Source organism: Physcomitrium patens, chromosome 6, assembly GCF_059467195.1.
Source record: "Physcomitrium patens ecotype Gransden chromosome 6, ASM5946719v1, whole genome shotgun sequence".
Taxonomy (NCBI): Eukaryota; Viridiplantae; Streptophyta; class Bryopsida; order Funariales; family Funariaceae; genus Physcomitrium; species Physcomitrium patens.
The window spans coordinates 3,422,036-3,483,822 of NC_143415.1; the positions used below are offsets into that span (position 1 = coordinate 3,422,036).

Consider the following 61,787-nt stretch of genomic DNA (forward strand, 5'->3'; position numbering starts at 1 on the left):
AAAAAAATAAAAAAAAATAAAAAATAAAAAATCTTAAAATAAGACTAAAGATTAAAAAAACATTGATAAGAGTGAAGAAGTCTTCATTCTTGTTTCCATATATACTCTCTAATTAGGAGCTATGTAGTGATATTATATAGGACCTCTAACATGTATTCACTTTGTTAGACACATGTCTTAACTTACAAGGCAAGTTATCTACATGTGTACCATATAATTAACTTGTTCCACAAGCTACTAATACATATGATACATGGCTAACTTGTTGACCAAATTTTTAGCCTACTAATTAACTACAAATATATATAAAGTCAAAGTATTGTCTTTGATACTTCTAAAAAGCTTCTCTAGAAGATATTATGAAATTAATCTAATTTTACTTACTTCTACTTAATCATAGGTAATCATTGGAATAAATATGTATATCCATGACAAACAAGTATTACAAAATTTATCTAGAGATGCATCTTAAAGTGTATACTTCATGGTCTAATTACAAAGCTAAAATAAAAAAGATTTAAAGGAGTTCAATATAAGGCCTTTGGATGTAAATTTGAAGCTAAAAATTATGTATCAAGTTTTTTATTTTTTATTTTTTATTTTTGTTTTAAAGCCTACTTATACTAAGCATACTTGTAACATTGAGTTTCTCTCAAAATTTCTTAAATAAAGGTTTTCTAAGAGGTTTTATAAAAATATTAGTCACTTGTTCTAAAGTAGATACATATTGAAGGTTGATTTTTTCTAATTGTATTTTATCTCTTCTAAAATGATAATAGGCTATAATATGTCGAATTCTTTGATTAATTCCTGAGTTTGTGGCTATTCAAATATTATCAGCATTGTCACAATTTATAGTTGTTGAAAGGTATATTTTTACTTGTAGTTTGAAGCAACATTGTAAGCCAAGTGGCTTCTCAAGAAGCATTTATTAAAACTTTGTATTTCGCTTTTGAAGAAGATAAAGCAATTGTTGATTATTTTTTTAAAGACCATGGAATTAGTATTATGCCAATACTAAATATAAAACCAATTATGGATCTTCTTTATTTTATATTTTCTATTCAATCGATATTCACATATCTAAAAAGATTAATGGCATTATTTTTATGACATAATAAATCATAGTCTTATGTATTTTTGATTGATTGTAATATTCTTTTGATTGCTAATAAGTGAGACTATTAAAACCTTACTATGAATTAACTGAAAATTCCTATAAAAAATTGAATGTCAAGACAAGTGTAAATTAAAGGGAGATATTTTTCTACAATGCTTTGATATAATATTGGAGCTATTTCTTGAGTTTTAATTTTTCATCTATATATGTCTTAAATTTTAATTTTTCATCCATCAAAGTTGATATAGGTGCACAATTTTCTATTCCAAAGAATATCAATATGTTGTGTGCATATGCTTTCTGAGTCATGAAGATTTCCTCCTTCACGTGTTGTCAGGGACATGAATCTCAAAAAAAGAGAATCCTCGATACACTCTTGTGTCACTGAAGAGAATTAGAAAGTCACTCAAAAGGTAATGTAATATTAAGTAGAATGGCTATTGCCAAAAATAAGAAGACTAGAAAGTCTTGAAATAAGATTAAAGACTAGAACAACATTGAAAGAGTGAAGAAGGCTTCACTCTTGCCTCCATATATACTCTTAACTAGGAGCTATATGGCAATGTCTTATAGGACCTCCAAAATATGTTGACTTTGGTCGCTACATGGCGATGTTTTGTAGGACCTCTAAAACATATTGATTTTGGTAGCCACATATGTTAACTTGTAAGACAAGTTATCTATGTATGTGCCACATGGTTAACTTGTTCCACAAACTACTATGCAGAGTTAACTTGTTCCACAAATTACCAACATGTGGTTAACTTATTGGCGAAGTTTCTAACCTACAAACACATCTAAAGTCAAAACTGTATTTATGTAGCTTCTAGAAAGCTTTACTAAAAGACTTTATAAAATTAATCTATATTTACCTACTTCTATCTAATCATATAAGTAATTATTGAAATAAATGTATATGTCCATAATATGTGTATACATTATGCTTTTAGATATAGTGTTACTGCTCCTTCAGATAGTTTGACATTTCAAATTTTTTATATAGTGAATTTTTGAATTTAATTATACAACTTCATAATACTAAAAGCTTGTCTTCATATATTGCAATAAAAATGATGTGATTTTGTGATTTTCTTAAATATAAGTTATGATTACCATTTTGTTATTGAAATCCAACTCCTGTTAGATAGAAGTCAATTTTTTTTTACCAAGCTTTAGATACTTGTTATAATCCATAAAATGCCTTTTGTAATTTGTATACCAAGTTTTTTTTTTTTTTTTTTTTTTTTTGTATTAAAAATCCTTAGGTTGGATGACATATACTTCTTTCTTTAAATTTTCATATAGAAAAGAAATTTTAATATCCATATGACATAATTTCTAATTTTTTTGAGTTGTTAGACATATCATGATTCTAAATATTGTCTATTTGACAATGAGCACAAAATTTTTCTTTTAGTCAATTTGTTCATTTTTTTCAAAGCCTCTTGTTACAAGACTAACTTTATGTTTCTATAATAATCCATCTACATTTAATTTTGCCTTATAAATCTATTTTGTAGAGATTATAAATTTATCTAAAAGAAGACTTATAAGAAGCCATATGTTAATTTTGTAAATAAATTCCATTTCATCAACCATAGCTTCTTTTTAACCTTGGTGATGTATTACTTTTTAATGGACTTATGTTCACTCATCTATGTTAGAGTTCTTGTTTGTTGTCCAATTTTTGTAATGGTTGATAAAGGCCATGTTGGCTTATATTTAGAATTTGAAGAACTTAGGGAATCTTCTCGCTTTGTAGAAGAAACAACATTATGAGTTTCATTTATGTGCCATTCATCTATTTCTATCTCCAAGTTATAATTAAAAACTAGATTGATGTTTGAAGCTCTAAATGATGATATAATATCAATATTTTCTATACTTGCTCATAGTGTCAAAGATGTTTTCATATCAGGAGAGTTATTACCTTGAAAGACCCTTTGATTTCATGTTTCTTCTTTTATGTGATCTTGATTATTGTCAATTCAATTGTTGTATTTCTCAATTGTAGAATTTTCTACATAATTTTTGCTCATCATTTCATCATTCTTTGATAATGTACCATAATCTTTGAACTTTATCTCTTCAAAAATGACATTGCTTGATATAATGATTTTATTTAATTGATGTAGATAGATACAATATCTTTTTGTTTGTTCATCATATTCTACAAAGTTGCCAATGATTGATCGTATTGTAATTTATTTCTTGAATGTTATTGTATGCACTTATATGATAAACATCCACACACTTTTAAGTAGTTGAGTTGACTTTTAGCACCTAAAAATTATTCTTCTAGTGATTTGTTGGAATCATTATTCATATTGATAATTTATTTAATAAATATATTGTGGTTTTTGCCACTTCTGGCCATAAGAATGCAAGTAGTTTCTCTGATAGCAACATGCACAGTGTCTTCTCTAGAAAAAATCTATTTCTTCTTTCTACTATTCTATTTTGTTGAGGAGTATAAGGTTGCATGAATTGTCAAATGATGCCATTGTTAATACAAAATTTTGAGAAGGTTTTTGTTGTGATTTCCCATCCTTTATCTATTCGTATTCACTTGATAAAATTCCCTGTTTGTTTCTCAATCATAGTTTTGAACTTTTTGAATTTACCAAGAGTTTGTTTTTTTTTGTGTTTGAGAAAATAAATCCACAAACTCATCAACTAGTCATCAACTAGAAGAATAAAATACCTTGTACCTGATAGTGAGGCCACTGATAAGGGACCACATAAATTTATATGAGTTAAGTCCAATCTTTTGCTTGATCTGGTAGTGCTTTCTTTAGATATTGAATTTCTTGTCTGTCTTCCCTGAAGGCATTGCTGGCATTGTATTCCCTCTGTCTTAAATTTCGGTAAGCCTTCAGAATTTATTAAAGACAGAGTGTGAAAACATGCATGACCTACGGAGCAGTGCCACCGAAGAAGTGACTGCTCATTTCCACTCTGTGTTAATATAAACGGCTCATAAATCTGTTTCTCTGTGATAATGTTAGTCTCGCCGAGAGATGTCTTGGGCTTTTCAAAATCTGACAATTCCAGCTCGCCGTCGGTTGACAAGATATTAAGTGCTCCTTTACTTGTCTCTGATAGTGTCGGAGTATGGGCCGCATGGTCGGTTTTGTTAATATTCTGATAATAGTTCGAATCAGATTTTGATCTGTGGCTGTCGTGGCTGTCAAGTACGAGCTTGTATAGCCGAGACTTGCTGTCCCAGTGCCCGATCTCAGTGAACTATTTTGGATAAGAATCAGAAATAGCAATTCATTTCTCTTTTCCGAATATCACAGTTTGCTTATTATTTCGTACAAATTGTCCCACAGAGAGCAAGTTCTGCCTTAGGCTCAGTACATACAAAACACCCTTGAGATTTATTTCATTTGTTGTATTGGAACATTGTACCGGAAAATTGTACATCTCCCTGTCCTTTTACGGTATGCATCCAACCATTTGCCGTTGCTACGAACTGCCGATGAGATGGGTCCTTGATGCTAAGGAAGAATTCTTGTTCCCCGGTAAAATATCTAGACGCTCCACTTTCGATTACCCATTCTCTATTGTGCGAAGAGGCTACAGAGAGTACGTTCAGTGCCTCTTAGACTTCTCGTGATGTGGGATAAGATTCCCCTGCAGTTTTTTTCAAAAGATTAGCTCTGAGCTTGTATCGATCAGTAGACTGTGGTTCTGCGGCTCGATAGAACCTCGCGATATGTCCCGGTTTACCACACTGGTGACATTGCTGATCAAATCGGTGCTCCCGTCGCTCCTCAACATTTCTGTTGTTTGAGCGGTGTGAAGATGGTTCTCTACGAGCTTGTGTTTGAAAATAATTTGATGATTTCGCTCCGCAAGAAGGTTTCTGCCTTCCCCTTAGCAGATTTCTGATCTTGAAAACAAGAGCCTCTTTACTAATTTCCGTTCTGAGAGCCATCTCCGTTTCCTTCATGTGAAGCATGCTTGCTAAGCTTGTGAGGGACTGGGTTTCCTTCTCGATTCGCAGGATTCTCACAAAAGTCTCATACTTCATGGATAGACATTTGAGCACTTTGTGTACTTTGTGTACTATCACAGTATCTGAAGGGGACTTGGTTGATTTCCCTCAGGTCGTTTATCAAGTCAAACACGTTTTGTGTAAATACTGAAACTGGCATTTCTTCTGTCATTTTAAAATTATTCCATCTGTCCAATATTTTCATCACATTTGCTATTGTTTGAGTAGAGAATACCTTTGCTAATATTTCCCAAGCTCAAAATTATTCCATCTGTCTAATATTTTCATCACATGTGCTATTGTTTGAGTAGAGAATACCTTTGCTAATATTTCCCAAGCTAGTGCAGGATCGAAGGTATGGAGTATGTAGGGTTTTACCACCTCGGTTAGCGAAAGTCGTAGAAGTCCCATTGCCCGTGTCTTCGGCCTACGAGTTTGCTCCCGCTCCTGAAACGTCGTCGCTGAAGTCTCCTCAGCTCCCCTTTCGCTGCCTCCTTGTTCACTTGACGATGAACCCGAGGTAACCTCATTGTTCTCTATTGAAGATCTAGTCTGTGTATTACGAAATGAGTTCTTCATTGGAGCTACGACTTCCCACAGATCCTCTTTTTCTAAAACACTCTATATAGTGCTATGTCAAGCCTTGTAATTACCTGGACCTGCCAACATTTTGGACTGTGCGATTATGGAGTCTGTAGTTCCCCATGCTCTTCGGAAGCACCCACTGTTTACCCCTGGTTCTTATGTGACCCGCTCTGATACCATGATAATTTCAGAGTCTATCAGTCTGCCACTACATCACGAAAAAAAAGGCAATAAAACAGTCAAGCCACAGTAAGTATGTTAACCACGAAGACCACTACAGGACACAGCAGATAACCACAACTTGTTTTACTTCGCAAGAAATGTGTAATACAATTGGTTCCCCCCATGTCAGGTTGAAACCTTGACCATCGCAGATACCCAATGAACCTATTGATATCTAGGTCCGGCTTTGTATAGGTCAACACTTTCTTCCCTCGGTAACAGGCTGCGTTACACTTCCTCACCGCATGGATCATGGACGTCTTCTCACTTTGTTGTGTGGTGACTCTACGTAATCCTTTGAACTTTCAGTTGATTCCAGAATGAACTATGGGCTTCGCAGAAAATGATAAAAAGAAAAGTGTAATTGCAAGTCAGGTTAAGTGGTGCAAATTAAAGTGTGTAATTACGGAGATAATCGTGAGTAAAAAAAAGGATGATCAGATGAGAATTACACCTCACTGAATTTCTATGGCGATTAATTTGGGCAGCTTTGGATAGCTTCAGTCTCTCCGTCATCCTCAGTCAGGACATGCGAGTGGTCAGCTCGCAAGATGCAGAATCTCACGTGCGCTTCTTTCCCTCGGTCCTCAGTCGATGAGGAAATCGAATTTTTGTTTGTGGGTCCTCTTTGTGATTGTGAAGCTCGGAGGGCGAGGCCTCTCCGTCACTTGGATTTGAGGTATATAGCATTACTTGAAGTGCGAGGGAGATGGTGCCGGGATTTTAGAGAGGTGGCGAATTGCAACTACTCCATGGTCTGCCTGAGTGTTTCTGTATACAACGTGTCGTGAGTGCTGAGGGAGGAGACGATGGAGTGCCTTGTTGGCCATGATGCTGTTCGCTGTGCCAGCGGTTGGATTAGGGGAGCTGTAATGACAGAAAGGCACCAGTGGAGCCGTGCGAAGGATTGCGTGTTCTTCAAAAGCAGGAAGGGCGGCCATTTGAAGCAATTTGGAAATGTAGCCTGAATGCTCTCCTTTGTGCAAATTCTTTTCCTCCCCGCAGTTCTGTGGTGTCACTCCATGATTTTGCGATAGTTTTTTTTCTGAACTTTTTTTCAAGCTTTGGTTATTAGGCTGTTTGTTCGCATTTTAGTGGAATTTTTCTGCAGAAAGTGATAGCCAGGATTGACGGCCTACATTGGCATCTCCTTTGTGTAGGAATTGGTGCTAGCAGGTGCAAAAAGAAATAGGTAGCGTTGGATAGATAGGATTAATAGTGCTTCGCACATTTCTGTTAGTCGACACCTACGCAACTCATGTAATTTATTGAGGTCTTGGAATGCGGAAGCAGAAGGGTTGAATGTCGTATCGCCTTTTTCTGCATTTGAGTGTGCCCTGTCGTTTATCCAAATTTGTGACAGATTGGTTCGGTCTACTTTGAGGCCTTAGAGTTACCTCTCAGTTTACTATGTGTATAGTTTTAACTGCCCAAGGTGGAAAGATTTGAGTGTGGTTTCTGAACTGTCATTGTTGTTATGCCTAGATTGGCGGTTGTGCCCGAGCATCGGTGAATCCTGTCATTTCCTGCACAGCTTTGCAGACAGCGGTAGATGTACCACCTTCTGAAGAACGAGAGACTACCCCAGGTAATGTTGACACAAATTGACGTTCTTAATACAGGACGTAGGGTTTAAAAGCTGATGACTGATGTCAGATGAGAGCATGGGTAGTGCTATAAATGTGCCAGTTTTTTCTCTCGAGTTGCTCTTCCTGAAGGTGGATGATACATTTATCCTTAAGAATTATTTCAGGGCGTTCGCAGTTTCTGGAGGCTGCACAAAGAGGTAACGTGGTGCCGGTATATCGGCGCATATTTTCCGATCATCTTACACCTGTGTTAGCATACCGATGCTTGATTAAAGAGGACGACAGAGATGCTCCGTCTTTTCTTTTCGAGTCAGTTGAAAATGGAAAAAGCATCAATATGGTGAGTTTTTCTTTTGTCACATGATGCAATTGAGATAGCTCTGTTAAGAATCCCTTGAAGTTACTATCTTTATTGGGATTCTTTCGAAGCCTGTTAACTTTGTGAACTCTTGTTCTCTAAGATTGTTGTTGATTTAAATGTATGATTCAATTACATTCATATTTTTTTGTTTTTGTTTTTCTTTTCTTTTCTTTTCCCTCATTCGTCCGCATTTACGAAGTTCTTTTTTAGTACTTCCGGCGTTTTGAAGCGGCTATGTATCCTTAAAATAATGCTCGATCAGTTCTTAACAAAGCAAGTTGTATGAGGTGTCCAGACATGGTTTTGAACAGAATTGTGACACCATACAATTTTTGAAGTAACGTAGGTACATAGTTTATACATGGACAGGACGTCTGTTCCTTATATCCTGAAAACATGATGGTCCGATGACAGGGAAGATACAGTATAGTCGGAGTTCAGCCCTCATTGGAGATCATTGCGAAGGAGGATCGTATCATCATATTAAATCACGAGAAGGGTACCCGTGAGGAGAAGCAATCTGACGATCCCTTAAACGAGCCTCAAGAAATTGCATCAAAGTGGAATCCGGTTAAAATTGATAGTATTCCGGATATTTTCTGTGGTATGTATTAACGCAATGATAAGATCACTTTTTGTTAGTGCCTATTTTGATAATTGCCCATGTAGTCACACATTAGACAAGATAAACGTATCAAGTATTACATACTCATGCGTTTTCGATGTAATGTGCTGATTGAATCATCTCAGAGAAGTTCTATGACTATGTTTATGCGTACCCTGTTCTTTGTATAGGCAGAGTCTTAGCAGTTTATGTTTAAGTCCAGTATATTTGAGCATGAGCTGAAATATGTAGTTGATGTCTTTGAGCATGATTGTAGGTGGATGGGTTGGTTACTTTTCGTATGACACAGTAAGGTATGTGGAGAAAAAGAAGCTAGCCTTTTCATCAGCACCCAAAGATGACCGAGGTCTACCTGACATCCACCTGGGACTATACAACGATGTTCTGGTTTTCGATCATGTGACGAAGGTAATATTCCATCTTTTATTTGTTTCACGTCACGTGCTGTGCTTTACCTTGCTCAAGCAGGTGAACTGAGTTTTTCTGAGTGTTTGGTCACAAGAATCAAGTACAAAGCTTCTTTCTTTAGTACCTTGTGTGTGAATATGTGTGCGTTTAATACACAGCTACGCAATGAAGATTGACCTATAATGTTTTGTTACAGTTGCTGTACGTTTTACATTGGGTGCATGTAGACCAATTCGATAGCCTCGAGTCTGCCTTTGAAGACGGGTGTAAAAAACTTGATCATTTAGTGGCTCGTCTTCAAGCCCCTGAAGGGTACTAGCTTTGACTCTGTGAATGCTTCACATTTTCAACTTCAAAAATCAGGCCAAATCACCTATCTTAGAAAATTGTTCTTCATATTTGACTTAGATGGTTTTCATCATATCAAGAAGCCATTTTCTGCGTGCTTTCAGGGTCTTATGAAGTCTTAACACTCTCATCTTTGTACTTTTTAAAGGGTTGAACTTCCAAGTGCATCTGTGGAAATGTCCGTCGAAAAATATGGCCAAAGTGCAACTAAATCAAATTTTACTCCCGAGCAATTTAAGGATTCTATCTTGCAAGTGAAGGAGCACATATTGGCTGGTGATATTTTCCAATTGGTTCTGAGCCAGAGGTTTGAAAGACGAACATTCGCATACCCTTTTGAGGTTTACAGGGCTTTGCGCATCGTAAATCCTAGTCCATATATGATTTACCTTCAGGTGTGCCACCTTCCAAGCTGAGCAATCCACGAGCGTAGCGTGAATTAAGGGGTCGTGAAGTTTTCTGTAGAGAATGATGAAGTGGCTAAAGCTCCTGCAGTCACTCAAGAGAAACATACTGATGGTCCATTGCACATCACTTCTTTTAAAACGTCTTAAGTTTTGTTTCTGCATTGAAAGCTTTCAGTCACGTCTTTCCTATACTGCTCCTTTTGACTTCTGTTCATATTGTCAACTGAATTTGAAATGTACCTCCATCATGCAGGCACGGGGTGCCATCATGGTTGCTTCTAGTCCCGAGATACTTACCCGCATTTCTAAGGTGATTTATACATGTGATTCACCGTACTTATTCCTAATACTGTTCAAGAGCCTTTTAGAAAGTCGTGCCATTTTGTGTCTGGAGTGTGGTTCTCTTTTCTCCTCTGAATCGTGAATGTGTTTTATGGTTCTTATTTCCTTAAGATGTATTTAGCTAACTTCTATATCTGACTATTCTGCAAAACAGGGAACTGTTGTGAACAGGCCATTAGCAGGAACGCGTAAGCGAGGGAAGACTCCAGAAGAAGACATGGCAATGGAAAGGGATTTATTAGGAGATGAGAAAGAATGTGCGGAGCACGTCATGCTTGTCGATCTAGGTCGCAATGATGTTGGAAAGGTCCATCACTCGAAGCTTCTTCTGATGATTTAGTTCAAGTCTATACAGCTTGTTGTCTTGTTTGCTTAGCCTTAGTACGTAAATGGTTGCGAAGATACACAATATGACATCACTGGGAGTGTTCTCAAATCTCGCTTTAATCTATTATGGTCTATTAACTCACTACGGAGACTATTTACTCATATTTTGGAAGTCCAAGTCCGCTATTCAAAACGTATTTTAACCCAAATGTTGTGGTCTAGAACATGTCAATTCTCAAGTGCCGGATTGAACTGAAACAGGTGAATTGCGGTGCTGGGTGTTGAACGTGCAGGTTTCTAAGGCAGGAACGGTGAAGGTTGAAAAATTTATGGAGATTGAGCGGTATTCACACGTGATGCACATCAGCTCCACGGTACTTGTCCCTCTTAGATATTATTACCTCAATTCATCATCAGCTCTTGACAAAACTGTATGGACCTGTTATTCAAGTTTTTCGTGGATGCCTCCTTTAATAGTGAGTTCTAGTGGTTATCATCTTGGTAGATATCGGAGCTACCACCTCGAGCCTTGGCAGATTCCGTTTCATTCGTCACCCGAAATTGTGCACTAACTCTCTCTTTTGCTTCACGAGAAATTCCATCTCATAATTGGTCTTAACGCATGGAGTAAAGCATGGAGCATGTTGAGTGCACCTTCCTTTCTTGTTATTGTTTTCATCAAAGGATCGTAGATCATCAGGTTTACTCTATCTTAATAAGTCAGCAAAATCCTCCAGCATGGAAACACACATTGTACTGAAGGATGATATGGTTCATATTATGAGAGGACAGGTGACAGGAGAGCTATTGGACGAGCTTTCTAGCTGGGATGCACTACGAGCAGCGTTACCAGTCGGTACTGTCAGCGGGGCTCCTAAGGTAACTGTCCTTCCTACACCCTACCAACATGGATGCTATCCAACTGGTTTAGTTTTTGGGGTTACATAAAGACAGTTAAATTCTTGATAATTCCCACCCTAACAATTCTGATTCACATGTCAGACAAATTTTACATTCGATGCGGTTTCTGGAACCCGTGGGCGTACTCCTCAAGTTCTTTTGGATCAAAGTAGAGAGCAGGGAAATATTTCTGAGCTGACTTTGCACTTGATGACAGGTCAGGGCAATGGAGCTGATTGACGAGCTAGAGCCAACGAGAAGAGGCCCTTACAGTGGTGGCATTGGCGGTGTCTCCTTCACTGGGCAGATGGATATCGCACTAGCCCTACGTACTATGGTGTTCCCAACGCAGAGAAACGATGCAATGTATTCCTACAAAGATGCGAACAGCCGAAGAGAATGGGTGGTGCACCTACAGGTTTCCTTTCTTTTTTGGGATTTGGAACATTTCTGTTTTACCGAACCCTAAACTTGGTTTAGTAACCAAGCGATTGATCTCCACATGATCTATGCTCACTGCTACGATGACATGCTCTTCTGCACAGGCTGGTGCTGGAATTGTTGCGGACAGTGATGCTGAGAGCGAGTACCTGGAGACAATAAACAAGGCTGCTGGGCTTGCTCGTGCAATTGACCTCGCGGAAGCTGCTTTTTGCAAGACCATCACCTGAACGATTTATTAGATTTCACAATGAAATCTTTAACATCCGGACTTGATTGTAGAAACAGTATGTTCTACATGAGATATGTGCAGGAGATATGTAAATGTCTAATTCGTATAGTATAATGTGATATTATGTACGATGCGATTCTATATTTCCACTCTGTGATACATGAGATATGTCGACTATGCATTTTAACTAGATTAATTTATATCAACCAACGTTACGATCATCTACCTGATTATTTTTCGAGGGGAGTAAGAGGAATAAATCATCCATCAGATGCAAATTGTGTTTTTCTTATTGACGTGATTTTCATACTCTCACTTACAAGTGCAAAAATAATCTCTCGAATATTCATTGCACAATATAAAATATGCCCTGCATATGCATAGAGATTTGAACAGAAGAAAAAGTGAGCTAGGCAAACAGAAAACTCAATACCAGAAACGTATACAGACGCATAGAAAATGCGCTATATCAACAAAAACTGGTAACATCGTGTAAGCAACTTTGCACAACACCAAACTGGAAACTAATGGATGAAATCGAGAAATGACAAAATCCTTGAAGATGGAACCACTGAATAGACTACAGTAACGACAGTACAATCTGACTTAAGCGTGAGCTGACAGCTCGATTAAGCGGGAAGCAACTCCGAAGCTCAAGTGACCTCAAAAGTAATCCCGTAAATATATTAAGGAAGTGGCCGAACTTTCGAAGAGTTCTCTAAACGAGACATCTAGTACAAAAGCATTTATAGATCTCCTCCCTACTGGGCAGAAACCTAACTACCAAGCACCTACTTGGATCGTTGTCTCATCTTTCGACGCTTACGCTTCAAGCGCCTCATGCGTTTTTTCTTCCACTGCACAGAAAGGACAGAATCAGCAATGTATCAAATTGCTTAACTAGCAACACTACAGAACCAAAAAACATACCTTAACTTCGCGCACATACAAATGCGCTAACTAATACCCTAACCTAAGTTCGAAAGACACCGCACTCAAGCCTCTGAAACCAAAAAAGAATACAGAAACACACTGACCCTACAAAAAGGCATATATGACAGAACTGGGCCCAAACCCTAACTAAGCCATCTCATCACACAAGGAAAGGACTGCAGCGTCCCGCTGGAAAATAAACGCAGAACCTGAAGAAAATTATACAAAGGCTTAATCCAATATAGTCAGGCAGGTGAATAAAGAAGAGAGACTCGCATGAGTTACCTTAGCCCTCATGATTCACGAAGACGCCTTGCAATGCAGCCGCAGGAGAGAAGCGTCACTGAGATCGTCGGGGCTTCTGAGAGGGTTTCTGAAGGGGAGAGACTATGTACATCTTCTTCGAACCGCATACCCTAATCTCTGCTCGCGTGGCAATACACGTCATTTTCCAGCTCGTCTCAACCTCCGCCAGATCGGACATGTTCGGGTTCGATATGCCCGTGGGGGGGGCAACCCCCCCTCTGACCGACGGGCTGCCCGGTGATTCTATCAAACATTCTTCCAGTACAGATTCCGCCTCGTTCCTGACGTGGAGATGCTGCTGAGGTGTGCAGATGAATCACTGCACTCTCTCCATTCTTCTTTGAATCTCTGTTTTAATGCTAGTTTTGTAGAAAATAACTATTCAATAAGGGGATTCAGACTTAATGTTTTTGGGTAACCAAATATTATATGTTTTTTGTTTTTGGGAACCCAAATATCATAAATCACTCAAAATATCACCTCTCCAAATATCATCAATCAAACTTTATTACCTCCTTCAAGTTTCTAGAGTATCACTTGATATCTTGGTGATTTAGAAAAGTCAAGACAATTAAGCCAGAGGAAAAAAAAATAATGCAAGTGAGGAAGTTTTTGATATTTGATCCACCTCTCTTTTGATATTTTCATTTAAGAATCACCAATCTCGTGAGATGGGTGATTTGTGATATATCAAGTGATATTTTGAAATATCATGTGATACTTTGAGATATCATCATGCGTAAAATATCACCCAAAAACCTAAAATTTGAATCTTCTTAATAGGAGGTTTCAAACATGGGTTTTTTGGGTGATATTTCACCTATGATGCAAGTTCAAAGTATCTTGAGATATTTCAAAATATTACTTGATACTTCACCAAATCATCCATTTTACAAAGTGGATGATTCTAAAATGAAAATATCAAAAGATGGGCGAGTCAAATATCAAAAACCATATTACTTGCCTCAATTCTCTTCCCTTTTTGGCTCCACACCAAAGAGGTAATGAAGTTTGAAAAGTGATATTTTGGATTTTATATTTCAAGTGATCTTAAAAATATCAAGTGATCCTAATAGTATCAAGTGATGAATCTTAGTTATTTGGTTTTGCAAAAGTGCCATGTTTGAATCCTCTTGATTTATTTAAAACATTATCATTCTATGTTCACAATATTCTTTATCATAGAATCTTATTGTAAATTAAAAAGACTTCTAATCATATGCATCAATTCTAAACAAAAAATTTAAATAAGCCAAGTTGATTTTTTTTTGAAATCATGTATTTCTAATTGAAAAGATAAAAAGATATTATTATTGGTCATTCTATGTAATATAAAAGTAAATGATTTGAATTTTTGATAAAATCCTTTACTTAATTGATGTGGATATGAAATGAATATAATTCCCATTGTTGTAAATTTATAAATCTTGTATATTGAAATTATGAAAAAATAATAGAATTTACAAAACATAATTTTTATTACAAACTTGAGAATAGTATTAAGCTTTCTTTACCACAAGAGATATCTTTAGTTGCTATATTGTATAAAAAATGTTATAGCACTAATTATATAAATTTAAAAGTTATAGTAATTTACTTAATTATAGAAAATAGTAAATTTTTTTAAAAGCTTAATTATATCCATGATGTCTACTTTTGGATTGAAATTATGGCACAAATTTAAGTCACCAATATCTAACAATATTGTAACATGTACTCAATTTATTTTGGCATTACTAAAACTATTGCAAAAGACATTGTTAAGGACATGAATCTCGAAGAAAGAAATCTTCAATACACTCTTGTGTCACTAAAAAGAATTAGAAAGTTATTCAAAGATGATATAATATTGAACTAGAATGGCTATTGCCAAAGACAAGAAAACTAAAAAGTCATGAAACAAGACTAAGGATTAAAAAAGCCTTTGATACGAGTAAAGAAGGCTTCACTCTTGCCTCTATATATACTCTTAACTAGGAACTACGTGGCAATATCCTATAGGACCTCTAAAATGTGTTGACTTTACAAGACACATATCTTAACTTGTAACACAAGTTTTTTATATGTATGCCATATAATTAACTTATTCTATAAAGTATTAACACATGATTAACTTGTTGACCAAGTTTCTAACCTATCAAACAATTATAAATACATATAAAGTCAAAGCAACATCTGTAAAGCTTCTAGAAAGCTTTTCTAAAAGATATTATGAAATTAATTTACTTTTATTTATTTTTACTTACTTCTACTTAATCATACAAGTATTTATTATAATATATATGTATATCCGTGACATTACTCCTTCTTCTAAAGACAAGTTCTATGAAGAGCGGTCATCATATATAGATGAAATTTAAGATGTGACAAATTATATTTTCTACATACTTTGATCTTTATTCTCTTCAAAGATGGTTGATAGGTTCTTACAGCCATTAATAGTGTCCCATACTAGGATGAGAAGACCACCATGTTATTTGATCATTGTTGAAGCCTTTGTAACTTCTTTCAAATAAAACATTTGCAATACCATCAAGAGTTGTGCCTACCTCTAATAAAATCACCAAATTTTAAGAGTCTCTTCCAAGGTTGTGATATCAAATACGTTGTATCTTGCCATCTATTTGACAAAGGACATATCATTCTTGAGGATCTTCATCTAAATTTTGTTGTATTAAAGATTATTACAATCACAATGTATTGTCCGATAAGTCAACAAGTAAAATTTCTTGAGTTAAATCGATTGGTTGTTGGTTCACAATCTCCTTAGCATTATAAATACATAGAAGCTACAAAAGAGTGTAGAAGATAGAATGCTATCTTTCTTGGATTTTATTTCTTTTATAATAAAGATTTGCTATTCTTTATTTTGATTTTGATGGATGTCATCAATAAAAAGCTTCAACTTTCTTTGTTGTATTTACAAGATTCTTTGTTCACTTCCATGTATAATCACTAATATCATATCTTGATATTATAATGAAGTAATCATACCTTGCCACTCACGTTGAATTGTGGTGGTTTCTTATAATAGGCATCTGCATTAATATTTTTTTGTTCTTAAACTCGCTTTAACTGTGCTTTCATTGTTGCATCTAGCTTTAATAAACGATTTGCCAAATCTTCTTCTATAGGATTATTAACTTTTAAAAAGTCAAAGTTATCAAGTTATGGATGATAATCATAATTGTCAAAGAAAGATATTTGTTGAGTAGAAGAATGTACCAAATTATTGTATGCAAATCTTGCCAATGGTAAAAAAGTTATCCAATCATCTTGATGATGATTGATAATACACCTCAAGTACTGCTCCAAAACTTAATTCACTCATTCTGTTTGTCCATGAATTTGAGAATAAAAAGTCAAAAAGAACTTTATATCTATATTTAATATCTTAAAAAAGATTCTTTAAAATCTTGATATATATTAAGTCCTCCTATTTGATATAATATCTTTAAGGAATCCATAATAGCAATAGATATTTTTTAAAAAAAATTTAGCTATTTTTTTATATGTAATAGATTTTGTATATAGTACAAAATATGCCATTTTGATAAAATGATCTACTACCATGAATATAGAATTATAAGAATCTAAGACTAAAAGATCCGTGATAAAATCCATAGAAACAGAAGACCATGGTTGTTCTACAATAAGTAATGGCTGAAAAAGTCTATAAGATCAATAGCAAGGAGTTTTGGATCTTGAACAAATATCACATGATTGTACAAAATCGTTTACTACCTTCTACATTGATGCCACCAAAAATCTCTCAATATTAGTTCTAAAGTCTTGTTGTATCCAAAATATCCAGCTACTAAAAAGTCATAATAAGCTTAAAGAATACTTAATCATGCTCCATCTTCTAGAATATATAATTATTTCTCAAAATAGAATATGTTATTTTTAAATTCAAACTTGGAAGTATCATGAGACTTAAAAGAATTATTTTTGATATCATGAAAAAGAAGATTAAAAGATATATTTGATTGAATTTACTTGATAAACATTGAATCAACAACTTATGTTGATTTTATTACTCGAAGGTGAAAATGCTCCAACTTCAAGAGATTTTTTTTTTATTGATTAAAAGATACATTTTTTTTTTTTTTGGACCAAATAAGAATATTTAAAAAGGACGTCCAATAAATCTTGTTATTTCTTGAATTGATAAGCGAACTTGAAATCAAATCTTCATAAAGACATACTTTGATGAACTTGGTGATGATTCAAAATACATACTGACATGAAATACTTAACGTTCTTATGATTTTTATATATAGTAATTAGACTCAAGACACCTTCTAAATAATGATGTTATTATTGAAATGAATCCGTGATTACAACAAGCTCTTTGTTGTGGATCTCATAATAGATCTTCGTTACTAATTAATTTTTAGAATAGAAAGCTATTGAATGGAATTCGTCATTTGTTCTCATTTATGATAATATTGCAGTCAAAGTAAAGTTTGATGCATCTCTTTCTATAAAAAATGCCTTGGAGAAGTCAACAAGATATAAAATTGATACATAAGTAAATTTCTTTTTTAAAGCATCAAACAATGCTTTGGCTTTTTTACTTTATTCAAATTTTATCTTTACAAGTCAAATATGTAAGTAAAGCTACAACTTGAAAAAAATACTTAATGAAGATCCAGTAGTAATTGACAAAGTCCAAAAAACATTGTACATTTCTTATCATTCTTGGAATCTTCTAATCTATGATAGTCTGGACCTTCTTCGAACCCATCATTACTCCTTCATTAGAAATGTTGTATCCTAGAAAACCAACTTGAGTAGTGTGGAATACATATTTTTTTAACTTGGCATATAATCTTACATCTTTAAATTTTTGTAATATACAACAAACATGAACTTCATACTCTTTTATGTTCTTAGAGTAGATTAAGATATTGTCTAAATAACAGACAAAAAAATCATAAAGAAACTCACAAAAGACATCATTCATTAGATATTGAAAAGTAACTAGTGCGTTTATGAGTCCAAAAGGCATGATATTACATTCAAAATGCCTATTACTTGATTTAAAATATAATTTTTTATTCATCTCTTTTTTTAGTATATATCAAATTATATATTTTTTTAGATTTATTTTTGTATAGATCTTTGCTTGATTCAATTGATCAAAAAGTCTTGAAATCAAAAGTAGAAGATACATATTATTGGTAGTGATCTTGTTGACTCTTCAATAGTTTATACACATCTGTAGAGATTTATATTTTTTCTTCACAAACAAGATAGGAGCCTCGGATAGAGATTTAGAATGGCATATGAAATTCTTAACCAAGTTCTCATGAATATATTCCTTGAATGCAATCAACTTATTTTGTAATATGCTATAGATTGGTCCAAATGGTGGTTGAGTTCTTTCGTAAAGATCAATAGAATAATCATAAGATTGATACTTTGGAAAAATATCTACATTCTTTTTTTAAAAAACATCTTGAAAATATTCATACTAGCTAGGAATACAACTTAACATCTTCTCATCATCAAAAGTGGGCATGGTATATACAGAAAAAGATAACCTTTTTTTTGCAGCATGCATAAAAGCTTTCATACATACTAGTAAATTTTTGGATGTACTAGACTTATATATTTATATTTGACTAATGGAATTTTAGATTAAATTATTAGAAAAATTAAGCTTATAAGAAATCCAATCTATTTGAGAATGATACCTTTTTAACCAAGATAATCCTAAAATAATCGAATTAGACAAAGATTTTATTTCATTAAATATTTTTATGCTATTATGATCTTTAATTGCCACATCTAAATGAATAATCTTATGTATATCATCTCTAGAGGATAACAAACAACCATCTATGACTTTTACATGTACATATTTAGTTTTCTTGACTAATGATATTTTTTGTTTTTTGACAAAACCTTTATCTATAAAATTGGCCAAGGCTCCTGAATCTAACAAAGTTAAGACTTTGTGATTTTTTGATCCTAAATAAACTTCTATTATAAAATAAGGTGAGGGATCTAAGCAGAGAATAGAACTTTTACTAGAAGTTGCACAAGATTCCAGCTACACAATCCCTATCGTAGCTAGAGAAATTCTTTTTTGACACATTATCTTCTTTGGCAACTATGCTTCTCATTTTGTGGTTGTATTTTTTCTTTGGATAATTTTGAATATTATGTTTAGTTTCTCTATTATATAAGCATAAACTTTTTTAACACTATTGAGTCTTTTTCTACTCCATGAAGAATTTAAAACATATCATATCAATTTGCATTGATTTTGGCCTTGATGAATAAGTTTTTGAAAACTTAAGAGCTACCATTATTATTTGACTTGTTACTCTCTAGCTAAATCTTTGTTCTTAACATCTTTTAAATAATCAATTATAATATGCAATGGCTTAAGTAATAAATCATTCCAAAGATTTTGCCTTCAGCATTGACATTAATAAATCTTTGACATTATCCTTCAATCCATATCAAAATTCATTGATAAAGGCTTTGTTATTCCAGTCTATGTAGTATGTGAGGTTTTGGAATTTAATAACATATATGGTGGTTGACCGTGATCCTTGTCATAAAGATAAGAGCTTGGTCTTTGCTACTTTTTTTCAATCACTTTCTCCAAATATAGCCATAAACACTTTTAGGAATGAATTCAAATCATAGAGGAGTCATGAATCCTTTTCTATTAAAGGTGCAAATCAAGAAAGAATACTTTCTAATAGAAGTGTGCCTATGAATCTAACTTGAGTAAATCCATGAGGGTATTAAAAGAAATACAACCTTACATAGAGCTTAACTTAATATAAAAATCATCAAAATTTTAATCTAATTCCATCAAACTTCTCAAGAAAACTAATTCTTCTTTCTGTCATATTTATAAAAGCAAAACTCTCCGGATTTGATTGTGAGGTCGATCTATTTGCTTCCTTCAACTACACAACTTTTTGTTATATACTTTGAACTTCTTCCACAAACATAGGAATAGTACTTCTATGATTCAGATTGAAAATACATAAGATTTTTATTCTTAGAATGTTGACAAGCTCATGAAGATCTCCTATACTTGCAAATTTATTTTCACTTCCATTGAGAGTAGCATCCATAATCTTTTCTTATATAGACAACTCAAATAAATTCAAAAATTTAAATTAGAGGAGAGTAATTCCTAACCTCTAATATCAAATGAAATTTTTTACAAAGAAGATTAATTCACTTTCTTTTAAGAAAAGATCAATGTTAAAAAATAAGATTATTTATTTAAATATGGATAGTCTGCAACCTTCAAAATATAATAATAGAAGTGAGATAATCCATTCACTTCTAAAAAAGACAAAAAAAAATAAGTTAGCACTCTTATCAAATTGTTAAGGATATGAATCTCAAAAAAAGAAATCATCTATACACTCTTGTGTCATTGAAAAGAACTAGAAAGTTACTCAAAGATGATATAATATTGAACTAAAATGACTATTGCTAAAAACAAGAAGACTAGAAAAGTCTTGAAATAAGACTTAGGATTAAAAAAGCATTGACAAGAGTGAAGAAGGCTTCACTCTTGCCTCAATATATACTCTTAACTAGGAACTACATGATAATGTCCTATAAGACCTCTAGAACGTGTTGACTTTGCAAGATATGTATTTTAATTTTGTGAAGGAAGTTTTTTATATATATGCTTGTTTTATAAGCTAACATCATGTGGTTAACTTGTTGACCAAGTTTCTAATCTATCAATAAATTACAAATACATGTAAAGTAAAAGCAATATTTATAAAGTTTCTAGGAAGCTTCTCTAGAAGGCATTATGAAATTAACCTATTTTTCTCTACTTTTATCTACTTCTACCTAATCATATAAGTATTCAATATAATACATATGTATATCCGTGACAGTCATTTTGTATCAATTTGTATATATTATATATATATTCTATTAGTCTTGAGTTAAACTATTTTTTGTTAGACATTTTAATTATTTAGATATTAATAGATTTACGTAAGGTTTGGATTACATTTCCATATTTATTAAAGGTCTGTCAATGTTACAATCTCATAATGGCTCTCACCAGTGCTTTTATCTTAAATCACATCAAACATCCTTGAAAATACTTTTGACAAGATTAATGATTTCAAGTCAAAATTTTTTAGAAATCTACACAATTTGATGTGTTAAATACACATATGCATATATCACTAAAATATATTGAAAAAATATATATTTTTTTAAATTTCTACAAATGTGAATCCATTTATGAAGACATATTTATTTATAAAGATTAAAATTTATAATATATAAATAATTTATAGAATTATAGTATTATTTTTATATTATATATAAATAAAAAAATTAAATAGATCCTAAATCGACTTATTCATGATGAAAAATATAATAGTCATGATGAATGTGGTTGGTTTTCATTGGTTTTGGATCCAATAGTGGAAAATCAATCTATTATAGTATGATTTTTTATTTTTATTTTTAAAATCAATCTAGAGTTCATTTTTTTTTTCATGATGGTTAGGATGGATAGATCAATTTAATAAAAGTCTAAGTCTATTTGACATTCTCCTAGAGATATAAGGAAGAAATAATGCTATTTTATTTTTATTACATTTTAAAGAAAAAAAATTGGACTTTGATTTTTTACAACATTACATAAATTAATATCTTGTTGTATTATTATACATATAATATTCTTTTAGTAATTAATCTCTTAAAAAATCAAAACCTCTAATAATTAATGAAAAATTTAAGAACAAATTATGTTTTATGGTGCATAATTGAGAACCTTCAATTTTCAAAAATTAATATATGTTCATTGACATTTACTAATTAAAAAAAGTAATTAACAAATGTTACATGGGTACACATGATTGGGCAAGAAAGGATAATATGGATGCCAAGATGAAAGCAAGCATCATAGATTGTAGATCCTGGATACAAATGATTTTCATAATGCCTTAAACATACAAACAAATTCAAAACATAGACTTACATACTTAATTGCACACATATCTAGTTATGAATCTTCTTCTTATTGTTACAAGCAACGTAAATGGTGGCTATGAAATGACAAAAAACTTAACACAACAATGTACTACCTGTACCCCAATTTTTGCTATGTCAATGGCTTCTCTAAGCCAACACCATTACCAAGGATGAGGAAGGTGGCCGGAAACGATTTTAAACAGTCGGTAAGACTCACCGTTGAAGGCTCACGAAGTCAGTATGAATAGGATCTGGTTCGGGGGAGGTGGACTGGTTGAGGAGAGGATGAAGATTCCATGGATGAAGATACTACGGATGGATGATGAATTAGGGCAAGACGACGGGTGGTGAGAATGAGAGAATAAGGGGGGGGGGGCGTCGCTCATTCTCACCACCCATCGGCTTGCCCTACTCAGCGAGTTGTTTATTAGGGCTTGTGGAAGCTAATCTACAAGCCCGGTGATGGCGGAGCTGCGAGCTAGCAATTGGGAGGACGCACCTGCAAAGTGTCGTGAAAGCACGCTGGTCCCCTTCCACCACAACTACGGTTCCCCTGGCCGTGTCTCAGGGAATGATGATTTTTTCCATTCCCTTTGCGGCCCGGCCGCAGCTGGGATGGATAGATACTTTGGTTGGGATTGGAAGTAGCCTCCCCGCAATCGCTGCGACGCCCGAGGCCTCACTGCTGCAGCGACGACATGCTGCTCATCATCATGACTATTCTCTTTCTCTATCTCCAGAGAGTTCATTCCTTCTTTACTGCGCCGCTACTGGTGGTTGATGCGTTGTTTGGCCTGGCTTCACTCGACTATAGAAGGGATTGCTGTAGCTTGCAGTCGATCTCAGCGGGAATTGGCTCGTAGTTGGTGGTGTTGAGGTGTGGAGCCGTTGAGTTTCGTAGGTTTTTGAGTGCTTTGTGGGGTTTTAGAATTGGAATTTTTTTGGAACGTATGTTTTTTTGGAGATTTGAGATGGCATTTTGTTGAGTTGGTGAGATTTTTAGAGCTGGGTTGTAGTGTGTGCGTGCTTTTAATTTTAATCTAATTTTAATCTAATTTTTTGTTGTGGAGGTGAGTGTGAGCTGTGGGTTGGTTTGAGCTGCAGAGTGTTGATCAGGGTGTGGTGGCGGCTAGTGGTGGTCGTGGGGACCCTCCTTTCCTTTCCATGTGTGTCTGGTAGAGCACGAGGTCACTGTGTGAAGCTTGTCGACAAAAGTTATCCTATCACATGTGCAAATTTAGTTTTTTCTGTAAGAAATTTGGTTTTGCAGCTGAGAATGGTGCTTCAAGTATTCTACAATTTGTGGGGAATTGAGAATGGGAGTCTCGGAATCCCGGGAAATGCCAGAAATTTCGTGTAATTCAATTTTGCACATAGTTACCGATGGATTCCTGTTTTCAGTGCGGGAAGGTCAGGTAGTCTGTCGACCCTCACAGTCAATTGCAACGTGCTTACAGCTTGCTGGTGATTTTTAGCTCATAATGTTGATTAGCAGAGTGTGTGTGGTTGCAGGAAGTGTATAGGAAGTTTTGTTGGCAGATAACGCTTTGAGACTGCTGTGGGCATTACGTTCAATCGGTGCATCAATTGATTGAACGGAACATGTTGGGAACTCTTGTAAGTTTCAGGAGAAAACCCGGCGTGCGAATTGACGCAGAACAATTTGCAAGTGGTTGGCAAATTTATCGTGTTCGAGAAAGATGCAGATAATGGGCAATCACGTTCACTGCGGATGCTTGGGGAATGCAATTACAGCAGCGACACTGACGCCAAGGCGGCTGGATGGTCGTGCGTCGTTGCGGCCGCTTTTAATACGGTCCATCAGAATAGTAAGCAGAATTAGGATTAATGGAGATTTTTTGCGAATGTATCCTTTACGGTCATGTTGTGGCGGGAAGTGGACCAACTTGCGATGTGGTGATAGCAGAAGGCGCACAGATGCAGTGCCCGCGGCTCTGCATACGAACTTGAAAAAGGTGGACAAAGTGAGTATGCAGGGCTGCTTACCGACCATCACAGATTCTCAAATTGCAGAATCAAAGTGTAGTCTTCACCAAGGTGCAGAGCTGAATGCGGATCAATAGAATAAGTTTGGTGCTATCGGTAAAGTTAATGCGCCTTCCAAACTGCTGCGTGTCGGTGTGGATGTTGACGAAGGTGTGAATTTACTACAATCCTTTCTTCACACGATTGTAATGCTACGTTTTTCAGCCTTTTCCATCGAACGTTTTGGGCCAGTTCAAGGTCACAAATCTTTTGTCTGCGGATCTTATATTTATGAAGGCAATTTGATGTGGCTTATGCACATTTACTTGACTTCGGCAAGTGGAATTTAGATTGGTTTATAATCATTCTTGATAGTGTTTTTTGCAGTACTGGGCAGCTTTCTATCCGGTTTGAACACTTTTATTGCTGAAGAATATTTGCAGCAGCACAAGGAGTCAGAGTATCATGTGTACGATTTCATGAAGGTAGGTACTTGCTGCTCTTACTGAAGTGTTTCTGGCAGTAAATTTTCTGGGTACGCTTGTACACTGAACTCTACAACACGCTTACGCTTGCAGACCGCAACAGGCACCTGTTTTTTCTGCTAATAAATCTGTGTACTGATTCTAAATCCGTGCTCTGTATTCCAGATCTGGAGATGCTCACAGGCAGTAGGTAAATTTTAGCTTCACACTCACCCAGTTCGGTCACACACTATTTCGTAAATAGTCTTCCAATTCGGGCATTTTTAACTTGTTATGTTCAATTGCTCAATTGTTTGATGCCAGAGTTGCTCCTCGAGGGAATTTCTTCATGATACGTATAGCATGTTATGTCTGGCGTAAATCGTAGATGATTTTCTTTAGGCTATGGAATTCGGAGCGGAAATAGTGATTTTGCTTATTTCAAGTTGAGCAGCGTAGAGCATTCAGAGTCCGATCATTTTTCATCGTCTTCATGCCTATGGAATGCAGTCAATGATCGCGTTCATGCCTTCTTTGAGTCGGAACATTTCAATAGGGGAATTTCACCAATTCCTGGGGCACATGAGGCCCTCCAGAATCTGTCTTTCTACTGCCACATTGTCGTCGTTACGTAAGTTTCGAATCCTGGTTCCAGTATATTGTTGGGCACTCTGGTTGACATACTCGGTGGGATTGCTTGGATTATTGGGTGGAATCTTCTGGTACTTTTGAGAAACTTGTCGCCAATCTTTGACTGGATTGCTGGTGCTTAGCGCTTTGGACAAGTCTCAAGTGATCTTGTTGTGCATCTGCAGATCCCGACAGCATGTCATAAGGCAGCCAACCTTGGATTGGATCAATCAACATTACAATGGCATCTTTTAAGGAAGTCCATTTTGGAAATCATTTCGCCTTAGAGGGCGAGGCACGGTCTAAGTCCGAGTTCTGCAGGTACGGCTCAATCCCGTAGCATCGACTTTGTTTTCATATAAACCATTGTTAGTTTGATGTTTCAGCACGGATACGGAGTGATTGGAATAGGTTCAGTTCTGTTGTTTTGATTGTTCTCTTCCATGCTGTTATGTTCTATCTCTCATTCTGAAAGTCCATCTGATCAGAAGTGGTGTAATTGTCATGTCTTTTTGCAATCTTGCTTTAACTTACAATACTTGTTTTTATGCGCTTTAAACAAAAATAAAAATAAAAAAACGAATTAAAAAGAAGAAAAAATCTTATATATATATATATATATATATATATACTTTACATTCTTTAAGAACTTTATTTCTAGGCGTGAATGAAGCTCTGATAGAGAGTATGTCGTGAATGAGCTGGTGGCCAGGTCTGTTGGAGTGGAAGTGCTGATTGATGATAATCCACGGTACGCTTTGGAGTGTGCTGAACATGGGATCAAGGTTCTTCTGTTCGACTTACACGGGAATTACCCTTGGAGCAAGACCGAGCAAGGTCCAACCAACCCATTGATCACCAGAGTTCACAGCTGGTCAGAAGTCGAACAAGAGCTGCTGGCTCTACTTCAATAGCCCCGGTTAGACTGTGTTCTTCATTGTATATTTTCGTAAACATGCTCTTTATTTGCCCCCAGTACCCGGAGGCATCTGATTTGTTTGCAGATGTCTGAAGCATTTATGGTTCTCTAGACATTTACTCGGTGTTTGAAATCATGATCAAGACGTAAGTAGGAACTCGCAGAATACTGAACTCACATTCTTCACAAGAGAATTTTTTGAATTGACACCACTTTACCAATCGGATTTGTACTTAGCTGGTCTGAAGCTGATTAGTCCGGACTCAAATCGACCGTCACGTTTTGCAAAATTATTTCTCCAGCAAACTACTGGATTATTCTATTTAACAAGTCAATTGAATCTATTTATGCATGTTGGGCCACAAGTATTAGTCTCTTTGGACGACTGGCAGCATATCTTTTTGCCAGGAGCAGTCTGTTGCCTTTTTTCCTGATGAACTGGAGATCATCCTTCACTTAGACTACAATCCGTGATTGTGACGCCTCGTTGGATCAGAGCATGCCCTTGCATGCCTTCCACGTTCTGGGCTATTCAAAATTAGAAGGCTTAGAATCGACGGAATAATTGATGAATGAGTGCATGACCGCTTTCAAATTTGTGTCATATTCTACTAGCTCGTTTCTGGTGAGCAAGCTTTTGTATAACCTTGTTGTGGTTATTGGTTAGAACGTTGCTTGGTTTGACGCATGCATAGTAGTGGCACGGAATCGAAGTTTTTTCACCTCGTGACCTTGATTCTGAATACTAAGCATTAGCAGCTGGGAGAAGAATTGATCTCCTGAAGCATATCTCGAATTGCCTTTGTCTGTTCCAGGTTAACTCTAGGCTTTTGTATTCTCTCAGTCTTGAGAAAAGTTCGCAATGAAATGCGTAGGGGGAACATGGCACCGTGGAAACACAGTAGATTGTCGACGGCTACATCTTACGCATCTCCGCCATGCCATACTCTGCATTAAACTGATCTTCTACAGCTATGCAGCAACTCGAGCGACGGCTCAAGGGCTCGCCCAAGAGAGCGTAGACAGCATACTTCAGTCCCTTCGCGCCGCAGGTCTCACATCGTCCGCAGACGCTATTCAGGCCGCCGTCATCAGTGGTAGCATCACCCTCCCTTCCTCCAACTTCACCATCTTCGCCCCTGTCAACCAAGCCGTCGATTCCATCCTGCCCTCCAACCCCGACCTCTCCAAAGTCCTCAATTACCACCTTGCCACTACGGACCTTCCCCACAAAGCTCTCCTATTGCTCCCCATCGGCCAGCGAATTCCAACTCTGCTTCCCGACAACACCTTGCTCGTCACCGACAACAACCTCGCCAATTACTCCATCAACAATGAGCAAATCCTGTATTTTGATCTCTGCACCGTGTACACGGTGTCGTGCCACGCCGTCTCCGGAATTCTCAATAGCACCATTTGGGGCCAAGCATCACTCATTGGACCGGCAACTTCTCCATCTGCTGCACCCGCTGGAGCCCCATTCATTGCGCCATTCGCAGCACCTATCGGAGCTCCATACACATCGCCCGCTGGAGCTCCATATGCACCGCCCCCTGAATCTGCCTTGCCTCCTGTGATTGGCATCCCTCCCACAGTGCCTGGAGCTCCAGAGACCCCTCCTGGTATCATCCCTCCCACAGTGCCTGGAGCTCCAGAGACCCCTCCTGGTAACATCCCCAGAACTGCCGGAAGTCCTCCACCCCCAGGGCAAGATAGGGCTGCAGCTGCTACAGCACTATTAATCAGCGTCTTCTTCATCTAGGGCGTCGATGCATTTGGACTCACAGTTTTGATCATTTTTGTGGAAAACGAAATGATTCAAAGTTGCAGTTTTGCAGTCCTATGAGTCGGTGAAGGCGCTGTTTGAAATGGAGAAAGCTGAAGAGTGATTTTGACGCAGGGCTGTTAGATTGGAAATAAAAGAGAATGGCTTTAGTCTTGGACCTTAAAGCTTCACGTAGTTGGACCTAGAAAATGTCTGGACAAAGGTGGCAATGTTACTGATTTAATTGCCTTCGAAGCTGTGAGGGTTACAATTTTGTGCAAGATGATTGACACATGGTGGAATGTGGGTGCAGTTTTCGTCTATCCCACTCATCGTGTTGGTTTGTGGTTTGGCATGATTTGGAATTAAAATATCTGGAGTTTCGCATGAGATGAGGTGCTGTGCATTCAACCGAGATTTTCAAGTCGCAGTGTGTCGAAGGTTGCAGTTTCCTGGGTCACCCTTCAGGAAGCATCGCTTTGCAATTGTAATTACGAATGTCACAGTTGATTCTCGCATCAGTGCTGCAAAGTCATAACTTCTACTTTGCATACAGCATTTTCTACAAATTGGAAAGTAGCTTTTGTACAAACGTTGCATTCAAAATAGAAAAAATATTTGGAGAAGATCTGACAACATTCTTGACACGTAGCATTTGCAACAAGGCCAAGGAACCCAATTCAATCTGCTTCAAACATGGCAACCATTGCTTGGACATAACTCACCAGAACACATTTCCTTATCTTTTGGAAGATGTAATAACAGACCGTGAAAACTTGCAACAGCATGCTGAATCCAGTTTTCCAAAATTTTCTGAGGTGAGCGAGATCCTCAAAAAGGAAAGTAGTTTTACTTTTGTTGGAAAATTCCAATTGACAACAGCATATTAATCGCATTGAATCTGGGTTCTCCGCATCAGTAAACATTCTACAAGAATTGCACCAATTTTGTCTGTTGAGACACTACAATTAGGACAGATGTTACAGTTTTTCCCATCTATGGTTGAAGTTAACCCCTGACTTGCAAGCAAGGCAGGAGCTGCAGTTGAGGCTATGCTGAATAATTTACATTCAGTGGAGGAGACGATCCATGACCCCTAGGCCGCCTAATTTGCAAAATTTTCCCGCAGAATATCAGCTACCGTCAATTTGGAGATGTGTTTCTGACTCCCTTTGAGTATTCGCCGCACTTGCTGCTTATCTCGCCTGGCTGACCTGCCGAAACTCTCGTCTCCTGCAATGCAGCTGTCGGTGTCGCTGTCTTTGCGTGACCTGCTCCGGCTCTGTTTGAAGTGGGCAAACAGCTGGGGCCACGAAAACAGCTTCCCCGCGCACGGCATGTTCTGCATGATTCGATGACGCAAGTTCATCGGCGGCGGTTCGTAGCTGGTACTCCACCCAGATTTGGCTGAGCCGCCGGGCGAGGTGGTCTCACACAATCCCTCTCGGGATCTCCGCCACCGCCGCCGTGATGTCATGATCAATGGACCGTCGTTGGGATCGATCGCTTCCAGTAGCGCATTCGTGGCCTTTGTTGATCTGTCACTTGGTGATGATGGCCTCTCTTCTCGCGTTCTTCGCCACAGCCCCCACGACCGTGACGATGCTGGTATAGTGCAGTGGTCCACCTTCTCCTCCTCCTCCTCCTCGACTTCCCAGCTCTTCACGCTGGGGTATATGTGCTCATCGTCGTCTTTCATAAGATCTGCAGGCTCCAGTTTGGAGAGCGTAAGAGGCAACTTCCGATTTGGATGGCTTGCGGTTGCGATAGAAGTTGAGGTTGATGCTGCTTGCCCGAACGCAGGCGCGAATTTTACTGACCGTATGGGAGGTCTCTGCGGAAGCTGTTTGTCAATAGTAGACTTGGAGAAACTTGACGATCTGTTATGCCGTCGCCTCATTATTGCAAATATGTCTTTCAAGCCATGCGCCTGGCCGGTTACATATGGCACCCACGTGTTCTGACGTTTTGGTCTCATCGCACTGCCGAACACAGTCTCCAAATTTGCTGCCTCACGAGCGTCTCGTACTGATGGCCTTATGTCTCGCTCTTTGAAATCTAGGGATAGAAGGGAATTCATGTCGGAGTTGTCCACTACCCCACCATTTTTCTGGACCCATGGGTCCTGCTTCTCCGCTTCTTGAAAATACCGTAAACCTGAAAGGTCGGCGATATCCTCGTGAACCAGTGTCCTGCTATCGAGCATCTCGTCGGGATCTTCTTCTTCTGAAGACGTCGCTCCCATCTCCTTGCTAGTGTAATTAAATGTCGAAAACGCCTGTGGCATGAATCCTGTTTCTACTTTGTCGGTCTTCATGGGCGACTCTAAGTCCGACGACTCGTCGTTGTACAAGGATGTCGAAGTGGTTTCGTGCTTGTGATAGTTCTCGATAGTATCAGAGCTGTCCGACATCAGAGGGGAGATTTCATCGAGCTCCTGGGACGATACAGACTGAGGAGACTTGCACAACGCCGATACTTCTTCACGTGTGGGAAAGATGGGGAATAGTTGAAACGTCGAAAACATATTGTCATCGTCCGAAAACAAAGACGAGGGAGAGGCTTCGCAAGTGATAGATGTGGGCGATGGATATTCGTGTTTCAATTCTTCCTTGCAATTCCGGTCTTCTACATCCGCATTCGGTGTGGCTACCTGGTGACACAATGCGAGATTACTGAGGTTCACGAATGCTTCGAATTCAGAAGGGAAAAGCTGCTTGGACAAAGAAATCTTGTTATTTGTGAAAGAATTCTTCGCATCTCTCTCACTCTTGCTCGACAGGCTTTCGTTAAAATCCGCAATATCATCGCTTCCATTGTTAGCCTCAGCCGAGTTTATGTCTGACGACTTCGCGTATTCATCGTCGGCACCGAGGTCAAGTCTCTGAAAACCTCTATAATGTCCAATGCTTTTCCGGTCCGCACGTCTTCGCCGACTAGAATTTTATCTACTAATTGGAGCAATTAGTAGATAAAATTCTAGTCGGCGAAGACGTGCGGAAGGCATATTAGATCGTTAGCCTATTTTCTAGCGGAAACTAGAGCCACTCAAGAAGCACGGCTCTGACAGTGGCAGCACTATCAAATGCACTGTAAACGCTTACGAAACCAGTAGAGAATGGCTTTGGAGGAAGCCAGTTTACCTCGTCATGACTTCAATCCTTCATTCGTATCTTAGCATGACTCCAGATTTGATGCCATACTCTCGCACGAGCTTATTCTTTTGAAATACTAAATTTAGCAGAGATGCGTAGAGGCATATTGTTTTAGAGATATTGGATACACGAAGAGCCGCGTTCAGTTCTCTGGTCCCTGCGAAGGACCCTGAACAAAACCAACTCTTGGAACTTAGGATTTTGGGGATGAACCCGCTTTCAAATCCAGGCGTTGTTGAGGCTGGATCACCCCGCCGTCAGATTTCTCCACAAATATCTCTGCTCCTATAGGATTCAACTCTGCTGAACATTGTTCAAGTATTGTCTGAATTGCAGTGGCATTAATGGTGTGTGCCTCAGTAACAGGCTTCAGATACACCTTCATCCCCTAGTCGCCACCACTTAGTGATAAACTTAGTAACGCTTGCATGAGGAATCCTTGTCAACGTTTGTCAAGTTATTACACTCCGAAATAATCTCCTGTAGCACTTTTGTGAAAGATGGAACAGGATCTTGATCAAGAAAGGGCTTTGTGCGCAGACAAGCTTCCAGATTTGACGCTAGCAAAAGACCCGATAATTGAAACAAAGATGAACCATCCATCAGCAAAACCAGATCGATGCGTAAACCAAGAAAAATGTATGCAGATGGTGATGTTCCCACAAGCGTGCAGCATCACTCCTTCCAAATGAGAAGAGAGGAACATGAAAGACACTCAGAGTCGTGATCGTTGCAGATACGCTTTCACTTGCTCTGATCCTTCCGGTGCTTCTGTGTGGGACAACGTGGACTTTTAGGTTGGTGACGCTGGAAGCTTGAGCTGGCCCGGGGCCATGTTCAACTACACCATGGCGGATTATGAGATGATCAGCGGAATTGGGACAGAATTGTCGCCAGCTCACTTTAGCCTCAGTAAATAGGAGGTGACTAAAGTTAGAGCTCAGAAACGACACAGGGTGTTCGATGAGCACATGCTGTGGAGTAGGGGATGGGTTTGTGTTATTTTGATGGAAATATTGTGATTTTGCTGCAGTATGTGATCATCAGTTATATACTCTTTGTTGATGGTTCTTCCACATTATTGTTGTGATGGTATGATTTCTGCTAGTAAAGCTAACAGCTGGGACAGCTTTGTTGAGGTTTACTAGATCCAGATAAAAAAAAATTATGACCCAACTGCTGGATTGGTTGTAGAAGAAATTGCCATGCATATTATTCTACCTAAAAAAGAAATTCATTGTTTGTCGTGACATGGGACACATTCTGCAATGCTTACTTCATTGATGACTTTTGCGACAAGTTCCAGCACTAAAACCCTTAAGCATAATGTGACAACAATTATAATGAGGACCCGTCAGATTTGCTGGATAGAATCCTTACGCTACTTTTTGCTGTAAGTTCATGTACAACATAGAAGTGCATATCTTAAGTACTGATTGATCTTTCCCTGCGAGTCCTATGTCGCTCTCTTGAGCACCATGAAAATTACAAAACTCAAAACAGGCAAGTTGTTGCATCTCTCTCTCTCTCTCTCTCTCTTTCTATGATCGTATTCTAACGGAAATGTGGAGGATTACACATTTCAGAATTACACACATTCTACATGACGTATTTCTCCGTATTTAATAAGTTTTTTACTTAAAAAATTCACACCTATTACTTCTTCTTCAGAGTCTAGAATCACTTAGTTGACCTTTAAAAATACTGCTTATTCTCATCCCCATCCACAAATGCCTCCAGCAAGAAAGTTGTAGTGCTTGTCTTATTGTACAGTCAGCAACTCTTTGTGATGATAATTTTAGTTCGGAAAAGTGCTAAAAGCTTGAAGAGAAAAATTGGCAAGTCTTCTTGAGAGCTGAGTTTTCAGATAGAACAGCATTTCCAGAATATTGTGGGAAGACTGACATTCTCAGAACTTGTGCCCAAAAAATTCTGTCTTGAAATCGGTAGTTGAGAGCAGATACTCCCTGCTGGTTGTTGCAGCAGTCGTTAAGTAATATATGGATCTCTAAGGACTTAAATAATTGATTCCCAACTCTGAGTTTCGAATGCTGAACAATTCCGCATCTTCTAAATTTAATCCTCTAGAAACTTGCTGCTGTAGACTAGTTTCCACTAAATTACTCACACGTCGTTAGTTTCTGATTGTCTAGGATAGTAGAGAACATGTAACATTGTGCACTACAACCTTATTTGTTGTCAACGATCCAGGTAGGCATTTATGGACCAACTTTACATCCTTTTCAAGAATGGATGGTGAGAATTAGACTGGTTCACAAAAGATGTTCTAGAGTAAATAAGGCTTAGAAAATTGCAAATATTCGTTCTTCCTCCTGTATCATGCAGAGCTTGTTCTTCTATTTCCGTTTACTTATTGGATACCACAGGAAGAATAGAAAGATAGTTTGTCATATTTGCTGGGATTGTGGGCCACAGTAATGGTTTGGGACACCATGAGGGGCAAGGATAAAAACAAGAAACTAATCGCAATACAACACTTTGTGTTTGGATCGAACAATACAAGAGCATAAGGTGGGCCATACTCGCTTCTGGTTGCAATTGCATCATTTCCATCCGAATGTTGCGTACTTTGTACTGTTCTCCAACTTCTAGAGGGCTGGTTTTATTGCACTAGAGTTGGTAGTAATTCTAAAGAATTCAGAGAACAGCTGAACTCGACGAAAGGTGCAAAGGCAATGGGACTATTTGTAAACGGTTTCTAAGCGAGAAACACCATGGTTGTGTACGGAAGGCGCCATGTCAAGTATCACAGTCTCACACAGGTCGCATGTACAGAACGTTGTTCCTTCGCAACAACGAACTATGGGATTTCAGTGTCTCACCTAATATAATTGGATAGGACCACATACCCTTCGCCCATCATGACAATGAACATGTTATATTGCAAAACAGTACTGTTTCAGAAAAGAGTGAGAAATAAACAGAACAATATTATCAGCTTGAACAGATGGCTAACGCCATTTGAAATACTGCTGGCGACCTCCAAGGCGGATTGCCTCCTGGAGTACGACCAGTAGAAAATGCTCTCGATTCCATTATGATGGATTAGGGCAAGCACCCATGGATTGATAGTTTGGGATCGAATTCGAGGAAAATCACCGAATGTAACCGATCATACGTGCAGTTCTGGTTCATCACCCAAAGGAACCCCTGTTTTCGTATCTTTGTTGGTATCCAAGTATTGCAGGACATGCTCAACACTAACATATGCACCTAACCAACCTACACTAACGTACTTCAAGCGCCTCCACCTGGAAACACCAACTCTCTATTCAGTCGTTGCGAAGAAAAGCAAAATTAAGTTCCTTACAACCACGGAGATTCTGTAAAATCATCATAGTGCAATCATAAGTTCATAGCAACGAGATTCTTACACAGATTTGTAAGGAAGGGCCGTGCAGTGAAGGTGGAGATGATCTACACTATTAAAGGGGGGTCTGTGAAAGCCAAACCTGCAAATAAAGTGCTGATTTAGAATAAGGAGTTATCACTTTAGCACCCTCTAACACAAACAGTAGAGTTTCATACCACATACTAGGTAGATGTTCGAAAGACAGAGAATAGGTCTGCCATTGGAAACCAGTTAAGCGGATTAAAGCAGTTAAATTCACCATTTACGGTCAAAAATGAATGATAAAAGAAAAGAAGAAGAAGCAGAGGAAGAAAGAAACGCAAAGAACATGGTTTAATAAACAATCCCACAGTTGATTTCGAACCTGTATTTGGCTGCATCTGGCGCGTCGTGTAGTAACGTTGACTTCCCTAGCTTGTACATATGGGAAACTGCTAAAACCAAATAGCATAGGTACGAGATACACTCTGCACAAGGGCTGCCAAATTGAACAGTCTCCAAATCTCGAGTTCACGATAAACAGTGGGTAAGCGCTTACGCCAATACTAATTTAGGTTAAGATGCTCACCCAACGAATAATCTTCTTCACCAGGTCGAAGATCTTTGACAGTCTTGATGTGATTAGTCGGGATAACCAAGTAATGCCTGCGGAACCAATCGATTGAAAGGATTCAGACAAACTGTGATAAATTATAACATTTATCCAGTACCTAAGCATGTATGATCAAAATGAATAAGACTTCAGTTCTCTTACTGCTGGAAAAGTCAGAAAACTGAAGAATAATCAGAAGGAGTCTTACATCTTCTGTTTGAGTCACATCAGCTGTGTAGGTCGCAAAGAACTAAGGGACTGGGTCTTACCGATGTAGTCACCCACCTATAAGCAGACGGGTTGCGATCCACGAGCACGACTATTTCCTCATCCTGCAATCCATGGGATTCGCTTTTGTGAAATAGAAAGAGAACAACGGGAATGACACAATTGATCCGGTTCTATCTGAAGATGTTGCTACACACGGCAATCGAGAAACCTGATGGTACAATTTCAGTGTGCGACGTATCATCACAACACTATAGCTCAGATGACAGCTATTGATTCGACCATTCACTTATCTCACACTACGATGATGCATGTGCATAATGTGGTCCAGATTTTATCACATGTAGATGCTAGAAATAGACACATGAATAGCTTGACATCACAAAGATAAATAACCATCAGATAGGGAATTACTGCACTACTGCTTGACACTCAGTTGCGTTGTCAGCTTCTTCTTTAAAAAGAAATTTAGATCCTTGATTTACCAAACCCTATTACAGCTAAAAGAAAATTCCAGCGTGGAGTAGCTTTGCAATCAGCCCAAGAGGAGTGCAAGTCATCGTAAAGATCACAAACGCTAGGAAAAAGTTTCGAAAAGAGAGAAAAATAATCAGAACGAGCTTTGAAATAATCTAGATCTAGAGGATATCGTAAGCAACCATTAATGTTCAATTTCTGTCTACAAATTATAAGGAGAGTGCGATTCGTCCGCATTGGAAGAAACCCCCATTTTCATATACAATTTTTGAGCAACAATTCAGAATTTCTAAACACGAAAGAAGATTCCATTACAACACGGCCATATACACCAACGTCAACGTCTGTTGAGTAGTTAACCTTGGTCCATACAAAATTAAAATTAAAAATGTCACAGATTTTCTGCTCGTATCTTTGTCGATCTCTTCCACATATCTCGAAAAAATTTGAGCAAGAAGAGTTGATGATGCCCGAGAAAGAGACTGTGATTTGAATAAGCTAACCTGGAATAACACTTTAGACCCACAACTTTCCGGCGGTGCAGATGCCAGAATGCAAAAAGGACAATCCTCAGGCTTCTTCCCCAAGGGAGACAGCCATCTCCATAGAGACATCGCAAAGCTAGTCTCGATGCCTGAGTGACAATCTCGATGGTCAGTTGCTCATAATGTTCCAACCTCTCAGTGTTCGGTCCTACTCCACAGCTCCACAACCCCTGTACGCAAGCACTCTGAGCTCTGACAAAATCACATGCTTCGTAAGGGAGATGGTCTCAAGACCGTTACCACGGTTCTAGTGTTCCATTCAACGATTTTAGGCGAAGATTTGGCCTTTGTTCCGTGGAGGATGAATGTATGAAATTAGGATGAACAATGTCTTGGCCACGTCCGTGGCCGGAATTCGAGAGTAGAGCTTCAAGCTCACTCTTCTTCGAAACAAGTTTGAGAATCGCGGCCGGAATTTGGCGCGGGTCGTTTGCGCCGAATTCGTGGGCAGCGATTGAGACTGTGAGAAAGACGGAGGGGAGAGGATGGATCTCATTTTTTAAATCTTGCAGTTATGATCACGGGTTCTGTGAGCGTTGAGAAGGCTATCAATCTTTGGCCGAGTACACATTAGCTTGGCATTTGCGGGGAACTTGCTCTTCAGCGTTTCGGATCGGAATGCATTGTGGATGGGAAGATTAGACGAGACGTAGATGAGCGGTAGGGTATTCCTTACTTATTTTTTGAATACGAGTAGCAAGTTACGTTTGTTCCTAGATTTTCATCAGAAATGAAGGTATTGATGCTAATCGAGCAGTTGTGTATTTCTAATCCTTGGAAATGATTGATTGCCAAATTTATCAGCAGGAACGACGTAGCCCAATGTCATCAATGGAACCGGATGTATCGCTGTCTGATAGTTCGAACTGGTTGCGAGTGGAGACGGGAGCTTGTGGCGCAAGTAGCTAGTTGTAGTCGTCACGGCCATCTATATGCAGTATCCTGAGGAGCGAGTGTTTGAATGTTGAGTCAGTGTGAATCACACACAAGTCCTTATGGGGTAGCAATCAGCGTCAGAACTGCATCCTGAAGGTGTGACTCTAGTGTTACAATGGCGGATTCGTTTGTGTTATTGCGCGACTTGGGAGATCAGATTGCTAACAAAGGCGATGGAACTGGCAGTCGGCCTCTTGACAATGATGCTGTGGAGTCTCGCTTTCGCTCTGTGCTTCCCAATCTACTGGAAGGCTATTTGGTTCCTTCGAAAGGTATGTAGTCTTATGGCTCGACTCTCCGTAATTGTCATGATGATATTATAAGTAACGGTGCTGGTAATGTGCATACAATAGTTGCCGCAAATGAATTCGCCCAATTTTCGGAGAGATTTTTTTGCAAGGAATAAAGGGTTAAAACTTGAGGTAGAACGGCGGACGATCAGCGTGATGTAGAGTTTTCAAATCGGTGAAGGAGCAGCAGCTACTTTGTTGCATGTAAATGTCATGTGTCCCTGGTTCATTCTTTTCGAGACAGGGTTTAGGGTTTAAAGTCATTTCTAAGGTTCAAGGTTCTGTTTAGAGATCGAGGTTTAAGATGTTCGTCAGGGTTCAAGGTTTGAGGGAAAATCTAGGGAATTTGATACATATATGACTTGGTATTGTCTACTGACGCCATGGTTTAATTTCTCGGTCGTCAATACCTTTGAAACTGAATATCGAGGTTGTTAATAACAGGACGAAATTCCAGCAGTATTGATATCTCATGAAATGCCGAATGCGATGAAACGCGGTTACCTTAAGACCGCAAATACATTTATGGAGATATTATGTTTAGAACATGATGAGCACGTGTGGCTTTGTTTCTCAATTCAGTAAATGGAAACTTATGAACACTTCTGGCGTTACTTGTGCAGTTAAGGAACGAGAGCTGATGGCTATTTTGAAGCTCCTATGCCACACAGTCAAAAACTATCCAGGAGTGTTCTATTGTGGAAAGGGCCATGCAGTGTTACCAATCTTAGGTCGCATTATTCCTCTCTTTGCCGAACCTGAACTGAGGTAAGCTGTTTTTAGTGGTGAATGGGGCAATTTAGGTGTGCAGCGCAACCTGATATATCTGCGTTTCTGTTACACATTTACTGATTTCTCAGGCAGAACAAGTGGATGGTTTTCACATTTTTGTTGTACGTTGTGATATTGTCATTTTATTCATAGCGATGGCGAAGTGGCTGATGTTGTGAGAAGTATGATTTGATGCCTGATATATCTTGGTGTATTTTTGGCAGCGCACGACACGACAATCTTTTTGATACTTTGTACTCTCTTGTCGCGCTACTGAAATCCGGCGAGTGGGAGGCCTATCGACAAATTTTTATTGGCGCCATGCTCCTTGTTGAAGGTACACATGAAAGATTGACTCTACGTCTAAACACTTCTTGTTTGAAAGGCTTACTGTTGTTGGCTCTATGAGGCTCTATCTCTGAGGCAGCAAAATCGCTGAACAGATACCAATCTAGGACCCAGGAGAATCGAATCGACCTTAATCAATCCCAATTACGCTATCTCCTCTATTTTAAGTATTCGTCTTTGATTCCCGGAAGCATTTTTTTGATCATGCAGATGTCCTATCTGTTGCGTCCTTTTACTCATCTCCAGCAAGCATCACTGTCTGCACTACCATCTCTTTACAATGTTACATGGGGGCATACTCTACGATACATGCGATCTCAGCAGAGGAATTGCCACCACCACTGTGTGGTCTTCCTTCGTGCTGGACTCCTCCTCACGGGCCTGGACTGTTGGTTGACGTGACCGGAACAGCGCGGTGGCAGCCTTTAGCCAAATGGACTCTAAAGCTGCTGACACGCTGCGTAGCCGAGAGTGCGCTGCATGTTGAGGGGCTTCTGACTTCCTCTCTCTTGACTGCTGTTGGGGCCTTGTTAAGTTATGGTGACAGCAATTTACAGAAGGTCTGATTCTTTCTTATATTCAGTGTGATTGCCTCTTCCTGCCATTCCTAAGATCGTAGCCCTGGCTAACCAGGAGCGTATTTTCAGTTCTTGTTTTTGTCTTATTTGACAAAAACTAGAAGACAATTTGTTGCCATAATGACAATGTTGAAGGAATGTTGGTTCTTTTATTATTTTTCGAAGCCTTCCACCAAAAATTATTCACCGTAAAATAGAGAGCAGTTTATTTTTTGCATGAACTGATTGATTGACACTACGTTCGTACAGGCCTGTTTTGACTTGGTACGTGCAGCAACAGTAGTAATGGATGCAGATGCTATTCCCAGCGAGAGACTTATCCTTTCATTGCTCTCTATTCTGTCATTTAGTAATGGCCAGCTTCCACCATTTAGGTATCTGCTAAATGAGTTGCACACTTACAGATTACTCTCATAATTACCTTGCTTGTATTTTTATTTCTTTTTTGCAGCTTAATAATTGGAGATGTCTGAAGAACCTATTTGGTTATGATCTTCAGGCTGCTCATACCGGTGTAATTGAACTTGATTATATCTTTTCATACTGAACGCTGTGTTATTGTATGTCAGAACTGCGGCTTATGATGCAAGCTTGAGCGCGTGTCTTGTTTCTTTGTATACCGCGAGCCACAGTGGGACCGTCGAATGTACAGCCCAAATATTACTTGACATTTTGCCGCAGACCATCGAGCATTCTCTCAGTCTGGAGCTGAAAGTAAGTGAACAAATCTCTATTCTACTCAATTTTTGTTACGCCTTTATGCTTGCAGATTCGAGCGTGGTAGATTCAAGTACTGGCGGTTTTTTCATGACGATTGTTGATATTGTTCTTTTTATTGTACTATTGGTTTTTTCTTTTTTTCTTCTTTTCTTTTTTCTTTTTTTCTTTTTTGTTTAAGGCATCTTAATTTTATTGAATAAACTTATAAGTATCTGTAGCATTCGTACCCTTTACCTTGCATTGACCATTTTTATGAAGAAATATATTCACTGGCCTTAATCTAAATTTTGTCGCTTATTGTAGGTGGCTTTGTGTGACATCTTTGCCATGATCATGAAACATTGCCCTTCGTACGCGGAGCATGTGATAGCCCTTCTTCCGTTGGCTTACATTCCTGAAATTGTTCATTCCGTCAGCTATTGTATACAACTTGCTCTTGCGACTCTTGATACTAGAATTATTACAGGTAAAATATTAAATTTAGAGGGTGCAGCTTGGGTTGTTAATTCCTCAGAGGCCAAGCCAGGAGGATCAAATGCACTCAACAAACAGGTCGATCCTCTGCCACCAGCACATCATCTTCCTGAATTGGACTGTCCAGACAATGCTGGCAGCAACAAGGAGTTTGAAAGTACTTACAGGAAAAGGCGAAAGTTAAGTGACACCGGAATAGCTCAAAAAACTGGTAACATACATTTGGAGACTTCTGAAGCAGTTGATCCTGAAGAACATGAAGTGGCTCGAGGTGGACATATTCCATTGATTGATGTGCTTAACACAAGGCTACTGATCGAGCAAGGAAATTTCTTTTCAGCAGATTTCATCCATAAAAAGTTATTGCAGATGATGGATACAATTGACCCGAAATATGATGCTATTTCAGGGGATACCACTGTAGAAAGCAGACTGTCAGCCCTTCATGTGCTGGTTAGGGTGCTTAGAAAATACCCTGCCGAAGTTTGTAATCAACGGTTGATCCGGCTTTTCTTCGATTGGGTGTCTTGGATTCTGAAGAAGGTAATTGATGTCCCCAATTTCTGGCATCATTGGAAATGTGGGTCCCAGCGTGTGATATTTATTAAACTCAGAGTATCCCCCTTACATATTCTTAACAGCCTTCACTAATTCTCCATTTTTTTTATTTTTTTTATTATTTTTTAATTTTTTTCAGAACCAAGAAGAAACATTGGCAAAAGCACAACTTTCCATGTTCCTCGAAGCTCTGGATCTCATGTTGGATAGACAGCCTGGTAAATCCTGGAACTGGTGTTCTTTAACTCAATTATCTGCACAATCGAATCGATTTCTAACGATTTTTTTTCCTTGCAATACTTCTTTCTCGGTTTTTTCTTAAGTTAAATTTTTCGCAGAAAGTGATACAATTGGCCAAGATTGTGAAAAAGTCGTGAAAATCGTTCATCTGGAGATGCTCAGAGACAATCCTGCATATGATGAAGGCTCCTTTCTTGAGATCTTGAAGCTACCATGGGTTTCATCAGAGCTCGGTGAAGATGAAACGCTGAAGACTAAAGCTGTGGGTCTAGCTTCCAAGATGATTAATGACAGCGAAGGCGACTCATTTCATGTGATCGTTGAATCTGCATTGAAGGATGATAATTGCAATGTGCAGGCAACTGCAGTTTTATTTATACCTGCCTTCGCGCAACATTCAAATCCTTCAAAATTACAGTATTACTGTGTTGAACTACTGTAAGTTAATTCTTTCTTGTAGTACTACGGTAGGCAGAATTATGTACATGTGCAGGCTTAGAATTTGTGCTTCAACTTCCTTCTGAATTGTGTAGCTATCTGATATCTATCTTGCAGATCATACCGTAGATGGTATGCTGCATTTGTATTTACATGACTTCATCTTCATCTTATCAGGTGATGCTGAAAAGTAGATTTATAGGTATTTATCTCAGTACAAGTATTATGCGAAAAGAAACTTACGAATTCCTTTTCCTACACTCTAGGTCTTTGGCTCAGCAGAGCTCTGTTCAAGTTCGAGAGGCAGTGGCTCAGACTGTAGGTATTATGGCTTGTATTTATAGTCAATGCTACTTGAAAAGCACAGAAGTTGACCAATCACTTCAAGAATTCGATGGGTTTGTGTGTGCTGAATGTAACAAAGGGAAGTCTCATTCAAAAACAAGCATCCTTAGCAAAGAAGAGGGTAGTAGCAATGAGATAATAAAGCCAGCCCTTTTAGTTCTTTGGCAACCCCTTTTATCGAAACTTTCACTGGAAGAAGTATCCGAACGTGTTCAGGTGAGCTCAAAGTTGCCATACCAAGTAGTTATTATGCTACAGACTCTGCCATTTTTCGACCTCGTAGAATTAATGTGCTGCTCCGTATAAAGTTCATAAGATGAGAGCATGGTTCAGATGATGAGCAATTAGAGATGAGTGTAATGGAGTTCTCTGCAATTGGACCAAGAGGATGTGCTCTGCTCATTACTTCTTTTATGCTAGCTCACTAACGATCATCTCGATATTTGGCAGGTGGCTTTTATTAGCAGCATGGGTCGTCTCTTACAACATGCATCGGCTGAAGAACTTAACGCTACAGGATCATTCTGGCTTGAATGCCTTGATATTTTCCCGCGTCATGAACAAAAAATTGTCCGGGAAGCCTTTTGCCGTCAGGTCCATCACTTCTTCTCTAAACATGTTTTGCAGTGTTTGATAAACAGTGACGATAGAGCTGTCAGTGATTCAGAACGAGAACTTGAAATGCTAGGTAAGCTTCGAGATGCGCTAGCGACGGCTAATGATTCTGAAACGACTCAATCCTTATTAGAGACTGTTGCGGAGGTTGCTAAAGCTTCTCGCGGGAGACGGCAGCTTCTATTTTTTTCCCTGGTATTGCTGCTAGAAAGACTGGATCATGAAGAAGTTTCTATGCGTGTGAAGAGCATTTGCTTGATACAACAAATTGCTTCAAGTGGATTCTCAACAGCAAGTGGCAATTCACCGCAGGTGATTTTGAGATTCCCATTACGTTCTTACGTTGTGCAATGTCTATGTACGTGAGAACGGTTTGTGGCTTTGTCCAGGCTTTAGTATAAGTACTTTTCTAAGCTTCAATTCATGTGCTTCTTCTCCGTGTAAAAAAGCGGTTCAGTATTTGGGATTTGTGCACTGAGAGGATTGAAATGAAACATCAGGAATGTATTAATTGTCTTGTATCACATGTTTTAAAAACTTAGGATTTTCATGTCGACATTCTCAGCCAGTTGCTTCATTGGTCTTCTGGGATCCGCAAGGAGCCTTGTTTTTTTGACTTCGCATGTGAAGGACATTCTTAATTCCGAACTCTTTGTGGATGTGCACTCCTTCATTGAATGGTTTTTACTCTTACGTCATTTCTTTAATCTTGCATTTTGCTAATATATTTGTTGACTCTGACAGGCAATGGTAGACACCGTACGTGAGGAGCTTTTTGAGTATTTAGTGAGCAGGCTTGTTGCTCGTCTTGACATGGTTCAAGAATTTTCTAAATCTGTGATGGAGATTGAACTGAAGGAGCTTTTAACACAAATGGTCCCAGTGGTTCTTCCCAAGCTTGTGCTGGATACAGCACAAGATCAGCATCACAGTCAACAGGCATTAGATACTTTACATGGGTTGGCCGTCCAATTGGAGACCGAATTGGCAGTCCTCCTTATCGATTGGTGTCACCGGATATTGTCAGTTCTTCTACTTCGTGCTGATGGAGAAGAACTTTCTGCGGCCCTTCAGTTTATTGAGGCGCAAACTGATCTCCACCCACGTGAGATTTTTTCCGAGCCAGCTGTTTTACCAGCTCTTCTTGATGAGTTGGTTCGGTTCTTAGGTGATGTTGACGATGATGATGGACTTCGGAGGTAAAGTGCTCTACAGCTTGTTCCGAACATCCTCAAATTTAAATAACTACTTCAGTGAATGTGGGGCACTTATAATATAACTCGAGAGTTTGTTGTTCTCACATGCTACTTTTTTTGTGCTTTTTGGTTTGTCAAGATCTTGAGCTCTTCTAAACACAAAACAATGATATTACCTGTGAAACATTGGTGTAGAAAAGTGGAATTCTCAGGCAATCGAATTGATTCATTTGTGATACAGGTCGGCAAGAGTTGTGCCCATGATCCAAGAAGTAGCTAGCATAGTGACTGGATCTGAAGATCTACCAAACTTCTTAAGGCCGTATTTTGTGCGCCTTTTGAATACCATCAATCAAAAGTTACTACGATCTGCAGATATTGCCTGTCAAATTAAAGGTCTACGATGTATTGTCCGCCTTGTGGACATGATTGGCCCACACCTATGTGGTTTTGTGCCGAAGATCATGGCCTTGCTCACTCAGACTCTTCACGAACCACTTCTGCAAGAGGAGGGACTGCGGGTGTGGTTGTCCTTTGTCCGGACCCTCGCTCGGGTTAGTTTTTACTGTAATTGTAGTCCATATTCTTGCTCTTGACAATTTCTGGCTTTGCTAATTAATCGCTTCAATGAAACGGACAGATTCTCTGCTCAATCAGGAGATTGAAGCTCATCTACATATGTTTGATGCTAGATTATGCTTGAGTGTATTTTTCATGTGCACTGACTGATAAATACTTTTGTTAGGTTTCCTCTACACACCTCAAGAATGTCGCCTGTCAGATTGTGGTTTCGTTGACACCATGTCTCGAGGGTCAACCAGCTCCACATCTGAACGCAGTTGTGGAGATATTGGAAGAGCTCGTAATAAAGAACCGACGGCTGCTGGAGGGTCAAGCAAGAGAGCTTCCCCTACTCCCTAGTATTCCGGCACTAGAGAGAATCAACGCAGTTCTTCATGAAGCTCGTGGGTTATTGAGTCTTCGTGATCAGCTCAAACAAGCCACAGAAGGATTACGGCATGAAAGTTTGAGTGTTCGGTACATGACAGCTAGCGAACTTAACGTGGTGCTTTGTTCTCATCGGAAGGAAATTGCTTCAATGATGATTGGAGAAGATTCCTTGGATGCTGATGTTATAAGCCGTCTAGTTACAGCAATAATGCGAGGCTGTGTAGAGGAGTCTCGCACAGCTATTAGCCAGAAGTTGAGGATGGCATGCGCGCTGTGTTTAGGAGAGCTTGGAGCAGTTGATCCTGTTAAGCTTCAGGTTATATAAGATCTTCTACTCCTGAATGTCTACTTAGTTGTCATTACATTTGTGCAGGTTTTTAATGGGTTTCTTTGCTCAAGATATTGATATTGAGTCCTTGAATATCAGGTAGACCTTCGTCGAAGATCGCGAATTGAGCGTACAGACGAGGATCTGGTTTTAGAACTGATCAACGAGCATTTGGCCCCAGTGCTCCGTGCTGCGTCAGAGACTTTAATTCAAGACAATGCTGCTATTGCTATACAGGAATTGCTGAAGCTTCACGGCTGTCAAGCTGCTCTTTCTGCACGTCGATCAGTGGCAGGAAGTAGGACTCCCCTTTCAAGGTCGGGAAAATCGAACACTCCAACCTTGAGTGAATTTGGTGAAGCAACTTCTGTGACGATCGAGAGCGGCGAGAGGCTCTGGCAGAGGTTTCCAGATGACGTGAAGGAGATCATCACGCCATGTTTGACATCTAAGTTTCGCCTCAAGCCGATAGATCGAGGGGCCGTGCCGACAGATCCTATTTTCCATCCTAAAATGTTTTTCAGGCGATGGATGTATCTCTGGATGAAACGGTTGATGTCCCAAGCTGAGGGAAGAAGAGCAGAAATATTTGCAGCGTGTAGAGGAGTTGTAAGATTTGACATGGGAACAGCCTTATATCTCTTACCATACTTGGTCCTTAATGTTGTTTGTGATGGTTCGGCAGAAGCTAGAGCTGGTGTTACACAGGAGATCTTGACTGTCCTGGCAACAGGTGAGATTTTTTTTAATCTTTGAAGCACACCTTTACACTGGCCTGCATCCATTGACATTTGGATTTTCCTTGGGATCTCCTGTTCAGATGAATAGTTGTTTATTTGTTGAAGTATTCGATTTGTTGTGATTTTTTTGTTTTTAGTGAGTATGAATTTTCTTACTTAAACTTGGATTGTGCTCAGATTCTACTCAAGTAGACGAGATCGGCAATCCTACTCGCAATTTATCTGGGCCAAGTGAAGTTAGTACTCAAACAGTGTTTACGTTGCTTGACAATCTGGGCCAGTGGTTAGATGACTGTAAACAAGGTGGTCTAATTACACAAAGCGCTCCACCTGCCTCTACTACACCAAGCAAAGGAACCCGTGCAAGTGCTAAAGCGGAAGCACAACAAGAAACCATTCGGATAGCTCGCCGTTTGGAAAATGTATCGCAGCTGCTTGCTGCTATCCCTAAACAATCTCTAGCAGGCGCATCGTTCCGTTGTCAGGCTTATGCTCGTGCACTCCTCTACTTTGAATCATATGTCCGGGAGAAGTCTGGTGCTTTGAATCCTGCAGCGGAGAAAAGCGGTGATTTCACAGATAAAGACGTGACTTTTCTTCTAGATATATATAGCGGGTTGGAGGAACCAGATGGACTTTCTGGGATATCTCGTCTGAGGAAGTGTGCCACTCTTCAGGACCAAATACTTATAAATGAGAAGGCCGGTAATTGGAGTGAGGCACTGACTTGTTGTGAGCAAGCTTTGCAGATGGAACCTAGCAGTGTGACACGACATTTGGGGGTTCTCGATTGTCTTCTCAACATGGGACACCTGCAGGTATTAGACGAATATCTGGCGTTTTAAATTTCAGTCGTGCGCTCTGGGTTTCATATGAGCTCTTTGACAGCATTGGTGGCTTCTGATGGACACCACGACGTCTTCTACCTTCAGTTTGCAAGGTTGACCATTCTCTGATTCGAGTAAATTGCTGCTTTATTCTCTTTTTGGTCTAATTGGCAGGCATCTTGCAGGCAATGGTTACTCATGTTGATGGATTGAATTCAAGAATGCCTGATCACACTAAAGAGTGGAGTACTAAGGGCTTACAAGCGGCTTGGCGACTGGGCCAGTGGGACCTTTTAGAGGAATATGTTACAGGAGCCGATGAAAATAGTCCCACAAATATCTTAGGCAACTCCTCGTTTGATATTAGTCTTGCGAAAATCTTACAGGCTCTTCAAAGGAGGGATTATGATAAGTTTACAGAGCACTTACTGCACTCCAGACAATCTCTTCTTGCACCTCTAGCAGCAGCAAGCATGGAATCTTACTCCCGGGCTTATCCATATGTTGTGAAGTTACACATGTTGCAGGAGCTAGAAGACTTTAGTGCACTTGTAGCTGCAAATGTTGGAGGAATGAATAACACTGGTGAAGTTCAGAGGAAGCATTCATATGTGAGGATAGAAGAGTTGGTTGAAGACTGGGAGAGCCGCCTGAAGATTACACAGGTATGCTGTTCTTTGTCCTCTGCTTTTAGATGTCTCCTCGATGCAGTATTGGAGGTGGAGAATGTCGAGGAATAAACACAACTTACCAATTCGACGTTGAGGAGACTCTTTTCTTCAGGCACTTAGCAGGAAGTACACCTTTTTGTACAAACGAATTTTTTTACTTATTTCGCATCCACTTTTTTTTCTTTTTTCTTTATTTTATTTTATTTTATTTTATTTTTTGCAGCCTTCGCTATGGATCCGTGAGCCTATATTAGCATTACGCAGGCTGGTGTTCAATGAGAGTAACCTGCAAGATGAAGTTGGTGTCTGCTGGCTCCACTACGCAAAATTGTGCCGAGAGGCTGGTCACTATGAAACAGCTAGTCGAGCTATATTGCAGGTTTTAACTTGCGTCGTTTACTTTGCATGTATGGGCTCTTAACAATTAGGATGCAAATTGTTCACCTCCTGTAAGTGCACCTCCATTGTTATATACAGTGCGTAAAAGTACACTCATCTCTTGCAGGCACAATCCGTAGGGGCTCCCAATGCTCACATGGAGATGGCCAAGCTCCTCTGGGACACACAGAAATGTCATCGAGCAATAGCCGAACTCCAGCAAGCTCTTTCCAATCTCCCAACAGAGGTCGGACCCTATTTATCAATGAAGATACATGAATGATTAGTTTTTCTCTACCCACTTTTTTGAGCTATTCAGTCACGTTTGTTAGGTTTTTATGAGAATTATAACCGTGTAGATTAATACCACGAAACCAGATTACTCATTCTTTTGTTGACGTGCTTCGAAATTTTGATTATGTCCGCTTACTTTTCCTTATTCGATTGATTTGCAGGTCCTAGGTGAGGCAACAGGTGCAGCACTTGGTGGTCTTTTAGTTACTCAATCTGCTGTCCCCCAAGTAGGACCTGGTCTACCCAAGAGCTCGGTTCGGCCTCCCACGAGCATCCAACTTCGTAGAGACAAAGATCTCGACGTTGCAAAGATCCTTCTTCTTTTGGCACGCTGGGTGCACCATACAGGGCAAAAGCAAAAAAAAGATGTCCTCAGCCTCTATGCGCAAGTTCGTGGATTGAAGCCCCAATGGGAAAAAGGCTACTTCTCAGTTGCTAAGTACTATGATGACTTATTGGTTGATGCAAGAAGAAGGCAAGAAGAGAACCAAGATGGAGCTGGTGATTCTGTGTCGGTAAGAGTGGTGTGACTGATGTGCCTTGTCATCGATGTTTAAATGGGCTCATGGGCTTGTATCCGTATCTCTAACTGATTTTGTCAATTCGCCGCCCATCGATAGTTTATGTCACCTTTCTTCTCCTCACAAGGCACGTTGTTATTTCAGAAAGGCAAACAGAAGCGGCATGCTCCAGCAGATGAACCATGGTGGTCATATCTTCCAGATGCTCTACTTTTCTATGCCAAAGGGCTGCATAAAGGGCATCGGTGTTTGTTTCAAGCCCTGCCTCGGTTGCTTACCCTTTGGTTTGAGTTTGGAACTCATTTTCGAGGAGATGCTTTGTCTACTAAGCATGTTAAGACAGTATTTGGAAGAGTACGTTCTCATATCGATTTGTGCATACCACTGCTGTTCAATATTAGCGAGAACTTTGGTGTGAAAGTGGAGACCGTCTTTTCATTATCAGCGCTTCTTGTGTCCTGTATTGGTCAGTTCTGTCTTGTACTGCTCTGCTTGCTTGTTCATTTTGTAGATTTGATTCGTCCTGAACACTTAATTCACTTCCTGTTGGTTGTCAGACAATGAGCATAATGCGGGGCTGTCTCAAAGACCTTCCAGCCTATCAATGGTTGACAGCACTATCGCAATTAGTATCAAGAATATGTCATCAGAACGAAATACTAGTGCAGTTGGTCAAACAGATAATCATCCATGTTCTCCAGGTGACCCATTTTGATCATCTAGTTCAACTTGAAAACCATTGAGTATATATGCGTAGAAATCATCTTTTCCAACTTTCCAACTTTTTCCTTTGTCTCTTTGCTGCTTTTCCTACTTGTAACCTAAGCAAGGCCTCTAAGTAATCTGTCTAAGTTGGATACTAGCAGCCTTTCAAACTTTACTTATTGTGTTAACAGGTATATCCTCAACAAGCCCTGTGGACCATGGCGGCAGTATCAAAGTCTACAGTTGCGGCTAGACGTGAAGCAGCAGCTGAAATAATACAGCAGGCGAGGAATGATGTGCAGGCCAAGGATAAACCTCTTTTCCATCAGTTTGCGGCGCTTATTGACCAGATGATCAAGTTGTCTTTCTATCCCGGCCAGCCTAAGGCCAAGACAGTGAATTTGCAATCTGAGTTTAGTGCTCTGAAACGCATGATGCCCGTCGGTGTGATCATGCCTCTTCAGAAAGCTTTGACAGTTAGTCTTCCAGCCGATGGATTGTCAAATGTGAATTACAATCCTTTTCCAGCTGGTGATTATCCTACCATATCGGGAATCATGGATGAGGTCGAAATCCTAGCCTCGCTGCAACGGCCTAAAAAGGTATTTCCACATGCTGGCTGCTTGTAAAATATGAAATTCCATTCTTCTCAGTTGGGATTTTTAACCGAGAGTAGTTTTTGAAATATGACGTTCTCATTGCATTGTGGGTTGTGGTTTCAGGTTGTTCTACTGGGGAGTGATGGGACTGAGCATCCATTTTTATGTAAGCCTAAAGATGACTTGCGCAAGGATGCCCGTATGATGGAGTTCACAACCATGATCAATCGCCTACTTAGCAAGGATCCAAAAAGCAGACGAAGAAAATTGTATGTGCGTACTTTTGCAGTCATTCCCCTCACTGAAGATTGTGGAATGATTGAATGGGTGTTACATACAAGAGGCTTGCGACACATTCTGCAAGATATTTATGTGGCAGCCGGGAAGTTTGATCGACAGAGAACCAACTCTTATATAAAACGCTTGTATGATCAGCAAGGAGCTCAAGGAGAGGCAGAAGTATTCAAAAACAAAGTATTGCCCATGTTTCCCCCAGTTTTCCACCGCTGGTTTCTCAACATGTTTCCTGAGCCTGCAGCTTGGTTTCGAGCTCGTATAGCTTATGCGCACACAACAGCTGTCTGGTCCATGGTGGGACACATCGTTGGGCTTGGGGACCGACATGGAGAAAACATACTGTTCGATTCAACTACTGGCGACTGTGTTCATGTCGATTTCAGTTGCCTTTTCGACAAAGGGCTCTCACTAGAAAAACCTGAGGTGGTGCCATTTCGTCTCACCCAGGTAAGTTCGTGCCAACGTTTGATAGTCATTAGTGTGGTTGAACCGAGTTGAGACGTCGATTCATTATTTTTTATCCAATGATCCTACATTCAATTCGTACTTAGTGGGAGATTCGCTGGATATTTTTTCTCAACACTGTATCATGATGACCTTGCCTCCTAAACATCAGCTTCTAGACTACGACTCTGTTACGATTCATGTGATATCCAACAAATTTCGTACACTCGCATCGTGATAAAGTTTTAATATGGCTTTGAATGATGGACATGCAGAATATGGTCGATGGGCTTGGTATTACTGGGTATGAAGGAGTGTTTCTGCGTGTTTGTGAGATCACTCTAGGCATATTGAGGGCACACCGGGAAACGCTTGTTAGCGTTCTGGAGACTTTCATACATGACCCTCTTGTCGAATGGACGAAGTCGCACAAGTCAAGTGGCATTGAGGTACAAAATCCACATGCACAGGTACGTTCTTTTTAACCTTTTAATTTCAAATATTATTTTTTCGTTCTTAATATATCGTGCTTATGAATGTCTGGTTTGACATCAACAAAGCAGCGTTGTAACTAGAGGTTTTCAATTAGAATTCTACGTCAGCTTGTGTTCTTTCTGTTGCTCAAATGTTGACAAGGTCTGGTATCCTTCTACAGAGCAGTGTGAATACGATCTTTCTTTCTAAAGTGTTAGTAGAACATTGGAGATCGTCAACGACGTAAACACATGGTATTGTATTGTACTGTATTGTTGCAGCGTGCAATTGCTAATATTGAGGCGCGATTACAAGGAGTGGTAGTTGGTGTAGGGGCCGCACCTTCACTACCTCTGTCAGTTGAAGGCCAAGCCCATCGTCTTATTGCTGAAGCAGTCTCACATAGCAATCTTTCCAAAATGTACATATGGTGGATGGCATGGTTTTAGTGTCCAACATCGTAACCACAAAGATGTGGTTTGGGGCACAATACCAATTCCTGTGTAACTCTCACGATTTTTTTGACAACGCTAATCGCATAAATTCTTTTATTCAAACTTTACCTGATTCCATGCCTCTTTTACCGTGTAACTGGAATTGGGATTGAGGAATAAACCAAGATTCTTATTTGCCTCTGCACAACGTACCAGTCAAAGCCCAAGAATGAGAATGTCGATTCATGACTACGCAATGATGCGACAGTCTGGTCACAAGTTTAAGTCCAGACAGCGACAGCCACATCATTTTCAGTATTCGGCATTTCCACTTCGAAAACCATGAATCGTCTTTCACTCTGAAAAGACTCGCACAGCTCGTTCTGCACCAGCTGCAAGTCAGCAACCCATTCAGAAACAACCTAGCAGAATACCATGTTTGCTGCTAATGTGACTCGATCTTCAAACTCATTGCAGTTTCCAAAGTCTGTTACATCCACGACTCCTACAATCACTTCTCATACTTGTTGCAAGGTTGAGCTCTTGACGAAAACACAAGAACATCTAATCAAACACATATTTTCTACAGTCTTCAGTTAGGTTTGTGATTGGTAAAAACCCTGCCTAATCATAGGTGCGGAACCCTAAAACATAAAATCGGTAATAGAACAGAGCTGCAATCATCTGTAATAGCACCAGAGCGTTAAACAAAGCCTGATAGATCTACAACGAACGAAACAGATGCATCACATGACCGATAACCATACAAACAAAACGCTTGATGAAATAGCTGTGATTTCCACCAGCCTAAAAATTTCGAGAGTAATCCTTTCGTTCCATAAGCAAAATCCTCAGAAGGAGAATGAAACAAGTGTGCGGCCGTTCCTAAAAACAGGAAGTTCATTTCAGGTGACGCTATTAACCACCAAGTCAATGCTACGGCCCTCCTCACATCCCGCAAATAAACCTCGCACATGTAAATCTAAGCAGTCAGGATGACAGCACCGCCGGCCACTTTGATCTTCTTCTCCGCAAGCTTGGAGAAAAACTTGGCCTTCACAACCATAGGCTGAGACGGTAAGTCACCCTTGCCAAGCACCTTGAAGAACCCGTGCTGGGTAACGTCCAAGAGAGGTGCGCTCATGTCTCCATCAGCCTTCTCCTTCACGGCCTCAGGCACCAACGACCATAACTTATCGATGTTCACGATGGGACAGTGGAACTTGTTCATCGTCTTGTGGAAGTACCGCATACCGACCTTGCCGAAGTATCCTGGATGGTACTTATCGAACAGGATCCGGTGGTGGTGCATACCTCCAGCATTACCTCGACCTCCAGGATGCTTGCGGTGCTTGCCAACACGCCCATGACCAGCGCTCACATGTCCCCTTTTCTTCCTGTTCTTCTTCAGACGGGTCGTCATGCTGCCGTTCCTCTAGCGCAGTCTCAGAGATGCCCTGAGCCTGGGAAACAACTCAGCACTGCTAAAAAGACCCGATTAGTTCAGCACCTCAGACTTTGTGAGTTTGAAACCCTAATTTCAATTCAATCACCTCGACACGTCAGCAGAAAATTCTGCAATTTTAGCATCCCCTTCGACGGATGGCCATTCATGGACGAATTAGTGGCTGCGAATGGACTTCTTCATTCGTTACGAAACGTGGACCTTACACCTATGACCGTGAGTTGAGAGAACAATAGATTGTGGGCTAGTTCTGCTTGCGCGGTCACTCTTCCTCCCCAGTGTTGCTGAAGCAATGGCGATGGCAGCTTGGAACATCCGAAGTTGAGGGTTGTGTTTCTGGGCCATGGGGAGTCTACTTTTCTGGCCGAGTGTTAGAGATCCCTTGTTAATTGGCTGGTTTCCAAATTGTGCACAAATTTCGTCTCTGAGCAGAGGTTCTGGAGCTTTTGCTGGATTTGAAGGGAAGGCTTACTCGCCTGCGTCGCCTGTTTCAGCTGCAAGTGAACAATCTTGGCAGGATTTAAGGATAATCCATGCATTATTTTTCGGTTCGCTAGGTAATGGACCTGTTCAAGGTAGTAGGCTGCGGGGAGCGAGCTCATTGGGAAAAGCTGCTGCAGCTTTGAGCTTGTCCAAGAAGGGGACTCGAGGAGGAATTTCAGGATGGAATTGTGTAGCTGGTAACTATACAGCTCGGTCCGATCCGAGGTATCATTCCCTTCCACACAAGGATTGTTGTTCATCGGAATTTCATCCGTTTGCGCGGCTAACAAGAATCTGTATTATTGAAGAGTTTTGCGACAGTTCTGTGCGGGCTAGGGTGTTTTATGTTCCTCGAATTTATGCAAAACTTCGCTCAGCACTTCAAAATGTTGATCACCTGTTAATTATTGTACGTGGTAGAATCGAAACTATGTAGCTGCGCTTAGTGTTACATAGAATGTTATCTCCATTCTAGCCCTCCCACATCATGTCTTCTTAGATTCATTACGGCATAATGATTAGACCGCTAGATGTCACACACAACCAAGTTGGAATTTTCGTAATTCTCTCTCTCTCTCTCTCTCTTTCTCTCTTTATATATATATATATATATATATATATATATTCGTAAAAGTGTGTGTATTTGTTAGCAAGTAAATTAGCTAACTTTACGGGTATGTAAGGACCTCTTTCCTGCCTGGATTATTCCATTTGCTATACACATGTTCATGCAGGTTCAGGAGTCTCAGTGATTTGAATGGTATCAAGAGCTGGACAAGCGATGAGACTCTAAGGCACATAGGTCCATCAAATGTATCTAGAAGATGGTATATTCCTAAATATAGGGTTAGATGTGCTGCACAAAGAGAAGAAGATGGAGGGGGGCAACCGAGGAGCCAGTTATGGGAAGTGGATGTGGTGAATCATTATAAGGTTTTAGGCTTGGATCGCCACGCAACAGCCTCTGCTATTAAGTCGGCCTTCAGGCAACTTGCACGTCAGGTTAACATATCTCTGCATTATTAATTCCTGAAACTCAATAGCATTATTGGTCAGCCACGATTCTTCAAGACTCTTCAAGATCCTCCAAAGCTCCTGTGAATTGTTAAAAAGGTTGTGTTAATGCACTTCCTTTGTGCAACCTTTTTTTTTAATCAATCGCACTGTATAGATCACTTGAAAGGTCTTTCATGTACACGTATGCATTTGTATTCTTTTTGCTGCAGCCTGGACGTACAAAATGTTTGGTTTTGTGCAGGTTTAACGGAAAGTGTTGATGTATTTTGAATGGATTAATCAAGAATAAGAGAACTGACTCGTTTACCTGTGCAGTTCCATCCAGATGTAAACAAAGATGTAGATGCCAACGAAAAGTTCAAGGCCGTCCGTCTTGCGTATGAGGTGCGCCTGGAGTGTTTTCTGCAACATATATTTATTGTTTGATGGTTGTTACTGAAATAATAATTGATGTTTTTTCTCTTGATGAATCTGTCTGATTTTACCTAGTGTTTACGAGTCTATAATCTGTACTCATAAATTTTGGTGCAAGCCTCTCTGAATAATAGGACGGGCTAAATCTAGACGTAAATTCATAGCATGATTGAGCTTTGGGTAGATTTTGATAGAGAAAATGAAGGTCTCTCATCATATGAATCCATTGCATCTTAAGTGGCTCTGCGGCTTCATGCCACTTAATTTAGGCGGAGAAGCAGTGGTGTTCATTCCGTATGCGTCAAATCCTGTATTGATACAACCAAAATTTTGCATTCTTTAGATCTTTGGGAATTTGTACCCACTGCTCTGCATTGACTTGATTTTACAAATCTCTTCAGGTTTTAGCTGATGAGACAAGTAGGAAACTTTACGATCGTACTTTGCAAGAGCGAGCCAATGCGTCACGAAGAAATCAAGCTCACCAAAGACGAGAGAGAGACATTTCGGCACATTCAAGTCATAACAGATCTCAGTACAGAAGGGTTCCATATGAGAATGTGGAATGGAGTCATTTCACATATGCCTACGAAAACGATTATCCTGACATGAAAAGTTACTATTATACCTACCCTAACAGCACATTTATTAATAACAAGAAAAAGCGAGTCAGAAATTCAGATCGTAGTAAATCTCGTCAAGAGGAAATTAGGCAACGAGGCTGGAGAGTCGAATGGCAAAGCACGTCTAAGGAGGCATTATTATTTATGTGGGTGGTTACCGCTTTGTGGCATACATTTGGTGCTGGAATCGCACTGGGTTTACTTGTGGGTTCATCCGCTCTTCGGACAGATTTTGCAGTAGGTTACAGACTTGCTTCAGGAGTGGCGTGGTTGGTGGGGGGAGTGCCAGGGCTCGCTCTTATGGTGATCATCATAGCAACTACGAGAATCTTTGGACGAGCATATCATGTTGATGCTGCTATTCTTGCCTTGGGACTCTTGGTAGGAGCTGGAATTCTCAAGACTGTTCCTTTGCCACATGGAGCGATCCTTCTGCTAGTATATAAGTGCATCCAATTGCAGTCGCGTTCCTCCTAGTGAGTTTCTGCTTGCAACCCAGCTCAGAAACGAGTTTCCTGGGCAATACGGTGATTGTACCATAATAATGACCAGGCTGGGTGATAATGTACAGTATGTTGGTGCAAGACGCCATGATTCCACTGCCTTTCATATTTCTGTGTATGTAGCGGAAATTATGGTTGTAATTGTTAGAACGGATCAAACTACGGTATCATGGGTTTTTGTTTTTTCCTGCTAAATCGGTCTAATTGCAATAACATCTGAAGATCAAAACAGGTCACGGTGCGTCCTATACTGGAATGAAATGTCAATCAAAGAATCAAGGTCAGTGATTTGCAGCTGTTCCTTGCCGCTAGGGTTCTTTGAAAGCCACTTCATGTCACTGTTGATCCTTTTAGCGCATGCCTGTATAACACCCATTATCTCCAGATAATAATCGTGTGTTCCAGATCCTTAGGCTCATTTTATGCTTCCGATCAGTATCTACGTAGCTGTTTACGGGATATTCAAAAACAAGGTACTGATTTTGTTTCGTATGTGATCTACTGAGGCCCTAAATTAAAGACTTATCTTCTTGATTGAATGAAATGTTATCGTGCAGTCAGAAACTTCGAGATTTACCCAAACCTGCTTGACTTGTTTGCTCCTTCTGTTCAACACTGTTCTGGTTCCTGACAAGTATCTTTCCAAGCTTGTCTATATTGGTTGTGTAGCGTAATTAAGATGTGGGTTACAGAATTGCTCTGTAACTATTAAACTGCAGCAACATCAGTACTGGGACCGCAAAGAAATTGAGATTTGTCACTTGTACTGAAGGTTCTCAAACTAGCAAAGAAGGGTATTGTGTCTAACTGCTCCCAGCTCAGAAAATATTTGAACCATTGTCTGCGTTAGTGAAGAATCAATACTACTTCCTGCTGGCTTTTTCTGCAACACGGTGTTGCAGACTCAAAAAACAATACAGCTTTTCGTTACAATTTCATTTTAACGGATTCACAAGGAAACACTTCCAGAGTTCAAACTTGGTTCACCCGTTGTCTGGATTCTGTACGATGTGGAGGAGCACCGAACCGGCTCACCTGGCAGTTATCAACGGCATGGCAACTGATCTTGTTGGACAACCATTGTTTATCTTCTCCCGACTGAACCACATAGATTCGCCTCATACTTCTGTGACCAAGTCTATACCGACAATTGCTGGCCCTAAATGGAATTGCATGAAAGGTTGACATTAGGGCGAATTCTGCGGGTCGGGGGTGGCCGGTGCTGCGCTATACGACGCATTCAAAAAACGATAAGGTTGAAAACGAAAATGTCGTAGCGGTCAATCAGAGTAGTTTCGTGGCATTAGGAGATGGTTTAGTTCCTGAAGATTGCAAAAATAGATTAACGAAGTTGCGGAGGGACATCATCTCGTGACTACAAGGATACGTCGTTTTCTCGGTATAGTTCCTCGATTTGCTATCGAAAGCTACTTTTTAGATTCCGAGCTTATTCTAGAGACGTCCATTGAAGCCCACGCAGGCTTCGAAGCAACCCCTTCCGAGATCCGACCTTTGAGGTCTGTGTGCACTTAGCACGTTCAGATGAAGTCTGCCTCTAGGCGCCTCAGTGTGTTGGTGTGTCGTCGCCTCTGGGGCACATCTTCCGAATTGTCCCGAAACTAGACATTGGTCCGTGCGTAGGAGCTGTGGTTATGACAGAATTATGGTTACAGACTAGCCTCTGTAGTACTTGTATTCAGGCTCTGAAAACTTGGACAGTTTGAAAGGTGAGTGATAATCAATTTGTAAAGAACATTGCTCGTGTATTTTATTTATCAGATGTTGATGATGTCTCGGTCTTGTTCCGCGAGCCCTCCGTCACCAGTATCATACCACGTATGAACCCGATGGTTTACAGTTGTCGGTGGAGCAAACTTCAAGGACCACGACTGGAAGCCTTTACGTGGATTTCCATATATGCAGAGACTCGAATAAAGGACCGCAAAAATGACAGTCTGCAACCTGCTTCTCAAGGTCAAGCGAGCCGAGGGAGTGGATGCCTGCGTACCCTTCAGTCAGTTACCAATCCATGTTCTTTTCAACGTTGGTCACTTATGTTCTGTAGTTGAGATTGTTACAAACAAAAGTAGTCGTTTCCGAATTCGTCTGCTAATGGAACTCCACATTCGCATTTAAACTAGAAAATCTTGTATGCAAAATTTGGAGATGACCCATCTGCCTGGTTCCCGAAAATGTGCGCAGAAACCCACACCCGCGTATACGTAACAGTTACACACAAGGGAACCGTCTATACAACCGCTTCGATAGAAGGTATGGTACCTTCCTGCGTGCCTCAAATTCCCTTGCAACAGTAATAGAAGTTTCTGTAGTGCTTGATGCAGATTTTGATGAGTCGGTAGTGGACTGATCGAGTTACCGACATTATAAAGGTCGAGGCTCTGACCTGAAGCAATTTGGTTTTAGATATGGGACAGAATCCGAATTGGGATGAAGGGCTCCGCGAAGGAGCCATTTGGTTTCCAGTGATTTTTGACATAAAAGACACCGTCATCCTGGAGCTGTTCAACAGTAAAGACAAGAGTATAGGGAAGGCGATGTAAGAAAAATTTGGAACATGCGTTAAAAGAACTAGTCTAGGACACAATGCAGATTGAAGCCATGATTGGAATTCAAGATTACCTTCGAGAATCGTCAGATTTCGCTCTTCATCTATGATTAATTATTACTTTCCGTTTTTCTTTGCGACACGGTCTCGCAGACTTAACTATGCGGAAATACGAGATATGCGTGCGGGGCAACAGAAAGACATTTCCTTGCAAGTGATGGTGCCGAGGTTCACCTCATCCAGGCAGAGGCAGTTCGGAGACTTATTCGTAGCTGTGCAGATGACGGCGCAGCAGGTGGGAAGATTCAAGCTTGGTTGCTTGCTGTGCTTAATTCAATTTAGACATTTTGGGTTTAGGGTAAACTTAATCGTCTTCTCAATCAGGCAAGAGGAGAGCACGGCGATCTCCAATTGAAGCTGAGGGGAGGATACGTCAAAGGAATGACATCTATATTATGTGATTACTGCTTTGCCCCAACCTCGATTAAGTTTTTCATGTCTTTTGTGTACATACTAGCCCATTCTTTCTAGAACCCTGTTGTGTGTAACAACGTGGATGAAGTACTGAACACCTGCGTATTATTCTCGATCTTCTTGCAGCAAGAGTTTCGGAAGTCAGTGTAAAGCTGAGCTACTTACACACAACATACAAAAGTGGAATACTTGGGGGTAAGTTCTGAGTTCAATGTCCGCAACACTGCATCGCTGTTACAATTCCAGGCGGAATATGGCCAAATGGTGAACACGTTCCCCTCTTCCGCACTTCCTCTGAACCCACCTCTCGATTTGTATGACAGGTCAAGGAGACAAGTTCTTGTGGGTTGACGGATCCTTCGAGAACACCTTCACTTTTCTGATCGACACGCAAAATGAAAATCAGATAATCAAGGTTCAGGTGTACAATTATCAACTCTTGGTTGGAGAATGCGTGTAAGTGTCTGCTAGATTTAAACCAGTGGAGCCCACTTCCAATTCTGCCGCTGCTAGCAATCATCGCTGCATCATGTCTTCTCAGCTTCTGTAATCAATCAATCCCTTCATGCTGGTGTATTGCAGGGAAACGGTGGGAAAGTTCAAAAGAGAACGCACGGTAGCGTTGCCGTTGAATGCGAGGGGCAGATCTGTGGGCAACATCGAAGTGGCTACCGAATTCACATTGGTAAACTACAAAACCCTTCAAAAAAACCACCCGTATCGGTAAACAATCCTCTAGCTTCGGCGATGACAAAGCCATTGTCTGCGTGTGGGTTGTGCAGAATCATTTCACACGTACTACACCCACGTACCCGAACGGGAGCGAACAAATCCCAACCTCATTTCCAGATTCTCCCTATTCTACGCCGGAGATGAATATGCACAACATGATGGATTCCTTTGTGAATTCCTTCGTCCCGCAGATTCCAGCGTTAGATAGAACCAGATCCGGCTTCTATTCCAGGAGTTAGTCTGTGAAATGCAGACCTCTTCCCTGGAGGTTGCACGCCACCTTTGTCTGCCATCCAACCTGCAGACGTAGTGTCGGTATCGGTTCCGCCACCAGCTTCCGGGCGGAGCTCCCGAGGTGTGGAATTTGTAGCCTTGTTTTAGAAGACAAAAGAAGAGTGTAAATTCGGTTTGATGTAGATACATTTTGCTCTTCTGACTCTGTTGCTTCCGCGCTTGCCACGAAATGCAACTTCCGGATCTGTTGGGGCGGCTGCCGCGTCATTACTTGTCACAATGTTTGCCATATTAACAGTGAATATCCGAGTTTTTGAAAGAGGCCTTGCAACCACGTAAGCCCATTTGTGGTGGTGATGGTGGTGGTCATGTATTCTGTTTTGTAGAAAATAAACAACCCAATTTTTTAATACTCCACTTTTTGACATGATAGTGAGAATATCGCTCAGGTGAGCCATGACCCACATTACCTGAATTTGTCAAGTACATGAGTCTCTTCACGATCGTTAGATCTCCTGCTTGCCATGACAAGCTCAAACTGACGGCCAAGCCAGCATCAGGGTGCAGCTGCGCCCCTCCACCTACTCTCTTACTCCTGCTCTGGAAACTCCGCCCCTCCCCCGTATGGTTTGACGCTCCCACTGCTCGCATCAGTTTTCCTCCCGTTGGCTGGGTGAGTAGAAGGGCCCATTGATCCCAGACTGGAGAACTAACGTCGGATTACCTTAAACCGTCAACAGGTTTTTCAGCTATATCTAGGGTTTTGTTTTTGGAAAAATAAAATAAAATAAAGAATGGTGGAGAAATAAGGTTCTGATGTGCTCCAAAAAAAAAGATTGTAAAAGTTGTTGTGGTTTAATTGATATAAAATTTCAAAGGGTTTGACACTTTGAGCATCCAACACATAAACTTGACCAGAACCGTCCATAAAAACACATTAAACCACCACCTCGAATCACACTAAACCACCTACTTCATCTTTGAAAAGTTTGCCAATCATTGGTGGACCTGAAATGGACTTGGAATCTTTCCACAAAAAGATTGGTTGGATTTGGGTTTGTGCAAGGGTGGCTTTTGACAAGGTCTATGGGTTGGTTCAGGGGCATGACACAGTTTAAGGTATTTTGATTTTAAGGTAAAACTGGAGAAGTGTGTTTTATTCCATAATTGTTGATGGGAGAAAAGATTAGGCTGGTTGGGCTTGGCCCACACTCGGAGCATCTCTGCTCCGCTATGGATTGCTCTTAATAAAGGGTTTGTGTGCTCCGACCAATTCTCAGCAGCTTGAGTACTCCCTCCGCCCTACACATCATCTATGAATTGATTGAAATTGCACAAGAAATTAATATTTTTACTTTTTCAACATTCAAAATCTAAAGAAAAAATGTTCTGAAATAAACAGAATATTTTATTCAATGATAAAATGTCATCATCACATAGTATAACTTAATATAAGATTTCTTCTATAAATTAATTGATACGAAAATATCACCACTTAATAAAATGAAATATTTTTCATTCTTTAATTTATAGTAATAAACATACTGTTTAAGTTTTTTTATTAATTTCCGTGGCGTAATTGTGGTAGAATATTATTATTTTTATCTTTTAGTATGGATTTGATGTAAATAACTATTCTGATGCTTGATGTTGCACACTTTTTATAGTAACAGAACCTTTTTGTCTGTCTTATTGTATTGTAGTGTAGTAATTAATGTTGTTGTATTTCTTTGTTGTAATCTTATATTGCTAATGAGTAGATTTTTATTGAAGTAGAATCCAATAAATTAAATGCTCAAAAAAGTAAATTAAGAATTTGAATAAAATCTC

At 39.7% G+C, this 61,787-nt stretch overlaps 7 protein-coding genes, 1 long non-coding RNA gene and 1 pseudogene across 16 annotated transcripts; 6 read left to right on the top strand and 3 right to left on the bottom strand.

Annotated features, from left to right (window-relative positions):
* Positions 1-6,463: 6,463 nt before the first annotated feature.
* LOC112283808 (anthranilate synthase alpha subunit 2, chloroplastic) lies at positions 6,464-12,131 on the top strand. 2 transcript variants are annotated; one of them, XM_024523008.3, is made up of 13 exons: positions 6,464-6,889; positions 7,416-7,518; positions 7,684-7,859; positions 8,295-8,484; positions 8,762-8,913; positions 9,110-9,225; positions 9,410-9,656; positions 9,922-9,978; positions 10,165-10,317; positions 10,631-10,711; positions 11,130-11,216; positions 11,455-11,655; positions 11,783-12,131. In XM_024523008.3, the coding sequence occupies exons 1-13, from the start codon at positions 6,740-6,742 to the stop codon at positions 11,906-11,908; spliced, it is 1,839 nt and encodes a 612-aa protein (XP_024378776.1). In that variant the 5' UTR covers positions 6,464-6,739; the 3' UTR covers positions 11,909-12,131. The 2 variants fall into 2 exon arrangements, with proteins under 2 accessions (XP_024378776.1, XP_090107081.1); XM_090250955.1 differs by having other exon boundaries at positions 6,577-6,889; positions 7,695-7,859.
* Positions 12,132-12,512: 381 nt separating this feature from the next.
* LOC112283809 (uncharacterized) lies at positions 12,513-13,195 on the bottom strand. The gene is made up of 2 exons (XR_002970201.3): positions 13,129-13,195; positions 12,513-12,767 (listed from the first exon to the last, which is right to left on the bottom strand). It is a non-coding gene; the product is annotated as an uncharacterized LOC112283809 (long non-coding RNA).
* Positions 13,196-23,456: 10,261 nt separating this feature from the next.
* Positions 23,457-26,485, top strand: LOC112283439 (uncharacterized; annotated as a pseudogene). The gene is made up of 9 exons (XR_016503486.1): positions 23,457-23,604; positions 23,769-23,956; positions 24,039-24,125; positions 24,225-24,297; positions 24,514-24,611; positions 24,777-24,801; positions 25,101-25,221; positions 25,406-25,541; positions 25,933-26,485. The product of XR_016503486.1 is annotated as an uncharacterized LOC112283439 (transcript).
* Positions 26,486-26,708: 223 nt separating this feature from the next.
* LOC112283879 (uncharacterized) lies at positions 26,709-28,294 on the top strand. The gene has a single exon (XM_024523185.2). It carries the CDS (start codon positions 27,002-27,004, stop codon positions 27,899-27,901), a length of 900 nt encoding a protein of 299 aa, XP_024378953.1. The 5' UTR covers positions 26,709-27,001; the 3' UTR covers positions 27,902-28,294.
* A 5,696-nt stretch (positions 28,295-33,990) lies between these two features.
* On the bottom strand, positions 33,991-36,510 carry LOC112283474 (bifunctional adenosine 5'-phosphosulfate phosphorylase/adenylylsulfatase HINT4). Of its 2 annotated transcripts, none has more exons than XM_024522163.3 (6): positions 36,233-36,510; positions 35,310-35,356; positions 35,001-35,077; positions 34,797-34,899; positions 34,455-34,532; positions 33,991-34,331 (listed from the first exon to the last, which is right to left on the bottom strand). In XM_024522163.3, exons 1-6 carry the CDS (start codon positions 36,341-36,343, stop codon positions 34,193-34,195), a joined length of 555 nt encoding a protein of 184 aa, XP_024377931.1. In that variant the 5' UTR covers positions 36,344-36,510; the 3' UTR covers positions 33,991-34,192. The 2 variants fall into 2 exon arrangements, with proteins under 2 accessions (XP_024377931.1, XP_024377932.1); XM_024522164.3 differs by having other exon boundaries at positions 34,797-34,863; positions 36,233-36,490.
* A 78-nt stretch (positions 36,511-36,588) lies between these two features.
* LOC112283470 (serine/threonine-protein kinase ATR) lies at positions 36,589-51,639 on the top strand. Of its 4 annotated transcripts, XM_024522155.3 has the most exons (28): positions 36,589-36,934; positions 37,079-37,306; positions 37,397-37,482; positions 38,124-38,268; positions 38,496-38,608; positions 38,830-39,179; positions 39,447-39,571; positions 39,767-39,911; positions 40,221-40,934; positions 41,089-41,167; positions 41,288-41,627; positions 41,894-42,188; positions 42,423-42,899; positions 43,332-43,786; positions 44,025-44,337; positions 44,529-45,050; positions 45,162-45,795; positions 45,980-46,620; positions 46,815-47,294; positions 47,524-47,679; positions 47,806-47,925; positions 48,134-48,487; positions 48,638-48,847; positions 49,051-49,194; positions 49,390-49,800; positions 49,921-50,541; positions 50,814-51,008; positions 51,294-51,639. In XM_024522155.3, the coding sequence occupies exons 4-28, from the start codon at positions 38,141-38,143 to the stop codon at positions 51,459-51,461; spliced, it is 8,190 nt and encodes a 2,729-aa protein (XP_024377923.1). In that variant the 5' UTR covers positions 36,589-36,934; positions 37,079-37,306; positions 37,397-37,482; positions 38,124-38,140; the 3' UTR covers positions 51,462-51,639. The 4 variants fall into 4 exon arrangements, with proteins under 4 accessions (XP_024377923.1, XP_090107082.1, XP_024377922.1 ...); XM_090250956.1 differs by having other exon boundaries at positions 37,079-37,482; XM_024522154.3 differs by having other exon boundaries at positions 37,082-37,482.
* Positions 51,640-52,224: 585 nt separating this feature from the next.
* On the bottom strand, positions 52,225-52,959 carry LOC112283475 (large ribosomal subunit protein uL15x). The gene has a single exon (XM_024522166.3). It carries the CDS (start codon positions 52,867-52,869, stop codon positions 52,429-52,431), a length of 441 nt encoding a protein of 146 aa, XP_024377934.1. The 5' UTR covers positions 52,870-52,959; the 3' UTR covers positions 52,225-52,428.
* A 226-nt stretch (positions 52,960-53,185) lies between these two features.
* Positions 53,186-56,057, top strand: LOC112283471 (uncharacterized). The gene is made up of 4 exons (XM_024522158.3): positions 53,186-53,619; positions 54,129-54,396; positions 54,727-54,795; positions 55,227-56,057. Exons 1-4 carry the CDS (start codon positions 53,255-53,257, stop codon positions 55,923-55,925), a joined length of 1,401 nt encoding a protein of 466 aa, XP_024377926.1. The 5' UTR covers positions 53,186-53,254; the 3' UTR covers positions 55,926-56,057.
* A 1,463-nt stretch (positions 56,058-57,520) lies between these two features.
* On the top strand, positions 57,521-60,369 carry LOC112283472 (uncharacterized). 3 transcript variants are annotated; one of them, XM_024522159.3, is made up of 10 exons: positions 57,521-57,678; positions 57,810-57,965; positions 58,154-58,222; positions 58,376-58,508; positions 58,671-58,812; positions 58,902-58,974; positions 59,118-59,186; positions 59,315-59,447; positions 59,574-59,676; positions 59,774-60,369. In XM_024522159.3, the coding sequence occupies exons 2-10, from the start codon at positions 57,899-57,901 to the stop codon at positions 59,960-59,962; spliced, it is 978 nt and encodes a 325-aa protein (XP_024377927.1). In that variant the 5' UTR covers positions 57,521-57,678; positions 57,810-57,898; the 3' UTR covers positions 59,963-60,369. The 3 variants fall into 3 exon arrangements, with proteins under 3 accessions (XP_024377927.1, XP_024377929.1, XP_024377930.1); XM_024522161.3 differs by having other exon boundaries at positions 57,875-57,965; XM_024522162.3 differs by lacking the exon at positions 58,376-58,508 and having other exon boundaries at positions 57,521-57,965.
* Positions 60,370-61,787: the final 1,418 nt, after the last annotated feature.

Coding starts and splice junctions, on each gene's coding strand:
- LOC112283808 (XM_024523008.3), top strand. CDS start 6,740: ATGGAGTGCCTTGTTGGCCATGATGCTGTTCGCTGTGCCAGCGGTTGG. Junction 10,712..11,129: donor TGATGCACATCAGCTCCACG/GTACTTGTCCCT, acceptor ATGAGAGGACAG/GTGACAGGAGAGCTATTGGA. Junction 11,217..11,454: donor CTGTCAGCGGGGCTCCTAAG/GTAACTGTCCTT, acceptor ACTTGATGACAG/GTCAGGGCAATGGAGCTGAT.
- LOC112283879 (XM_024523185.2), top strand. CDS start 27,002: ATGAAATGCGTAGGGGGAACATGGCACCGTGGAAACACAGTAGATTGT.
- LOC112283474 (XM_024522163.3), bottom strand. CDS start 36,343: ATGTCTCTATGGAGATGGCTGTCTCCCTTGGGGAAGAAGCCTGAGGAT. Junction 35,078..35,309: donor CGCAACCCGTCTGCTTATAG/GTGGGTGACTAC, acceptor TTGGTTCCGCAG/GCATTACTTGGTTATCCCGA. Junction 34,332..34,454: donor GCCCTTCCTTACAAATCTGT/GTAAGAATCTCG, acceptor TGGTGTTTCCAG/GTGGAGGCGCTTGAAGTACG.
- LOC112283470 (XM_090250956.1), top strand. CDS start 37,326: ATGGCGGATTCGTTTGTGTTATTGCGCGACTTGGGAGATCAGATTGCT. Junction 49,801..49,920: donor CGCTGCAACGGCCTAAAAAG/GTATTTCCACAT, acceptor TTGTGGTTTCAG/GTTGTTCTACTGGGGAGTGA. Junction 50,542..50,813: donor TGCCATTTCGTCTCACCCAG/GTAAGTTCGTGC, acceptor ATGGACATGCAG/AATATGGTCGATGGGCTTGG.
- LOC112283475 (XM_024522166.3), bottom strand. CDS start 52,869: ATGACGACCCGTCTGAAGAAGAACAGGAAGAAAAGGGGACATGTGAGC.
- LOC112283471 (XM_024522158.3), top strand. CDS start 53,255: ATGGGGAGTCTACTTTTCTGGCCGAGTGTTAGAGATCCCTTGTTAATT. Junction 53,620..54,128: donor ACAGCTCGGTCCGATCCGAG/GTATCATTCCCT, acceptor ATGTTCATGCAG/GTTCAGGAGTCTCAGTGATT. Junction 54,397..54,726: donor TCAGGCAACTTGCACGTCAG/GTTAACATATCT, acceptor TTACCTGTGCAG/TTCCATCCAGATGTAAACAA.
- LOC112283472 (XM_024522159.3), top strand. CDS start 57,899: ATGACAGTCTGCAACCTGCTTCTCAAGGTCAAGCGAGCCGAGGGAGTG. Junction 58,223..58,375: donor TACAACCGCTTCGATAGAAG/GTATGGTACCTT, acceptor ATTTGGTTTTAG/ATATGGGACAGAATCCGAAT. Junction 58,509..58,670: donor AAGAGTATAGGGAAGGCGAT/GTAAGAAAAATT, acceptor ACGGTCTCGCAG/ACTTAACTATGCGGAAATAC.